This window comes from Abramis brama, assembly GCF_963993115.1.
Source record: "Abramis brama genome assembly, chromosome: 10".
NCBI lineage: Eukaryota > Metazoa > Chordata > Actinopteri > Cypriniformes > Leuciscidae > Abramis > Abramis brama.
The window spans coordinates 42,009,447-42,081,535 of NC_139972.1; the positions used below are offsets into that span (position 1 = coordinate 42,009,447).

Here is a 72,089-nt window from a genome sequence, read left to right on the forward strand (position 1 = left end):
AAAGATTTATTTTTTTACAGCCATTTTTGATCATATTTACCGGGCGTATGAATACTTTCTGTACCCACTGTAAATGTAAGAAGTTTAGGTAGTCTTTGGTAAAAGAATTAGATACTGGTTCAAATTGTTGTCTTTTTTTGTGGAATATATATTTGGAATGCAAATCTTATCTTAAAGGAAAATTTGCTGAGAAGACATTTGCATGGAGACAACGAAAATAGACTGGATAAAAAAAAAAAAAAAAGGATGTTGCATTTTATTGTCTCAATGCAATTTTTTAATTGGTTTAAAAAGGGAAGTGAATGAGTGTGTTCTGCAGTTTTGGTTTTATCTTGAAAGGAACAGAGATATACATCTATAAATCTCAAGCGCGTTTTGAATCAACACAAGGATCACAATGCCAAGACCTCTTCTCGCTTTGATATTGGGTAAATTAACCTTTCAATATTTCAATATTAACATTTCATGATGATTTTTTTTATTATTATTTTTTATGTCATGTTAAAAGAGGGAACTGTATGTGTTGGTTTTGCCAAAATAATGTCAAAAGGCCAGTCTTGGCGAGTATTCACGTAAACACAGTCAGTTATGTTTTAAGTGAACATAAACAGTTGAGAAAGAAAACGTGTGCAACAGTAAAATGGATCTGTGCATCAGGTCTTAAAGTGACAGCAGATTATGAGATAATATTAAAAATATCTGGTTTTGCCTATGGTATCGATGTCAAAACTGTGGCCAAAACTTGTGGCTAACTTTGGAAAACCACTCGCCACAGTGGCTGGTGAGCAATAAAGTTAATGTCAAGCCCTGGAGACAACAGATGGTTGACAATAGATCCTTTAAGCGTCAGACTAATTGACTATTTTGGAGCTGAATCTTCATCACTTCAATGTAAAAAAAGGAAGAAGAAAATTTTAATTTTTTTTTTTTTTTTTTTAATTTAAAATTTAATTTAATATTGATATGAATTCATATACTTCATATACTGTATCGATATCAATTTTTTTTACAGGTGTTTTGTATTTTGAAGTTTACACTTCATTGCACTGTATTTTAGGGTTAATGGAAATGCCTGTAAAACTAATTGATTATGTGATGGGCAGAAAATTACCATTAAATTGTTTCAGGTAGTGATGTTTGGCATGGGTGTTTAGAAATATGTATATTGTGCTGAAGTTTCTTCTGAATTTAGTGTGTAAATCATGCTGTATATATTTTGGACGCATTGCAGTTGTTACATGTGAAATACTGCAGTCTGGACATTTTCTTTGTTAATAGAATGGGGTTTTAAAGCGTTAATAAATTGACACGTATCTTAATTTGGGAATTCAGAAGCAAAGCTTGCATCTTTCTATGATGATGCCACCGAGTGAGTCATTGCATCATTGTGAAACAAGTGATCCCTTGATCTTAGAAAATATATCTGTAGAACACTGATCAAGGAAATAGTCACTCCACCAAACATCATCAAAGTCTGACTCAAGTCTGACTTCAATGAGAGCATCAGAGCATAGTCAAATTTCTCACGAAGACCTATGTTTTCTGTCAAAAAAAAAAAAAAAAAAGGCATCAGAAAAAGGTCATTATGAAATTCCTTTGCCTTTCATGGAAGACCACATGGGCCCAACAATAAAGAATGTGCCATGCACCATCTCAGATACTTAGAAAAAAGATTTAAAAGAAATGAGAAATACTATAAGAACTAAGTAACCTTTCTGAATGATACAATTGCTCGAGGAGATGCTGAAAAGGTCCTAGCTGAAGAAATCGATAAACACCCTGTTTGACATATTCCCCACCACAGGGTTTATCATCCTCAAAAACCTGAGCACATGTTTACATTTACATTTATGCATTTGGCAGATGCTTTTATCCAAAGCAACTTACATTGCATTTCAAGGTACACATTTTATATTCTCAGTTCTTGCTTTCCCTGGGAATCGAACCCATGACTCCAAAAGTCACTACCAGGAAATGTAATCTTAGATCATATGGGCAAATCATGTGTGATATCCCACAAACGCGAACTGTCTTAGGTGAAAGTGCTTTTAAAGTTTTTGCACCTTTTTCCTGGTATATATTGCAGAATAGGCTAAAATTTGACTATTTACCGACAATGACACAATTTAAAATGAGGATAAAGAACTATTTGAGTACTAAATGCACATGTGCTGTTACTGAGTGCTGCTGGTGAATATGTTGAGATGATGTTTAAATTGCCAAAATGTCTTTTTCTGTTAAATGTTTGTATATGTATTTTTAAAATGGAACTATTATTCTGCCGTCTTGGCCAGGACTCCCTTGAAAAAGAGATTCTGAATCTCAATGGGATTATTTCCTGGTAAAATAAACTCTACTGTTTGAGCTACAGGAAAGTGATGAAAAATGTTTCATGAGTTTAATTCAAATTTCACATGGAAATTGCTTTCACATGCTTTCACATGGAAAGAGCACTCAATGTGAAATGGTGCATCATATCCGACAATTTCCAGTTCTGTGTATCTGTTAAGGAACGTCTCGGTTACGTATGTAACCCTCGTTTCCTGAGGAGGGAACGGAGACGTTACGTCATTGAATGACGAAATGGGAGTTTCGCGTAGAAGCCTATCATCTTCGAGTTCTTGCAAAATGAGCCAATGGCAAAACAATGCCATGGGTCTCGGGAATTTGCATGGCGCAACTCCGCTCCACCGCATGGGTATAAAAGGAGCAGCGCAGCAATCTCGCATTATGTTATGCTGAGGAGCCGAGACTGAACTCCCGGCTGTTCCAGCGGTAGAGTGGTTGTGGCAGGGGGACGTAACGGCTCCGTTCCCTCCTCAGGGAACAAGGGTTACATACGTAACCGAAATGTTCCCTTTCGTTCAGTCGAATGGGGGTCCCAATTCAATCATGCCACAGCTGCTGTCTTCCAGTGCCCTGCGCAAGTCTGAGCTCCCTGTCGTGAAACTAGCACGGACGAAGGGCTAGGCTTAACACAAGAATACCGAGGTACACTGGGTGGCATATCCCAGGTGGAATATGTAACACAGCGCCTACCTGTAGGGAGGACTTAGAATACACATATGACCTGCGTGCGGGATGCATATGGAAGCTCAGAGGTGTCCAGCCCACAGGGATTGCAGATTCACCACCTGATCCCTGAAGGGAGTGGTTGGAACCTTGGGCATGTATCCAGGCCGGGATCTCAAGATCACGTGAGAGTTAGCCGGCCTGAATTCCAGGCATGCTCCATCAACTGAAAATGCCTGCAGGTCCCCTACCCTCTTGATGGAGGCCAAAGCGACCAGGAGCGCTGTCTTCATTGAAGGAACTTAAGCTCCACTGATCACAATGGCTCAAAGGGAGCTCTCTGCAGGGCTGATAAGATCACTGCGAGGTCCCAAGAGGGTATAAGAGGAGAGCGAGAAGATTTTTTAGTCTCCTTGCCCCCCTCAGGAACCTGACGACCAGGTCATGCTGTCCCACCGTTTTCGACTCCACATGGTCGTGGTGCGCAGACATCGCGGCCACGTAAACCTTCAGGGTGGAAGGAGACAGCCTTCGTTCCAACCCTTCTTGGAGGAAGGAGAGCACGGACCCGATCGGGCATTTTCTGGGGGTCTTCTCGGCCAGAAGAACACCAGGTGACGAAGAGGTTCCACTTCAACGCATAGGCTTGCCTCGTGGACAGGGCCCTAGCGGAAGTGATGGTAGCCTCCACCTGAGGTGATAGGGTACTCAAACCTGCCGCATCCCATCCAGGACCCATACATGCAGGTTCCACAGATCGGGACGTGGGTGCCAGAGGGTGCCCCATCTCTGAGAAAGGAGGTCCTTCCTCAGAGTAATGGCCAGGGAGGGGCTATTGCGAGGAGCACCAGTTCTGAGAACCAAGTCCGGATGGGCCAATGAGGCGCAATGACGAAATCACTGACTGTTGGTAGAGTCGGGGAAATTGGACAGAAAAAAATGTCACTATCATACTGTACAAATACGTAGTTACTGTTTTGCTTTTCATGCAAAGTTTCCTAGAGGGATTTATTTCAAGAACACAAAACACATGGAAGAGTCCCTTTGGGAGTGGTGCTCCTGTGAGTTTTTTTTTTTTTTTTAGCTTATTCTGTGCTATCATTCTGAAGTCATCTGTTTTGTCATCACTGAGACATGTCGACTCGATTACTAACATAACCGGTTCCCTGAGATAAGGGAACGAGTATTGCATCTTCTAGACGCGATGGGGAATACTGAATACTGAATACTGACTATACTCAGAATACTGAAGCCTTCTTTAAAATAATGCAGTGCTACTGCACAGCCATAACAGTGCAGAGATTTCTCGCACGCTATTGGCTGATCAGTGGGAACTGCACGAACCTATGGCGGAGCGATGCAACTGCGCAAGCCAATCAGGGCACAGCCCGCCAATCTGAGCGCAGAGCCTGCCAGAAGGGGCGGGGCATCTGCCTATAAAAGCAGCTCATTTTGCCATATGATTCAGGTTAATCGACTGAAGCGACGAACGCCGAGTCGTGTACGTCATAGCACGGCCTTCTACGCAATACTCGCTCCCTTATCTCAGGGAACCGAGGTTATGTTAGTAACCGAGTTGTTCCTTTTCAAATGGTCAGTCATATTGTGTATGTTAGACGCGATGGGGAACCAATCCAATCATGCTGTGCTATGTTGTAAAATATCAACTTCACATCGTTTCTCTTGGTAGTATGAAAATAATCTTATTTAAACTATGATTAAAATATATACAGAAAGCGATCAAAGAACAATCCCTTTCCAATCGCCCAAGCTGTCAATCACACAGCACGAGTTTATCTGGACACTTGCCAAAACTCGTTATGAAATCAATGACGTTGTTACACTGCACAACGAAGCTCTTACTGTACTTACCTCATGTTTGCATTGTGAAATCATTAGTGAGAGTGCAGAAACTGCGTTGCAATGATAAGATCTTCATTCACGTGATCAACAGGCTGTCATCTGCTCAATGCTAGCTATTTCATATGCAAGCATGTCAGCCAATCACAGCAGTGGGCGTTTACACTGAAGTCTCACAGCAGCCAATCACAGCAGTGGGCGTTTACACTGAAGTCTCACAGCAGCTAATCACAGCAGTGGGCATTAACACTTAAGTCTCACAGCAGCCAATCACAGCAGTGGGCGTTTACACTGAAGTCTCACAGCAGCCAATCACAGCAGTGGGCGTTTACACTGAAGTCTCACAGCAGCCAATCACAGCAGTGGGCGTTTACACTGAAGTCTCACAGCAGCCAATCACAGCAGTGGGCGTTTACACTTAAGTCTCACAGCAGCCAATCACAGCAGTGGGCGTTTACACTGAAGTCTCACAGCAGCCAATCACAGCAGTGGGCGTTTACACTGAAGTCTCACAGCAGCCAATCACAGCAGTGGGCGTTTACACTGAAGTCTCACAGCAGCCAATCACAGCAGTGGGCTTTTACACTGAAGTTTCACAGCAGACACGCCCCTTTAAACAGAGTGTTCAAATTAGAGGCTAAAATCAGGCTAGGAAAAATGCCTTTTATTTATAAATTATTTAAAAAAATGATCTTACAAACATACTAACATTATAAGGGCACCCCAGGAAACATAAAATAATATAATAATCCATGTCATGGGACCTTTAAGTATTCTGAGAAAAGGAGTTTCCTCATTGCATCTAGCAGGCGCAATAAGACTGACTGTTCGAAAGGGAACTATCTGTCTGTTGGTTATTGCATTGAGTCAGTATGTGTTTTGTTGTTGTTGTTGTTTAATTCAAATTGTAAGTCTACAGTGTTTTGAAATGTCCCTGTTTTTCATCTCTACAGCCAGTGCTCTAACATCTGTAACTGGTAAGTAACAGACTTATTTAAAAGTCAGTTCTCATTTTAGTTATACAACATATGAACAATGACATTTTTGGCTAGTTTGCATGTTATAAGATGTCAGTTGTATCATAATGGAGTTTTTTTTTTTTTTTAGGAGATTATAGTATTCGACTGGTAAATGGTAATAACGACTGCTCTGGAAGAGTTGAGATCCTTTATGATGGCCAGTGGGGGACAGTGTGCGATGATAGCTGGGACATTAATGATGCTACTGTGGTGTGCAGACAGTTGAGATGTGGAAGAGCTAAAAGTGCACACGGAAGTGCTCATTTTGGCCAGGGAAGTGGTCAGATCTGGTTGGATGAATTGGGATGTACAGGACGTGAATCATCCCTCACACAGTGCTCACACACTCCGTTTGGAACACATAACTGCGCTCATTCTAAAGATGCAGGTGTTGTCTGTATAAAAGGTAAAATCATATTTGTTTTCCTCTAAAGTAGAAAACTAATGAAAACAATAGGGACTCCTAGCAATGCCAAACACATACAATACACAGATAGACCAGAGAATAAATGTTTAATCACATTGTACTTTAATTTTTAATGCCACCTGTCAGACACAATGTTAGTCAATGGGTCTGATTCATGCTGTGGGAGACTGGAGATCCATAATGATGGCCAGTGGGGAACCGTGTGCGATGATGACTGGGACTTGAAAGATGCTGCTGTGGTGTGCAGACAGTTAAAGTGTGGATCTGCCATCAGTGCACCCCATAATGCCGCCTTTGGTCAAGGCAGTGGATCAATCTGGCTGGATGATGTCAAATGCCTGGAAAGTGAGGGAAGCCTCACACAATGTTCACACAGTGGACTAGGAACACATAACTGTAATCATGGTGAAGATGCTAGTGTTGTTTGTTCAGGTAAGCTAAATCTTTAGAAACATTATTTTGGATGAAATTACACTTGTAACAAATTAACTATATTATCTAATTAAATATATTATCTTCCTGGCCAAGAAAGATTAACCTTTTCCAACTAAAGTAAATAAAGTACTAGCAGGGTAATAGCATAGGTATCGCTAGATCAAGATGTTTAAGTAACTTCGATATGTGGCAAACACAGAGACGATAAAGCATGGATTTACTGGTTTCATAAACGAAACTATGGTAGGCTACACACTAAACTAAACTAAGCAAAGATTGTATACACAATCAAGAAAGTGAAGAAAGAGAGAGAGAAGAAAGGAGAATGGCAAGATTACAATCAGTTAACCACAACCTACGAGAAACATCAGAGAATCAGGGTCACCTTAAAGGGGCACAATAACTTAGAAACGCATCTAAAGGCTGCGAACAGGTACTTGCATTGACTTTGGTTGCTGAAAAAGTCCAGATGCAGGAGATTCTTGAGATTCTTGATGATTTTGCCAGGAGTGCGCTGAAGCGTTCGTTTGGGTTCTTGGGGTCAGTAGCGGTTTTTGGCACGGGCGAACCGGGCAATCGCCCGGGGCGGCATTTTTGGGGGGCGGCGCCGCCGGCACGAGCAGAAAATAAAAATAAAATATCTGCGCCGCAAAGCGGTTTTCTATTATCTATCATTTCACTGTGTGGGGAATTGGCAAATTTGCGCCCCCTGCAGCTGCAGGAGCCCCTGCTTCCTGAGAAGATGTCGTGCACAGAAGCTGTTTGTTTGAGAAGGGGAAAGGGGAGGGGGCGCGGAGGCGCGGGCGCGGATGACAGTTCACCTCTGGGTCTCTCCCAAATGGAACGGACAAGGGGGGGGGAACAGGGGATCCATATAGTTATCTAAGTCAGTCACACCTCGACTTTCTTCCAAATAACGCACATTTCATATAAATACAGGCCTCTATATTTCCTGAACATTTTTGTTTTTCTGAATTGTCTGAATGGCTAATAAAAATAAGTAATACAAAACGATTACTTGGTCACCACCACCACCAAGGTGAATTGGTTTAGTCTTGACTTCTGGTCGTGACTCGTCGTGAGTGACAGTTGGTATGGGGGGGATCAGGGGAAATCTGTTGATTGTCGATGTCGAGTGCCAAATAAGAGATGGACAAGAAAGGTCAAAGCCATCAGGTGCCCAATTTAGAAACGAGCGAAAGATAAAGTATGCAACTATGTTTTCTCTGTATGATTACGGTATCCATGTCATGAATGAAGGGGCAATATTAATTGGTGGGTATAACTCTTATTTGTTAGCCTTTTTGCTACGATTCTTGCTATGCTTAACAATAATTCGGTTTTAACTCAAACACGAGATCTAATTTCACCATAATATTGTGCTTTGCAACAAAACTGTTACAAGTTCAGTTATTACACTGCAAAAAATGCTTTACTTACTTAGTATTTTTGTCTTGTTTCCAGTCCAAATATCAAACATTTCTTAAATAAAGATGCATAACGTTATTTTACTAAAGTAGTAAAATGACATAAGATATTAAGTCTTGTTTTCTGGGGAAATAAATAGAAGGGGGAAGGGGGTCTCGCCCAGGGTGTAATTCAGTGTAGAACCGCCACTGCTTGGGGTGGTCCACGTTGAATCCAAAGAAGTTAACTTGATGATGAAGTTGCCGGAAGGAGACAGGAGAATGTTGTCTCAAAGAGACTGAGCAAAGATCTGACCTAATTAGACACTCTTAAAGGTCCTATCAGTTCACACTCATTTGGTGAGGTGAACAATCAAAGATGACTGGGAGAAAGTCTTTGTTCATCTTATCCCCATTTGCATGTTCATGCTGGCATGTAGAATTTGTGCAGTCTTTACACAAAAGTATGGTACAAATATTTATGATACAATTTATCAAAACATGTTGTACACCATTGATTATAAAATCGAAAGGGGATTATTTTGATACTAAGAAAGGGGATTTGAAGACATTAAAGCAGTGATACGTCATCTTTGGATATCAACATTTGAAGTTACTCTAACATAACTAAAGAATCATAACTAGTCATAACTAATAAAACATAGGGACATGCATAAAACACAGGAGAAATACTATAAACATTTGGGAAAGTTTTGTGGGTAAGAATGGAGTAAATGTCCTTTGTGTATTGAGTTTAGAGATATGAGAGATATGAGTTTATCTCTATAGTCTTTAACCAAATGGCTAGTGCCGTCTGGACTCTCGTGCTTTGAGGGTGGCAGACCCAGTCTCTTGCTGAGATCGTTCAGTGGAGCCGAGGTGATAACAGCCTTTGAAGAGAACTGGTTTGAGGGCCGATGACAACAGGGGAGAGGGGGAAGGTTTCATGAGGCCTAGAGCATTTTGGATTAAGTCCATTCGTTACACATTGTTAAACATTTTAGCGTGAAATTACAGTATAGTCAAGGTTAGTGCGGCATGAATAGATAATGAGTTGTTTCTATTTGGTTAATGCTTATATAAAACTAAAACTAAATCTTCATAATCATGCTGAGAATAGTTTGACTAAACTATTTTATATTTCATATTTTTATTTGTCAAATTCAAATTGGCTAGAACAGAAATTTGAATATGAATGCAGAGGCTCCGAGATCCCACGCAAATGAAACACTAATCACCATTATGGTGACTTCAAAACAATTGCAGTGGTAAAGAATTACATTTATTACAGTGGCATGATTAAAGACAACATTATAATGTGAAACCACTGTAAAACGAGCAGTACGTCAGAATCATTCTGCTGTTGATTCACAGTCATTTGTAAGAAAATGACCCAGCATTTCACAGTACATTTCTGACTACAGTCCATCCATCTATCCATCCATCCATCTTCTTCCGCTTATCCGGGGCTGAGTCACGGGGGCAGCAGTCTAAGCAGGGATGCCCAGACTTCCCTCTCCCTAGACACGTCCTCCAGCTCTTCCGGGGGGACTCCGAGGCGTTCCCAGGCCAGCCGGGAGACATAGTCCCTCCAGCATGTCCTAGGTCTTCCCCGGCGTCCAGGAGGCATCCGGAAAAGATGCCCGAGCCACCTCAGCTGACCCCTCTCGATGTGGAGGAGCAGCGGCTCTACTCCCGAGTGTCCAAGACATATGGCCGGAGGTCATATGAAACAACCACAAAGTCGATCATCGACACCTAGGGTGTCCTGGTGCCATGTGCACTGATGGACACCCTTATGCTTGAACATGGTGTTCGTTATGGACAAGCTGTAACTAGCACAGAAGTCCAATAACAGAACACCACTCGGGTTCAGATCAGGGGGGCCGTTCCTCCCAATCATGCCCCTCCAGGTGTCACTGTTGCTGCCCATGTGGGCGTTGAAGTCCCCCAGTAGAACGACGGAGTCCCCAGTCGGAGCACTTTCCAGCACCCCTCCCAGAGACTCCAAGAAGGCCGGGTACTCTGCATTGCCGTTTGGCCCATAGGCACACACGACAGTGAGAGACCTATACCCGACCCAAAGGCGCAGGGAAGCGACCCTCTCGTTCACTGGGGTGAACTCCAATAAGCAAACCCACAACAGCCCACCGCCTCTCACCATGGGCAACTCCAGAGTGGTGAAGAGTCCATCCTCTCTCGAGGAGTGTGGTTCCAGAGCCCAAGCCGTGCATAGAGGTGATCCCAACTATCTCTAGTCGGAACCTCTGAACCTCACGCACAACCTCAGGCTCCTTCCCCACCAGAGAGGTGACGTTCCACGTCCCTAGAGCTAGATTCCGCATCCAGGGATCGGGTTGTCGAGGCCTCCGCCTTCAACTGCCGCCCGATCCACTTTGCACCGGCCCCTTACGGTCCCTCCTGCAGGTGGTGAGCCCACGGGAGGGCGGCCCCACATCACTCCTTCGGGCTGAGCCCGGCCGGACCCCATGGGGGGAGGCCCGACCACCAGGCGCTCGCATACGAGCCCCAACCCCGGGACTGGCTCTAGGGTGGGGCCCCGGCGACGTCACGGTCCTCAAATTTATAGGCATCATAAGGGTTTTTGAACCGCTCTTAGTCTGACCCGTCACCTAGGACGTGTTTGCCTTGGGAGACCCTACCAGGGGCATATAGCCCCAGACAAAATAGCTCCTAGGGTCGTTCGGGTACTCAAACCCCTCCACCACGGTAAGGTGGCAGTTCAAGGAGGGGTCTGACTATAGTCATTTATTGTAAAACAATACTTTTTAATCATGTGAATTCATGGCAAATTTTTACAACGTACACTAAACCTTTAAAGTTGATTAATTTAATTTATTATTTATATCACATTGTCTTATTTCTTTTGCAGGTGAGCTGCAGATGCCCACACTTTCCCTGACCTCCACACATTCAGTTGTGTTTCGTGGAGAAAATATCCATTTCAGATGCACAACACCTAAACCAAGGTGTAATGTTAATGCTGAATTCCAGCTCTTCATAAACGGACCATCTATATCCTCCCAGAAACATGTATCTAGTGTGACTTTCAACATTGTTAATGTAGACGTTTCACATCAGGGCAACTACAGCTGTCAGTACTCATACCAAAACAACACTATCGAGTCACCTTGGAGCAACATTGTTAACATCACTGTGGGTGAGTACGTTCAGTCTTGTCCCGCTGCCCACATCATAGATTAAATGCTTTAGTTGAATAAAATTGAGTTCACTCATGAATTAATGCCTTTCCTGCATTTTGAAAAAGTTTAATTTGGGTCATAACGATGCCGTTCTTTATTTGTCTAAGGCTTCCTGAATTTGTTTATACCCGAGCCCCTCTACTTCTGATTCTATAACCATATTAATGTATTCTAATTGTCTTCTAGTGGACTTGCAGCAGCCCAGCATTTCCCACAGTGATCCTGATGGATGGTTTGACGTGGGGCCTCAGGGGCCGGTGATCACCAGGGGCCACAGTTTCACTATCATCTGTTCCACTGAATCTCATTATCCTGGAGGCTCCTTCTACTTGTTTAGGGAACCGGATATCGCCAGGAGTCAATCAGCTGTCAATAACTCTGCCTCCTTCTCCTTTCCTGAGGCAGATTATTCACATGAGGGAAACTACAGTTGTGTTTATGAAGTCAGTGTGTCCTCTCGCATCTTCCGTTCATCTGCCTCTGAACTGCTGGTCATCACTATCACAGGTATTGATGTATAAATTTAAAACAAGCTGGACTGCTGGTGATGAAAGTTTAACTCAAACATGTGTCTCTCTCAGCCTCCCTGCTTCCTGTCATTATTGTTGTGGTGTCAGCTGTACTGCTTTTATTGTCTGCCCTCATAATCATCCTCCTGGTGAAAAGAAGACAAATGGAAACTCATATGAAGTGCTCCTTTAGTAAAAGGTAACAGAGTTTGCATTTTATAAAAGTCAGACAATGTCTTTTAAAACTCTTTCTTTCATTGTCTTCCAGTCTTACTGTCTTTTCTTACTCTATATAACAACTTCCTCTAATTTTGTCCCTTCATCTCTATGCAATGTCACTTAGGTCCAGTGAATTCATATGCAGGTGCATCCAGTGACAAGAAAAATGAAGATGATGAGGATGATTATGAAAACCTGGAATTGAATGATTAAAAACGTGGTCAATGTGATCTTTACAGGGACTAAAAGTGTGGTAGAAAAATCTGATGATAACATTTATGAAAGCTGTTGTGATGTATACTAATTGAACCCAAAATACTACACTTAATGGGGCTCCAAAACAGATTAAATGCAGTATGGCCTTGATAGGGATCATGGATTGAGAAATCAAATTTCCCTTGATCTTTAGATATATAGGGTACAACGGGGCTATGAACATGTAAAATGTAAAAATGTATTTTGCACTACTTTCATAGTGTATGATTGCAGAAAAAAATATAAGTTTGTATTGAACATTGATAGAGCAACAGATTTTGTGTGAAAATAAATCGTAAAAGTGGTTTATTTTGTTTAAAAATCATATAAGTGTATGTATGAGGTGGCGAGGAGGGTCTTTTACCCCACAGACATGGGGTTAAACCAGCACGGGGCAAAAGACACACAGTATTGATACAAATACTTCAGCTAAAATAGTATATTTTTAATAATGTCTAAATTAACACTTGTTCAAAACAATCACTTTAGCAAAGTTTGCACTATTTACGGTTTATTTTGATTTTGGTTTATTTTGTTCAATAAATATAAGGTCATTACAATATTTAAAAGTATATATTAAAAATTAAGAAACAAAATGATTTAAAAAATTAAAAACTGTTACTTTAATTAGCTTGAACAAATCTGAAAATCATTAACAAGACATTTGTCTCAAAATATATTCAATAATTCTAGCAACTCCCATTTGTTGATCAAATCTACAACATTTTAAAAACATTCAATTTTAGATCAAATTAGCACTGCTGTTCACGATCACGTCAATGATCAGCCAAATCTTGAAACTTGAAAAGCAGATGTTTTGGAAAGTGCTGCGGCAAGTTTTTGTGCCATCTAGTGGTTTAGAGGAAAATAAACCCTTTGAGCCTTTAGCCCCGTTGTACCCTACATTGAACTCTTTCCCCACCAGCATTTAAAAAAAAAAAATAATAATAATAATAATTGTCCTCCAGCATTTTTAATCATTTTCACAAAAATGTCATGTTCTTTTTGTATGAATGTCTAAACAAGCAATATATCAAAAGAAAGAAGCTGTCTGGAAGTACTTAAACCTGTCTTATTCTAGCTTAATGCATTATTTTTTATCAACACTTTTATGTGGGTAAGTTTCATAAAAAGCAACATTTTGAACAAAAAGCTGAGAAAATATGTGGTATTTCACACATTCTATGCATTTCTGTTTTGTCAGTCATTCTATTGTCAACATTTCTAATAATTTTTTCCACTCTGTCCCCTGTATTAAAGTGCCCCTATTATGCTATTTTAAAGTCTCCTAATTTTGTTGTGCATTAATTAGAGTAACAATGTTTAATGAATTCTCTTTGATAACAACAGAAAAAGTTGAAATGGTCATTTATTAGGTTGTTCAGCTTTAAGAAAAGTCTACCTATAATGCTAGTGGGCAAGAGCGTGCAGAGAGAAAAAAGAGAAGAGAAATGTGATTGATTCCAAATTTATTGATCAAATTTAAGAATTTTAAATGAAAAATGAAGCATATATTTAAAATGATTAGGGGAAAATGGCGTTTATAAAGGTTAAATATCATGAATATGTAGATTTAAATATATCAAAGCTGACTGAACATTGCTTCAGAATAAATTATATTTACAACACAAAAAAAAAATCGAATTTTTTTCCGGATAAGCAAATGTTTTACTCGGACAAGTGAATGACTGATTTACTTCTCCTAGGACAAGCACATGAAAGGCTTAATGTCGAGCTCTGAATAAGACTTCCGTTCATCTTCGAAGCGCAAACATGTTTTAATGAAACCTGACAGATTTCTGTCCCTCCATTGAAAGTTAATTCACTCGAATCCTTGACAAGCTCATAAAGGGATGGTGAAAGTAATCCATATGAGGTGAGCGGCTTAATGCTAAAGTTTGGCCAACGCAAGCTCAGGTTTCATGAATACCTTCATTTGTGTCTTGAAGATTAATGTAAGTCATATGGGTTTGGAACTACATGAGAGTAATTGATGACTGAAGACATATTTTTTGGTGAACTATTCCTTTAACAGGATTTTTCTTTTTTGTTGGTTTTTAAAAGGTCACATTAATTTTGTATTGAGTCTTTTTCAGCCATTTAAATACCTTTTTATCCTGGTCAAAGAGTCTTGTTTATAAAAAATAAAATAAAAATAAAAAGATTGTTATACTTCAAGAGAGTTCAGTGTCAAAGTCTACATAAAGTATCCATAATTGAAGAAATGAATTGAAGAATATAAAATGTCTTCTTACATCGGTGAGTGACTGCATGTCTATAAAGCGCAATAACGGTGGAAATGTATGTTTGTTTGTGTTACTGTAACGTTAGTCGAGACTTGAATCAATTCGAGATCATGATCAACTGCAGTGAATAGTGACAACTTGCCCCGGTGTGTCCTGCACAGCTGTGTTGAGAAGGTGATACAACAGGAAGTCGTGCACCGCTTAATACAAGCAAAACATCAAGACAGTTCAACATCAGAACTCTATGTATAAATGAATTTAACACGGGTACGTAATATATGTAGTGACGTATTGATGTTGAAAATAACGTGACATTTGAAACAAAAACTAGCAAAAGTTCTTCAAACACCTTAAGCGCGCTATTGCATACACATATCAGGACTCTCAAAATTGCGAAACATTTTTATATCTATTAAAACAGAAATAAGTGCTAATAATAACTGACCGTCATAAACAGCACGAGCCCACCGAAATAAAAACACGACACGCGCATGCGCGTCCTCGCTACTTTCCAGTTTCCACCAATCACATCTCTTGATTCAACACGTCTTGAATGCGACGAGTCTTGAGACGAGAAACGTGATTGGTGGAAAGTTGCTATTGAATCCCGCAGTCCGTTTTAACAATAGGCTTGTTTGAGATGAGCAAAATCTGCGCAGAACCGATCACCGGTGATCAGCGCGAGATGCATGCCGGTTAGAAATGTGTCCGAGTGCGTCCGCCTTGCTCTGATGTCATGCTGACGTATGTCAAAAATCTCTCGCGAGCGCAAGGCGCACGTGTCGGATTCTGCAGTCGAGCGCAGTTGCTCTCCACCGACTGCGCTGATCAAAAGCACGATGGGAAACGACTTGCTGACGACACAGCTTAATGCTCATTGGTTTAAACAACTGTGATGTATTGTTCTCTTTTAAAATGTTTTGATTTTAAAACTCTAATATCATGTTTTATGTGTATATGTTATGTGTGAATATTCCCAAACTATCTGACAGTGCGATCTCTTTGGGTTATGCAATTTAATTTTTATAAAATAAATAAAATAAATAAAAACACATATGTCTGTAAAGAAAAAAAATATTGATAAACATGTATTTGGTATGGAATTAAATAACAAGTACTTTGGGTGTCTTGTTCATTTAATTTTTTTTCATATAAAAGCAACAGAACTTGAATTACATCCAGTTTATTAGCAACACTGTGCACGAGCGTGAATCCCGCGATATCCATCTTTGATCTCACAGTTTTGTCGTAAAAATATACATATTTAAAACTTTATAAACGAAAATAACTGGCTTCCGGTGGCGGTCGGCGCGCGTTCATGGAGATGAATGACGTCGTGACGTAGAGCGAACGTAGAGTTTTGTTTTGCTCTGCTCTCTGGCTGCGCTGTCACGCTCGGTCTACGTCACGACGCTTCCTGCGTTACGTCCTACGTCATATGCCAGCAACCATCTCCATGAACGCGCACCGACCGCCACCGGAAGCCAGTTATTTTAGTTTATAAAGTTTTAAATATGTATATTTTTACGACAAAACCGCACGGATTACCCTCAGAAGGCCTTCGTTTATCCCCCTGGAGCCGGATGGATTATTTTTGTGAAGGATGCATGCACATTTTGCGACTTGAATCAGCTGGACCCCATTGCTTCACATTATAACCATTGAAAGATCTAAGACATTTTCTAAAATAACTGAAAATGTGTTCGTCTGAAAAAAGATTGACATATACATCTCGAACGGCTTGAGGGTGAGTAAATCATGGCTTAAATATCATTTTTGGGTGAACTATCCCTTTAAAACACTTTTGCGTCTTGAACTAGTCTACTTTCTTACCTGGTTTAGAAACAAGGATAAGTGAAAGTATAGGCTACATAAGGTTGCGTTCGTAAATTAAATGTGCTGAAAAGGTGAAAATCGCCTTTCAAGTGTAAGAAGAAGAAAAAATAACTTTTTTGTTTAAGTGTGATTGATGGACTAAATCAATTTTATTTTTTGGTATCTTATGTGTATATACGAATACAGCGTAGCCACCAATAATTGAAATAAGCTCTGTTAAGAAAGAAACAAATTTCGATAAGAAACAAAGTGTCATCTTTCAAATTCTGGCCATTTTATCACGAAATTAAAAAATTATATATATATATATTGCTCTCTGATGTGGCGCGACAGATCACTGTATAGACGCCAGTTCAAGCGTGTTCACGATCATCTTTTCCTCTTCACTAGTTACAGAATAAACATGAATGAATGAAGGTATGTTGAAAGATACGAACCAACTTACTGAAATGTATCTCGTGTAATTGCTCAATCAGTGTTTAAACCGCAGACGTCAATAAAATATCTTGTAAACAATACCGTACCTCACACAGCTCATCCAATACAAGTCAATGGAGTTGGACAAAAACTACGATAAAACCTGTTGGAAAGCATCTTTTGCAGCGATTTTTGTGTGAGCATATCAGTGAACACCCCTGACCACTCGGTGAGTTTCACGTCTTTGTAATCTAAAGTTTAATGCGTTTTATGAAGGATTGTTCCAGTGCCCATAGGCTGCCATTGTGTAGGTGGGGGGAAAGCGAAATAAACCTAAAATTCTCGGGACAGCAGCATGTGTCCAAATTTTAATCTCAACCATTCTATTTCATCAGAAACGATCTGTAAACAGGGCTTTAAGTGTAAAATACCAAACTTGTCCTTTAAGTTAATGCAAAACCTGCAACTGAACTTAGACTAATATGGGCTCTGTTGTTAACCTTTAATATTATAGTAATGTGCAAGTAAGGGCCCCCTATATAGTTTACAGCATAAACAGAGATCAGAAACTTTTAATTATAATTTAATTCATTTAAAGACAGAGACACAATCAGTAAACTACTGTTTAATAAAAATAAAAACAGCGTTTTCTCACCCCTCCTGTACCGAACCGAACCAAACCAAACCAAACCGTGACTTCAAAACCGAGGTATGTACCGAACCCTCAGTTTTGTGTACCGTTACACCCCTACCTAGCTATTGATAGTACCCGGCACTGTTGCCTAGCAACGTTCATCCTGGAATATCACAGAGAGGCACAAAATCCTTCTCCAGAACATTTTCATTCCCTGTTCCTGACTGGTGGAACGAGCTCCCACCTTCATCTGGAAAGCAGAATCCCTGACAATATTCAAAAGACAACTACAAACTCTTTTGATAAGCGCCTAACCTCATCATACAAAAACTATGCTTTCACCTCTAATCCCTCAATAGCTTATGCTACTCTAAGCAATGTCTGAAACTTTGTATTTTAAGCACTTCTTGTGTTTATTTGCCTCCAGGGTTTGAAATTAACACCCGCCAAATGATGGTTTATTAACAAAGTTTGGGAGGAGCACGTTCAGATAATTAACATAGTTAACACGGGTGGAGAGCATTCAATTAATCAACGATAAGAGGTATACAGTGAGGAAAATAAGTATTTGAACACCCTGCTATTTTGCAAGTTCTCCCACTTGGAAATCATGGAGGGGTCTGAAATTGTCATCGTAGGTGCATGTCCACTGTGAGAGACATAATCTAAAAAATCCAGAAATCACAATATATGATTTTTTTAACTATTTATTTGTATGATACAGCTGCAAATAAGTATTTGAACACCTGTCTATCAGCTAGAATTCTGACCCTCAAAGACCTGTTAGTCTGCCTTTAAAATGTCCACTCCATTTATTATCCTAAATTAGATGCACCTGTTTGAGGTCGTTAGCTGCATAAAGACACCTGTCCACCCCATACAATCAGTAAGAATCCAACTACTAACATGGCCAAGACCAAAGAGCTGTCCAAAGACACTAGAGACAAAATTGTACACCTCCACAAGGCTGGAAAGGGCTACGGGGAAATTGCCAAGCAGCTTGGTGAAAAAAGGTCCACTGTTGGAGCAATCATTAGAAAATGGAAGAAGCTAAACATGACTGTCAATCTCCCTCGGACTGGGGCTCCATGCAAGATCTCACCTCGTGGGGTCTCAATGATCCTAAGAAAGGTGAGAAATCAGCCCAGAACTACACGGGAGGAGCTGGTCAATGACCTGAAAAGAGCTGGGACCACCGTTTCCAAGGTTACTGTTGGTAATACACTAAGACGTCATGGTTTGAAATCATGCATGGCACGGAAGGTTCCCCTGCTTAAACCAGCACATGTCAAGGCCCGTCTTAAGTTTGCCAATGACCATTTGGATGATCCAGAGGAGTCATGGGAGAAAGTCATGTGGTCAGATGAGACCAAAATAGAACTTTTTGGTCATAATTCCACTAAACGTGTTTGGAGGAAGAAGAATAATGAGTACCATCCCAAGGACACCATCCCTACTGTAAAGCATGGGGGTGGTAGCATCATGCTTTGGGGGTGTTTTTCTGCACATGGGACAGGGCGACTGCACTGTATTAAGGAGAGGATGACCGGGGCCATGTATTGCGAGATTTTGGGGAACAACCTCCTTCCCTCAGTTAGAGCATTGAAGATGGGTCGAGGCTGGGTCTTCCAACATGACAATGACCCGAAGCACACAGCCAGGATAACCAAGGAGTGGCTCTGTAAGAAGCATATCAAGGTTCTGGCGTGGCCTAGCCAGTCTCCAGACCTAAACCCAATAGAGAATCTTTGGAGGGAGCTCAAACTCCGTGTTTCTCAGCGACAGCCCAGAAACCTGACTGATCTAGAGAAGATCTGTGTGGAGGAGTGGGCCAAAATCCCTCCTGCAGTGTGTGCAAACCTGGTGAAAAACTACAGGAAACGTTTGACCTCTGTAATTGCAAACAAAGGCTACTGTACCAAATATTAACATTGATTTTCTCAGGTGTTCAAATACTTACGAGCCCCAGGACCACCCCTCCTCCGCCTGACACCGCACACCGCACCCGAGCCCCAGGACCACCCCTTCTCTGCCTGACACCGCCCCCAAGCCCCAGGACCACTCCTCCTCCGCCTGACACCGCACCCGAGCCCCAGGACCACTCCTCCTCCGCCTGACACCGCACCCGAGCCCCAGGACCACTCCTGCTCCGCCTGACACCGCACCTGAGCCCCAGGACCACTCCTTCTCCGTCTGACACCGCACCCGAGCCCCAGGACCACTCCTTCTCCGCCTGACACTGCACCTGAGCCCCAGGACCACTCCTTCTCCACCGCCCCCGAGCCCCAGGACCACTCCTTCTCCGTCTGACACCGCACCCAAGCCCCAGGACCACCCCTTCTCCGCCTGACACCGCACCCGAGCCCCAGGACCACCCCTTCTCCGCCTGACACCGCACCCGAGCCCCAGGACCACTCCTTCTTCGCCTGACACCGCACCCGAGCCCCAGGACCACCCCTTCTCCGTCTGACACCGCACCCGAGCCCCAGGACCACTCCTTCTCCGCCTGACACCGCACCCGAGCCCCAGGACCACTCCTTCTCCGCCTGACACCGCACCCGAGCCCCATTATATCAAAATAATGTTATTTTTACTTTATATTTACTTAACGTATTTTTTTTATTTTTTTATAGACCTAGGCTATATATGATCTGAAGTAACTAGCTACTTGAGTAGTTTTTTCATTGGATACTTTTTTACTCTTACTCAAGTAACTATTAAGATTATTACTTTTACTTTGAGTAAATATTTCTAGAAGTACTTGTACTTTTACTTGAGTAGGGTGAATTGCCCTAATGTGGGACATTTTTTGCACTTCAGACTTCTGTTACATATTGCGATGTGTAGCCAAAACATTAAATCCACACCCAATACCATTTATACCATAAAACCCCCAGGATGTGTCCTAATCAAATCAAAAGAGAAAATTCAGATAACCCATTCATAAGAGAAATTATAGACATATTAGTGCTCTTGTTGCAAGTCGTCTGAGACAATCTGCAGCTTCCTAATGTGGGACAGTTGTGTCCCAAATGTGGGACACTGAAAAATCTATGATAAAAGACCAAAAATCACATTGATACATGTAGAATAGTAAAATCTTATTTTATTTTAGATTCTCCCTTAAATCTTAGTTAGTAATTCTCTTGGTTATGGATGGATGAAACATGGATAACTGAACATCATCAGACCAATAATACAATATTATCAACAACAAACACAGCTTGAACAAACTTTAATTTATAAACATGCTGTTAACTGTAAAAAATCTGCATTAACAGTATTGTAATATTGCATTACAAGACTAAAACCATGTGAATAACCATGTTTGCCCCACCACACATTTTTGACTCATTGAAGTACTGTCCCACATTAGGCTGATCATGCTGTCCCGGATTTGGAAACCACATTTCCTAATGTGGGACACTAGGAAATTTGATAAAAATATAAAATATACAGTTTATACACACAAAGTTACACGATTTTTTGATGGACAAACATTTCATAAGCATATTAGGCTAAAAAGTAGCTAAAAAGATTGCTTTGTTTAAAATCTATTCAACTCCTTAATATCAAATTTGTTAAAACTCTATGTCACTAACCTTCGGATGGTCTTCACACAAGGTGCCTCCTGTTTGATGATTGCTCCACCCTCAAATATGGTTGGACATTTGATAAGTCATGTGATTTTGATCACATTACACCACAGCTTTGTCTAACCCATAGTCATTCATGTATTTATGGGGGACCTACAAACACTAGACCTTAGGTGTCCCACATTAGGGCAATTCACCCTACAGTTTTTTTGAGACTCTACCCACCTCTTGTACTTTTACACAACTACTATGTGCTAAAAACTGAAAAAAAAAAAAAATCTTTGTACAGATGACAACGTTATCAAAATGATCCCCGTTCACACGGATCCGTAAATCCGTAAATCGACTAATAATGCTCTATTATGCATGCCAGGCAATTAGTTGGGATGTCACTTTGTAAAGGAAGACTGTAGAAAACAGTAATACACTGGCAACCCGGTTGCTGATGCAGTGAAAAAAAACTTGATGTTTCTAGTTTGAATGATTTTGTTTAATTCAGTTATTTTTACTCAAAGAATTTGCTTTAGTGGACTCAAGTGACACAAGTTCCCAGTAATAATGGCAGTCGGCTAATTTAAGGTAGTCAGTTTCCGCAAATGAAATGAGTTAACTTTGTAACAAACTAAAGTACAGTAAAGAACTGTAAAATTATCAGTGAATTACTGGGAACTTTTCTGCCAGTATTTTACCTTTAATTTACAGGACATCATGTTATGGGGCTAATTTTAGAGAAATTAATTCATTTACATTTACAGAAAATTATTTGTCATGTTAAAAATAGAGAACTTTCAAATGCTGCTTTTGCAATTTCTACTTCATTTTTCTAATGCATGTTTCACTTCTGCATCTGGAGCGAGAAGCAGGTGTTTTGATAGTCAGAGTACCTGATCTTGCTCCACTAGCATATTCTCTCCCCCTATATAGGCTTCTTGGTGACACCTGGCTCCTCTCAAGGCTTAGGGTTTATTTGGGACTATATTTGTTGGTAGAGGAGACATGTACAAACTAACCAGTGGCATCTCTCTATATTTCTGATGGGGCACAAGCAATCACATACTCAACCCAACATGAGGACACACACAAACGTTTAATCTCAGCACAAAACACCAACAAAATGTGCATGTCATAAAAGTTCAAGAGGCCGTGAAACCGAATCAGAGAACATCAAAAACAGTCCAGCTCACATACACACTACAGCCAACAACACAATAGATGCTGGAAGTGTTGCATTTATCACAATCTAATAGCAAACCAAGGAATCAACAAGTCCTCGTCATCAGTATTGCTTCTGCACATGGAAACAACATCCTCCAAATCTCCCTTAGTAGTTATCAGAAACTACATGTTGCTGTTGGATTCCCGACATTGGATTAGTTGGAGTCCAATGTCCTCCTCACTCAAAAAATTAATTGTTGCCTCTTCTTAAATTTAATGAATTAAAATAAGCAAAAGTAACACGATTGTTTAATATTTTGTTACAAATTAATTTAATTGTGTTCAATCAACCTAATATATTTAAAACTGAAGTTTTCTTAATTAATTTGTGTGAAAACTACATGAATCATTTTTGTTGACAACTAACTGGGCAGTGGATCTGTAGTTCCCAGCATGCTTTGCAAGGGACTGCATTAGGAGGGTAAATTTAGGGATTAAAGTGTTATTGTATGTGTTTTTCTGTAAATGGAAAGATGTTGTTAGTTAATGTTAGTGTTTAATATTCAGTAATGTTAGAAACTTAGAGGACTTTCTGTAATGTTTTTGAATTTTGTGGTTACCATTATGCAGAAGAGTGGCGACTGTGTTTAGTTTAGGGCTGTGGGCACTCAGCATACATGCATTAAACCTCTTTCGCAAAGAAAACCTCTTTACTTTAATTGAACTCTAGTAGCTTCTATCATTGGAAATAACTGTAGAGTCAAAATTGCAAAAATTATAATGTTGGTGATATTAGGCAGGGCAAAAATTAAATGTAGTCAACCTGACAAAACTTTATCTAGCAGGAATGACTAAATGAATTTAAGTTCATACAACAAGATTACGACAAATCATTTCAAACAAATTAGATTTTGTTAGAAAAATGTAATTCATTTTCATGGAAACGTTTTCCTTAATTTAATCAAGTTAGTTCAACAGCTTATTTATTTGAGTGCTTACGTCACGTTGACACACTGTGTCTTCTGGGATCTGACTCCAACTAATCCGATATCGGTCTGACGTCAAAGTTTGGAAGAAAATGAAAATTGTGTTGATGTCTAAATAGCGATAGCAACTTTATTTATATTACGAGGAGACCAGGGTAGGAGTAATGTGTTCATGTGTTTTTATCCCCATTAAAAATCTAGCAGCTGAATTTTGAACTTTTTGTAAACGAGAAATGTGTATATAGTCTATTAATGTATTAGCTATAGTTTATAAACTATTAATTAACTTTTTGCAAACATTTGGAAATACTTTATTACACTTTATTACATGGCTTGGTTGAATTCTAATGTAGAATGTGGTGTGTTATTTCTTGATTTCTTGAAGTATAACACACCGTTGCCATGGAAACAGAGCGTTGCTATGGACACAGGATTCTAACCCTAGAGACGGAACGGACTATTTTCTTTAGCGGAAGCAATACAATCGTTTTTAAATCAATAAAGTCCTTTTTAAATCAATATTTTGTGTCAAATGATTGATTTATTTGGTAGATAGCCATGTAATACGCGGGATAATGTAGAGCGAGGCGCTTGTTATAGCGAATACAACCCCTTCAGACTGATTCAAGACTGTCCTGATCAGCCTGTCGGGGGTGTATTCGCTATAACAAGCGCCTCGCTCTACATTATCCCTTACTTATTTATTATAAAGTGTTACCAAATCTCATAATTCACATGCTCTGAGTGAGTGTTGGTAGGTGAGGTGTACACATGGACATTACTGACTGTTCTGTCCTTAAGCTCGTCTCATCAATAATTTTCCAATGTTTTCCACATGCGCTTGTTTAAGCATATACACTGTGGGGAAATGTTGCTGTGCCATTATAGGCTTCCCGACTCCACCTGTGACCCATGGCAGCCGCAGCAAGATGACGTTTTGCAGAGTCGTTGCCAAAGCTGTTTTCCTGCTTACAATTGTTTAATAAATGAAACTCTTTTCAGCTCCAGCCTGGACCTCCACGAGCTGCTGCTTCCCAAAATCCATTCCACTCGGCTCATTCAGAGTCCATTTAAATTAAACTCCATTCCGTGTTTTCACATAAAAAAATAATAATAATATCACTATATTAAGTGTTTTTTATTTTTTTATTTTTTTTATTTTAGCACTTGTCAAGTCCATCAGTTTACAGGTCAAACAAACTCCATCAGACATAAAACCCGACGGAGTTGACAAAACTGAATATTTTTCCACCTTAACCACGTGTTGGAGCAATTTTGTTTTGTTTTTTTCCTCAGTTGTAGCTGCCTTAATAAACATGATTTATCCCACAACTATTTACAGAAACTATTACACCGGGATTTGACATGTTAAAGCTGTGACCGCAGAGACTTCAACTTTGTTTGTATAAAATATAAAAAAACATAAAAAACTTCAGGAATATTTTAACAGTTTCATTGTGTTTATTTCATTCATGTGTTTGTTTCATGTGCTCTAGTTCAGTCTTAATCACCTAGTTAATCTCCTAGTTCCCTGTGTATTTATACCCCTTCTCTCTCAGTTCATTGTTGGTTCTCATCAATATAAGTGTGGGTTTTTGCCTTTCACTTTAAATGTATATTTTTGAATTTGTTGCATTTTTTTTTAACTCTTTGTTTGGCAGTTTTACATTGTTTGTGACCTCCAAGACATGTTAAATTACAGGTACTTTCCAAGTATAGAGCATGTATTTAAAATAATACTTAAGAAATTATTTTACAATAAAAGCAACGAATGCACTGAGTATCTAGATGTTTTTTAGCTGTAACTTTTTAATTATTTTGATTTTGATGTATTTCTTTATTTTTAACATAGAGGGCTTTTGTGTGTAGGACATGTTTTGTCCCTTATCTCAAGAATCAGTGACGTGTGTGTGTACAGCTGTTTGTTTTGAAGTCAGATAGTAATCTGATCAACAACTATTTATATATATATATATATATATATATATATATATATATATATATATATATATATATAAAACTTATTTTATTTATGTCATAAATAAATAAGAAAGTGAGTGATGAGTGAGTTCTTGAACCTCACCTGGACAGCTGAATCTCTAACAATATTCAAGAAACATCTGAAAACTCATCTCTTACAACAGCACTTAACTGCATCATGCTTACTCTTTAAAAGAAGAAATTCTATTGTCCCTCTTTCTTAATTTCTTAAAATTCCTGCTGTATTATTCTAGACAGTATTTGATACTTTGTGTGGTTAGCACTTCTGCTGTTATTGTTTCCTGAAGATGAATTGCTTCTTGTATTCCTCAAGTCGCTGTGGGTAAAATCATCTGATAAATGTATAAATGTAAGAAGTTTAGGTAGTCTTTGGTAAAAGATACCAAATACTGGTTCAAATTGTTGTCTTTTTTTTGTGGAATATATATTTGGAATGCAAATCTTATCTTAAAGGAAAATTTGCTGAGAAGACATTTGCATGGAGACAACGAAAATAGACTGGGTAAAAAAAAAAAAAAGGATGTTGCATTTTATTGTCTCAATGCAATTTTTTAATTGGTTTAAAAAGGGAAGTGAATGAGTGTGTTCTGCAGTTTTGGTTTTATCTTGAAAGGAACAGAGATATACATCTATAAATCTCAAGCGCGTTTTGAATCAACACAAGGATCACAATGCCAAGACCTCTTCTCGTTTTGATGTTGGGTAAATTAACCTTTCAATATTTCAATATTAACATTTCATGATTTTTTTTTCTGCATGTCATGTTAAAAGAGGGAACTGTATGTGTTGGTTTTGCCATCTCACTCAAATTCTGAATGAAGTATATTACACCCAGAGTGCACGCACATAAAGTAAAATACACACAAAATAATGTCAAAAGGCCAGTCTTGGCGAGTATTCACGTAAACACAGTCAGTTATGTTTTAAGTGAACATAAACAGTTGAGAAAGAAAACGTGTGCAACAGTAAAATGGATCTGTGCATCAGGTCTTAAAGTGACAGCAGATTATGAGATAATATTAAAAATATCTGGTTTTGCCTATGGTATCGATGTCAAAACTGTGGCCAAAACTTGTGGCTAACTTTGGAAAACCACTCGCCACAGTGGCTGGTGAGCAATAAAGTTAATGTCAAGCCCTGGAGACAACAGATGGTTGACAATAGATCCTTTAAGCGTCAGAATAATTGACTATTTTGGAGTTGAATCTTCATCACTTCAATGTAAAAAAAGGAAGAAGAAAATTTTATTTAATATTGATATGAATTCCTTCATATACTGTATCGATATCAATTTTTTTACAGGTGTTTTGTATTTTGAAGTTTACACTTCATTGCACTGTATTTTAGGGTTAATGGAAATGCCCGTAAAATTAATTGATTATGTGATGGGCAGAAAATTACCATTAAATTGTTTCAGGTAGTGATGTTTGGCATGGGTGTTTAGAAATATGTATATTGTGCTGAAGTTTCTTCTGAAATTAGTGTGTAAATCATGCTGTATATATTTTGGACGCATTGCAGTTGTTACGTGTGAAATACTGCAGTCTGGACATTTTCTTTGTTAATAGAATGGGGTTTTAAAGCGTTAATAAATTGACACGTATCTTAATTTGGGAATTCAGAAGCAAAGCTTGCATCTTTCTATGATGATGCCACCGAGTGAGTCATTGCATCATTGTGAAACAAGTGATCCCTTGATCTTAGAAAATATATCTGTAGAACACTGATCAAGGAAATAGTCACTCCACCAAACATCATCAAAGTCTGACTCAAGTCTGACTTCAATGAGAGCATCAGAGCATAGTCAAATTTCTCACGAAGACCTATGTTTTCTGTCAAAAAAAAAAAAAAAAAAAGGCATCAGAAAAAGGTCATTATGAAATTCCTTTGCCTTTCATGGAAGACCACATGGGCCCAACAATAAAGAATGTGCCATGCACCATCTCAGATACTTAGAAAAAAGATTTAAAAGAAATGAGAAATACTATAAGAACTAAGTAACCTTTCTGAATGAGACAATCGCTCGAGGAGATGCTGAAAAGGTCCTAGCTGAAGAAATCAATAAACACCCTGTTTTACATATTCCCCACCACAGGGTTTATCATCCTCAAAAACCTGAGCACATGTTTACATTTACATTTATGCATTTGGCAGATGCTTTTATCCAAAGCAACTTACATTGCATTTCAAGGTACACATTTTATATTCTCAGTTCTTGCTTTGGCAGTGAGAAACCTGTGGACGTGGCACGATGGCGCCTGTGTTTGGCGATGCGTCTGTCACTTCTCTGCTCTCACGTACATTTGTAATCCTCCTTGTGATATTACTTGTGTCAACCCTATCAACTACCAGCTATGTCTCTGCAATCATACAATATGATCGGGCCGCGTTGTTCCGCATTAAGGCACATATGCAGGACTTGTGTATTACCTGGGACAGATGTTATGAGTTTTTCCCTCCAAAACTGGAGTGCCAAGCGCCATCGTCGGAATACCTGCTGCTTACCCGGCGCCGCGGCAGGAGAAGGAAGCGGGGATCCAGGGCTGGGGTTCAAGTCTGGAGGAGAAAGTGGCGATCCCGTGGATTTTCTCCCGGGCCGAACGGATCCAGAGCCCCCGGGAGTGAGCGGTGCCTGAGGCCGGTTCCGGTCTGTGAGTCAGATCGGGACGCGGTCTGTGCGTCGTCACCTGTGTGGTGCACCTCTGACCGGATCTTCCCCACCCGGCCCGCTTGCCATCGTGCGCGCCGTCAGCGTGCCCTGTGCCTGGCTACCTGTCGGACGGATCATGCCATCCAGCCTGCCCCAGGACAGCCCTTGTCACGCACGCGTTCTACCAGGATTGCACTTATCAACGCGCACTCCATTGCGAACAAGGCTTTTACTCTGAATGACCATTTCACTAAGGAGAACTTGGATTTTATGTTTATTACGGAGACTTGGCAGCGGGAGAACGAACACTTTCATCTTAAAGAACTATGCCCCCCGGACTGCTCCGTGTTTGGGACTCCTCGGCTCGCGCGACGTGGAGGCGGTCTTGCGCTGGTCTTTCGTGACTCTTTCTGCTGCAGCTTGACGGACACAGCTTCGTTCGACTCCTTTGAGATGCAGATGTGTAAGGTTGGGAAAACACACCCCTATTACTGTGTTTTAGTTTACAGACCTCCTGGTCCTGCACGCACATTTATTGATGATTTCTCTGAGTTTTTAACGTCTATCATAAAACTAGATCGTGTTTTAGTCCTTGGGGACTTTAATCTGCATATTGATGATCCCACTTGTTTGATTGCAGCTGAATTGTTGACTACCATGGACTCGTTTAATTTTGTACAGCACGTTTCTGGCCCCACGCATAAAAAAGGTCACACATTAGATTTGGTCTTCTCTTGTGGCCTAACCATTGATAAACTGAGTGTGGAGGATTTTCAAATTAGTGACCATTGTTGTATATCTTTTAATTTGTCACTTATCATGATGCCTACTGTCTGCAATGTTGTAACACAAAAACGCATCATTAGTGAGACAACACTTAGTGATTTCTCTGCCTCCTTTGACTCTCGCTCCTTTGTTGATTGTGAGGATGTTGATTCATTTGTGCAAAGTTTCAACAACCACTGTCTGTCGATTTTGGATATGGTAGCGCCTGTTAAAAACATTTCAGGGTCACATAAAAAAGCCCTCCCATGGATGAATGATAACATTTGTAGTTTTAGGAGAAAATGTCTTAAGACTGAGCGTCTGTGGAAAACAACTAAATTAGAGGTACACATACTCCATTTCAAATCAAATCAAATCAAATCAAGTATATTTGTATAGCGCTTTTCACAATACAGATTGTATCAAAGCAGCTTCACAGTATTAAAATAAAATAATACAACAAAGTTTGTTTCTAGTGGAATTTATTGATTGATAGAATAAAATTAAATATCCCCAAAATATCCCCAACTGAGCAAGCCAAAGGCAACAGTGGCAAGGAACCGAAAAAAACTCCATCAAGCGGCCTAATGGTGTCCTAAAACTCCATCAGGTGACCTAATGGAGAAAAAAAAAAACCTTGGGAGAACCCAGGCTCAGTCGGGGGCCAGTTCTCCTCTGGCATTTATGAACTAGAGGCCGGATTGTAGTTTGAAACTGTGAGATTAACAATATTATATGAATGCCTGGCTGAAAAGATGCGTCTTTAATCTAGTTTTAAACTGGGAGAGTGAGTCCGAGCAACGAACAGTATCAGGAAGGCTATTCCAGAGTTTTGGAGCCAAATGTGAAAATGCTCTCCCTCCTTTGGTTGATCTGGATATCCTAGGTATGACCAAAAGCCTTGAATTTATTGATCTTAAAGAGCGCGATGGATTATAGGGTGATAGAAGATCCGTTAAATAGACTGGAGCTAAGCCGTTTAGGGCTTTATAAGTCAGTAGCAATACCTTATAATTAATACGGAACTTTATAGGTAGCCAATGTAGTGATGATAAAATCGGTGTTATATGATCATATTTTCTTGATCTAGTAAGAACTCTAGCGGCTGCATTTTGGACTAACTGTAGCTTGTTTATTGAGGATGCAGGACAACCGGCTAATAAAGCATTACAGTAATCTAGTCTCGAGGTCATGAATGCATGAACTAACTTTTCTGCATCAGAAACTGATAGCATATTACGTAGCTTAGCAATGTTTCTAAGGTGGAAAAAGGCTGTTTTTGTAACATACGAAATATGATTTTCAAAAGACAGGTTACAATCGAGTATAACACCCAGGTCTTTTACTGTAGAGGATAAAGTAACAGGACATCCTACGATGTCAAAGTTGTATTGTGAGAGGTTCTGTGGGCGGTTTTTTGAACCGATAAGTATTACCTCTGTCTTGTCTGGATTTAATAAAAGAAAATTACGCGTCATCCAATCTTTTATATCTTTAACACACTCTGTCAATTTGGATAATTTAGCGTTTTCATCCGGCCGTGATGAAATATATATTTGAGCGTCATCAGCATAACAATGGAAACTAATTCCATGTTTCCTTATAATATTTCCAAGTGGCAGCATATATATTGAGAATAACAGAGGGCCCAACACAGATCCCTGCGGCACTCCATAGTTTACTGGAATTATAATCGATTTTTCTCCATTTAAATAGACAAAATGGTAGCGGTCTGATAAGTATGATCTAAACCAGCTTAATGCTTGTCCCTGAACACCAGTATAATTTTGTAGTCGATCTAAGAGTATTGTGTGATCTATAGTATCGAACGCAGCACTTAGATCAAGTAAAACTAGTATTGAGATGCAGCCTTGGTCAGAAGCTAAGAGTAAATCATTTGTGATTTTAACGAGCGCAGTTTCAGTGCTATGATGCGGCCTGAATCCTGACTGAAACTTTTCATAGATATCATTTTCTTGCAAGAAAGAGCCCAGTTGAGTGGACACAACTTTTTCTAGTAATTTAGACATAAAAGGTAGATTTGAAATGGGTCTATAATTTGCTAGATTATGCGGGTCTAATTGTGGTTTCTTAATGAGAGGTTTTATCACTGCCAGTTTAAATGTTCTTGGAACATGACCTAAAGATAAAGACGAGTTAATAATATTGAGGAGAGGCTCTTCCACTACAGGTAACACTTCCTTCAGTAGTTTAGTTGGTATAGGATCTAATAAACATGTTGTTGTTTTAGATGAAGTGATAAGTTTATTTAACTCTTTTTGTTCTATAGTTGTAAAGCACTGTAATTGTTCTTGCGGGGGGAAAATTGAGGCTGAATTATAAGGTGCGATTGAGGATTGAACGTTTACAATTGTGGTTCTGATGTTTTCTATTTTCTCAGTGAAGAAGTTCATGAAATCATTACTACTAAACTGTAACGGGATATTTTGTTCGGGTGACGTCTGTTTATTTGTTAGTCTAGCCACGGTGTTAAATAAAAACCTAGGATTGTTTTGGTTGTTTTCTATTAGTTTGCGGAGATGCTCAGCCCTGGCCGCTTTTAGGGCCTTTTTATAACGTGACATACTGTCTTTCCACGCGATTCTAAAGACCTCTAAATTAGTTTGTTTCCATTTACGCTCTAAATTACGGGTTTCTCTCTTTAGAACATGCGTAGTATTATTGTACCATGGTGCTTTAATTTTCTCTGTGACCTTTTTTAATCTAACGGGTGCAACAACATCCAATGTTCTAGAGAGAATGGTGCTCATAGTGCTAGTTAGTTCTTCTAGTTCATCTGTTTGTTTGGGTTCAGGCAGCAGCTGAGACAGATCAGACAAGCAACTCGAGAAATTATCTATGGTGGATGGAAGGATTGTTCTGCCTGGTCGAAAACGCGGCGCCGCATGACATATTACAGCAGTACGTAATATGCAAGTTACCAAGTAATGGTCAGTGACATCATCACTTTGTGGAATGATATCTATATCGGTTGGATCGGTTCCATATGATATAATTAAATCGAGTGTGTGATTAAGACGATGAGTTGGTCCGGTGACGTTTTGTTTGACCCCAAAGGAATTTAATAAATCTATAAACGCAGCCCCTAACGCATCATTTGGATTATCTACGTGTATGTTAAAATCTCCAACAATTAATGCTTTATCTACATTGACCAATAGATCTGAGAGAAAATCTGCAAACTCTTTTAGGAAATCAGCGTAAGGCCCAGGTGGTCTATATACGGTAGCCAAGGCTAGAGATAATATGGATTTTTTTCTAACATCTAAGAGCGTAACATTTAGTACAAGTATTTCAAACGAAATAAACTTATAACCCGTTTTCTGAGTAACATTGAGAATATCTCTATAGACCGCTGCAACACCGCCGCCACGACCAATCAGACGGGGTTCGTGCTTATAGGAGTATCCTGATGGAGTAGACTCATTTAGACCGAAATAATCATTAGGTTTAAGCCAAGTTTCAGTAAGGCAAAGTACATCGAAGCTATTATCCGTGACTATTTCATTTACAATAACTGCCTTAGGTGTGAGTGATCTAATGTTTAGAAGACCTAGCTTTAGAAATTGTTTTTGGTTACTAATAGCAACATTTTCTGGTTTAATAACAATTAGATTTTTTCTAGATCCTGCAGTAGATTTATTATTTGATCTCACTAAACGAGGAATAGACACAGTTTCTATGCAATGTTCTACACTATTTATATCAGTTAATTTGGTGCAGCAGAGACTATGATTTGAACTTTTGGTTACTAGTCAAAAGGTATTTAACATTTTGGAGATGTTATCTGACAGAAGATCCGATCCGAATCTGCTTGGGTGTAAGCCATCAGCACGGTAAAGCCTAGGACGCTCCCAAAACAGATTCCAATTATTTACAAAGAGCAGTTTCTGCTCATTGCACCATGATATTAACCATTCATTTAGCGCGAATAATCTACTAAACTTTTCATGACCTAGTCGGTACGTGGGAAGCGGTCCTGACACAATGATCGTTATATCAGGCGATGTGCTGCGTACCGTATCGATCAGATTCCTGAAGTCTTTCTTCAGAACCTCTGTCTGTCGCAGCCTGATGTCGGTCCCTCCCGCGTGCAGGACCACAGTTCCCGACGCGCTCGTTCAGAATCTCGGGAACGTGAGCAGCGATTTCAGAAACACGCAGTGACTATGCACCTTACTTTTATTTAACGTAGCTTGTACGTGTCGAACGATGGAATCACCGATGATCACAGCATCGCGTTCTGTTTCGCGAAGAGGGGAGAAGCGGTTTTGTGTGGATATCTCGAAAACCGGGAGGGTCGGAGAGAGTTTTCTTGGCCTAGACCTGACTCGCGTCTTCTGCTGCGGAAATATCCAGGCTTCGTGGTGGCATGTTGGAGCCGGCGTAAACGAGACCATAGCTGATCGCGGCCTCGACGCTCGTGACCGATGCTGAGTAACGCACGGAGTAGACGAGGTCGGAGTCAGCGGGTTAGTAACGTTGATCACTGATTTGTGTGCATCATTTAAAAGATATGATACTGGATCTGAATGAATTGATAAAGCAGGCTCGCTCGGCTTATTTTTCCAATCTTATTTCAGGTAGTAAGAAAAATCCTAAGGCCTTGTTTGACACCATCGAAAATCTAACTGCACCTTCAGCTCCTCTTGTGCCTGTGTACACACATGAGGACTGTAATAACTTTTTGTCGTTTTTTGTGAACAAAGTACAAGACATTAGGGCCAGTGTTAAAGTTCCCCAAATCACTGTGTGTTCTACTAAATTTTCAATGGTGTTGTCTTGGTCGTCCTTCACTCCTGTCAGCCTACAGGAGGTGAAGACCTTAATAGGAAATATGAAACCGTCTTCAAGCCCTGCTGACACTGTCCCAACACCCCTATTGTTGAAAATGTTCGATATTGTTGGCCCCTGTGTGGTAAAAATAATTAATCTGTCACTTGCATCTGGCTCAGTCCCCAGCTACTTCAAACACGCTATGGTAAACCCGATACTTAAAAAGCCCAATCTTGACCCCTCAGAACCTAATAACTATAGGCCCATATCAAAACTTCCATTTATTTCAAAAATTTTGGAAAAAGTAGTGGCATGCCAGCTGACCTCCTTTATGGAGCAGCACAACTTGTTTGATATTTTTCAGTCTGGTTTTCGAAAATTGCACTCCACTGAAACAGCTCTTATCAAAGTCTCTAGTGATGTGATGATGGTGGCGGACACTGGCCGCTACACTGTACTTGTACTTCTCGATTTGACTTCTGCTTTTGACACGGTAGATCACAGTATACTGATCAACAGGCTTCATAATGAGATGGGACTATCTGGATCTGTCCTCCAGTGGTTCTCTTCCTATATTCATGACAGAACCTTTAATGTCGCTATAAACAATGTACAGTCAGATGTGACCAATTTGGCCTGCGGAGTGGCACAAGGGTCAGTTTTGGGCCCTATTTTGTTTTTACTGTACATTTTGCCACTTGGTCATATTATGGGTTGCTTTAAGGATGTTTCGTATCATCTCTATGCCGACGATGTCCAGTTGTACTGTTCTTTCAATGATGCTGAGTTCCATCGTTTGTCACTGTTCTTAGAGTGTGTGTCCTCCATCAAAGACTGGCTGGCCTCTAACTTTCTGCAGATAAATGCAAGTAAAACTGAAACACTGATCTTTGCTCCAGACCACAAGATCCCGCTGATCAAACAGCACCTTGGCTCCCTTGGCTCCTCTGTCAAATCCACCCTCAGAAACCTGGGGGTTGTGTTTGACCAGGCCTTGTCTTTGGAGATACACTCAAAACAGCTTATCCGAAACTGCTTTTATCACCTTAGGAATATCTCTAAAATACGCAAAATGTTGTCAAAGAAGGATCTGGAAATTATTATTCATGCTTTCATATCAACTAGACTTGATTATTGCAACTCTGTCTTTACCTTCTTGAATAAGTCAGCTCTGAACAAACTGCAAATGGTTCAAAATTCTGCTGCTAGACTTCTAACTGGTGCCCCCAGAAGGTCGCATATCACTCCCGTTTTGTTGGCTCTCCATTGGCTCCCTGTAAAATTCAGGATTGATTTTAAGATTTTAGTGCTGACTTTTAGGGCCTTAAACAGTCAGGCCCCACAGTACATCAAGGACCTTTTGACCCCGTACTCCTCTAGCCGCACTCTTCGGTCCTCTGGCCAGAACCTGCTTATGGTCCCAAAAACTCGTTTTAAGACCCGAGGGGACCTGTCTTTTCAGTCTGTTGCCCCCAGACTGTGGAACGCCCTGCCCCTGTCTCTGCGTCTGGCAGCCTCTGTTGACTCTTTTAAAAAAGATTTGAAGACTTGTTTATTTAAGAAAGCTTTTGGTTGATGGGTTTTCACTAGTGTCACTTTGATTTGACATATGTATATAAATTTTTTATATTGTTTTGTTTTACCTTTCTCGTGTACAGCACTTTGTGATTTTATCTGTGAAAAGCACTTTAGAAATAAACTTTACTTACTTACTTGCTTTCCCTGGGAATCGAACCCATGACCTTAGCGTTGCAAGCGCCAACACTCTACTGTTTGAGCCACAGGAAAGTGATGATAAATGTTTCATCAGTTTAATTCAAATTTCACATGGAAATTGCTTTCACATGGAAAGAGCACTCAATGTGAAATGGTGCATCATATCCGACAATTTCCAGTTCTGTGTATCTGTTAAGGAACTTCTCGGTTACGTATGTAACCCTCGTTTCCTGAGGAGGGAACGGAGACGTTACGTCATTGAATGACGAAATGGGGGTTTCGCGTAGAAGCCTATCACCTTCGAGTTCTTACAAAATGAGCCAATGGCAAAACAATGCCATGGGTCTGGGGAATTTGCATGGCGCAACTCCGCTCCACCGCATGGGTATAAAAGGAGCAGCTCGGCAATCTCGCATTATGTTATGCTGAGGAGCCGAGACTGAACTCCCGGCTGTTCCAGCGGTAGAGTGGTTGTGGCAGGGGGACGTAACGTCTCCGTTCCCTCCTCAGGGAACGAGGGTTACATACGTAACCGAAATGTTCCCTTTCGTTCAGTCACTACGAGTTACGTAAGTAAATGACGAATGGGGGTCCCAATTCAATCATGCCACAGCTGCTGTCTTCCAGCGCCCTGCGCAAGTCTGAGCTCCCTGTCGTGAAACTAGCACGGACGAAGGGCTAGGCTTAACACAAGAATACCAAGGTACACTGGGTGGCATATCCCAGGTGGAATATGTAACACAGCGCCTACCTGTAGGGAGGACTTAGAATACACATATGACCTGCGTGCAGGATGCATATGGAAGCTCAGAGGTGTCCAGCCCGCAGGGTGGAATGTTTCAACCTCAAGACGGCAAGAGGGGGAACCATGCACATGGAAGCACCTAGCCAATCACGAGGGCTGACCAACCGGGCATGCACTCTGGAGACGGCATTGACAGTGCAGTAGGAACTCAGGGTCTAATGAGAACTCATCTAAGTGAAATAGCGCATGTATCCAGTCTGTGGAGTGGAATGGCACAGGAAGCGATGACACAGAACAGGTCCTATAACTGGCTAGTGGAAGCGAGTACATGAGAGGACACTAGCTCTACCCGGAGATTATAAAATCTCGCGAAAGTGTTGGGTGTCGCCCAGCCTGCAGCTGTCAGATGTCTGTTAGCGAGGCGCCATGTGCTAGAGCCCAGAAGGAAGCCACACTCCGGGTGGAGTGTGCCTTCACCCTTAGGGGGCATAGTCGACCATGCGTCTGGTAAGCCAAGACAATGGCGTCCACTATCCAGTGAGACAACCTTTGCTTGGAGAGAGCCTTTCCTTTCAGCTTCCCACCATAACAGATAAAGAGCTGGTCTGAGGTCCTGAACCACTGCATTCTGTCTACACAAGCACGAAGGGCACGTACTGGACAGAGCAGTGCCAAGGCTGGGCCTGCCTCCTCTGAGGGCAGCGATTGCAGGTTCACCACCTGATCCCTGAAGGGAGTGGTGGGAACCTTGGGCATGTATCCAGGCCGGGATCTCAAGATCACGTGAGAGTCAGCCGGCCCGAATTCCAGGCACGCTCCATCAACTGAAAATGCCTGCAGGTCCCCTACCCTCTTGATGGAGGCCAAAGCGACCAGGAGCGCTGTCTTCATTGACAGGAACTTAAGCTCCACTGATCGCAGTGGCTCAAAGGGAGCTCTCTGCAGGGCTGATAAGATCACTGCGAGGTCCCAAGAGGGTATAAGAGGAGCGCGAGAAGGATTTAGTCTCCTCGCCCCCCTCAGGAACCTGACGACCAGGTCATGCTGTCCCACCGTTTTCGACTCCACATGGTCGTGGTGCGCAGACATCGCGGCCACGTAAACCTTCAGGGTGGAAGGAGACAGCCTTCGTTCCAACCCTTCTTGGAGGAAGGAGAGCACGGACCCGATCGGGCATTTTCTGGGGGTCTTCTCGGCCAGAAGAACACCAGGTGACGAAGAGGTTCCACTTCAACGCATAGGCTTGCCTCGTGGACAGGGCCCTAGCGGAAGTGATGGTAGCCTCCACCTGAGGTGATAGGGTACTCAAACCAGTCGCATCCCATCCAGGACCCATACATGCAGGTTCCACAGATCGGGACGTGGGTGCCAGAGGGTGCCCCATCTCTGAGAAAGGAGGTCCTTCCTCAGAGTAATGGCCAGGGAGGGGCTATTGCGAGGAGCACCAGTTCTGAGAACCAAGTCCGGATGGGCCAATGAGGCGCAATGACGAAATCACTGACTGTTGGTAGAGTCGGGGAAATTGGACAGAAAAAAAATGTCACTATCATACTGTACAAATACATAGTTACTGTTTTGCTTTTCATGCAAAGTTTCCTAGAGGGATTTATTTCAAGAACACAAAACACATGGAAGAGTCCCTTTGGGAGTGGTGCTCCTGTGAGTTTTTTTTTTTTTTTTTTTGCTTATTCTGTGCTATCATTCTGAAGTCATCTGTTTTGTCATCACTGAGACATGTCGACTCGATTACTAACATAACCGGTTCCCTGAGATAAGGGAACGAGTATTGCATCTTCTAGACGCGATGGGGAATACTAAATACTGACTATTCTCCGAATACTGAAGCCTTCTTTAAAATAATGCAGTGCTACTGCACAGCCATAACAGTGCAGAGATTTCTCGCACGCTATTGGCTGATCAGTGGGAACTGCACGAACCTATGGTGGAGCGATGCAACTGCGCAAGCCAATCGGCACAGCCCGCCGATCTGAGCACAGAGCCTGCCAGAAGGGGCGGGGCATCTGCCTATAAAAGCAGCTCATTTTGCCATATGATTCAGGTTAATCGACTGAAGCGACGAACGCCGAGTCGTGTACGTCATAGCACGGCCTTCTACGCAATACTCGCTCCCTTATCTCAGGGAACCGAGGTTACGTTAGTAACCGAGTTGTTCCTTTTCAAATGGTCAGTCATATTGTGTATGTTAGACACGATGGGGAACCAATCCAATCATGCCATGCTATGTTGTAAAATATCAACTTCACATCGTTTCTCTTGGTAGTATGAAAATAATCTTATTTAAAGAGGCTATATGCAACTTTTTCCCCAAAATAAACGTAACAATAGCCTTTTTATTTGACCATTTATGACTCAAACATCTCCTGATGAGCATACTGACACCTTGTCCGCTCACAGTGGGTGCACCTATAAGCCTGTATCCTATTTTTCCTATTTTCTGTCGGGTCGGATTTTTCGCGCGCTGTCTGCGGATGTGACGTCAAGCGCGTTCATGTTAAACGTTTCAGATCACTCTGCCACCACCGCTAGTCAGCAAACAAACTTAGTTTCTCAAACAATATATGTATTTGACTGTTCTTACCTCTGTAAACATAATGTTGACTTCTTTGCAGCGGATGACTTGTGAAGTGTGCACGTACGAGAGCGAGCAGAAAGTAAGAGCAGTTCCGTTTTTTGGCCACAGGTGTCAGTCGCGAGTTTAAATTTCAGAAAATCGCATGTAGCCTCTTTAAACTATGATTAAAATATATACAGAAAGCGATCAAAGAACAATCCCTTTCCAATCGCCCAAGCTGTCAATCACACAGCACGAGTTTATTTGGACACTTGCCAAAACTCGTTATGAAATCAATGACGTTGTTACACTGCACAACGAAGCTCTTACTGTACTTACCTCATGTTTGCATTGTGAAATCATTAGTGAGAGTGCAGAAACTGCGTTGCAATGATAAGATCTTCATTCACGCGATCAACGGGCTGTCATCTTCTCAATGCTAGCTATTTCATATGCAAGCATGTCAGCCAATCACAGCAGTGGGCGTTTACACTGAAGTCTCACAGCAGCCAATCACAGCAGTGGGCGTTTACACTGAAGTCTCACAGCAGCCAATCACAGCAGTGGGCGTTTACACTTAAGTCTCACAGCAGCCAATCACAGCAGTGGGCGTTTACACTTAAGTCTCACAGCAGCCAATCACAGCAGTGGGCGTTTACGCTGAAGTCTCACAGCAGCCAATCACAGCAGTGGGCGTTTACGCTGAAGTCTCACAGCAGCCAATCACAGCAGTGGGCTTTTACACTGAAGTTTCACAGCAGACACGCCCCTTTAAACAGAGTGTTCAAATTAGAGGCTAAAATCAGGCTAGGAAAAATGCCTTTTATTTATAAATTATTAAAAAAAATGATCTTAAAAACATACTAACATTATAAGGGCACCCCAGGAAACATAAAATAATATAATAATCCATGTCATGGGACCTTTAAGTATTCTGAGAAAAGGAGTTCTCTTACGAGAGGTTCTCTCGTATTGCGTAAGTAGCTTACGCTTCGGGAAAGTTCTCTTTCTTCGAGATCTGAAGCCAAAAAATTATCCTTAATTTTGCATTTATTGTCAACGCAGTGCAGCGGCAGGCAGACCAAAGCAAGCTGTATAAGCGTGCTCATTGGCTGCCAGGCGGCAACTGCTTAAGCCTATCAGTGAGCCCGGTGTGACGTCACACCCAATGAGGGCGCTTCGCGCCCTCCACACCCTTCTATCCGTCAAGAAGGGTGTGGCCAGTGTGTATATATTGCGGGCTCACAGGCTGAACTCTGATTTTCTTGTCTTCAGCGAAGCTCTTCGCATCGCTGGATCTTGAGAAGCCGCCGCCGTTGAAACCAGCGACCAGCAAGCCTAGGACAGCGCCTGAGGAAGCCGGCCACCTTCGCCGCCTTCAGCCATCCGTGCCTGCTACGCTATCCGGCGACATATCCTTTTTTCTCTGCTATTCTGTGTTGTGTGTGTGTTCGCCCTGCGACACGCACTTTCTCTTCTAAAAGAGCGCGAGGCGTTTTTATCAAAATGCCTCGTTTCTCCTGCGGTTCGTGCCGCGCCCCGCTCAGCAACGGAGACCGCCATCTCATCTGCGCTCTCTGCCTGGGCCGCGATCACGCCGCCGCCGCACTCTCTACGGGCGGCTGCCCCGAGTGCGAAGAACTCTCAATGTCGACCCTGCGGGCTCGACTTGAGGTTTTTGACCAGGCTGTCGCTCCGCATGTCCCTGTTGGGCCGCGCAAGAAAAAGCGCCGCTCGCAGCGACCACCGGAGACAGATGCGGCGTTCAGAAGCTCGCCGGAACCTCTCCCTCGAGCTTCTCTCTCGCCCTCTCCGCCCCCCCTCCCGGCCGCTCAACCGCCGGCACTCGCCCGCGCCGCCGCCGTTTCAGGGGACGAGGCGGATGAGTCTGATGGACGCGCCGCTGACAGCTGCTCCATCCTGGCGTCTGACAGTGAGGACTGGTCCACCGCCTCCTCTACAGTCCAGGATTCTGGCCGTTCTCGAGCGGGCGAGGACACAGAGCTTTTGCGCCTCCTTACCCGGGCTGTTGACCAGTTAGGCCTCGAGTGGTCTCCTCCTAAGGAGCCAGCACCAAACAGGCTCGACGGCTGCTTTCTCCATCGCCGCCGCCGATCGCCAGCTTCCAGAACCACGCCTCTCCTGCCTGAGCTCCACAGCGAGCTCTCTAAGTCGTGGAATGCACCGGTTTCCGCGAGGGTCTCTTCACACGCTTCATCGACGCTCTCACAGGTTGACGGCGCCGCTGAGAAGGGGTATAATGCCATTCCCCCTGTGGAAGAGGCGGTAGCAGCGCACCTTTGCCCGCCTTCTCGTTGGCGCTCAAAGGCTGCCCTCCCGTCTAAGCCCTGCAGGACCACATCAGCCCTTGTCGGCCGCGCTTTCTCCGCTGCCGGTCAAGCTGCTTCTGTCCTTCACTCCATGGCCGTGCTGCAGATTCTCCAGGCCAATCTCCTCCGTGATATGGACGAGAAAGGTCTGGAATCTGCTTCCATTACGGATCTGAGAAGCGCAACGGACCTTTCCCTTCGCGCTACGAAATCCGCTGCCCAGGCCATCGGACGGTGCATGGCTTCTCTGACCGTTACAGAGAGGCATCTCTGGTTGACGCTCGCCGACATGAGAGAGTCTGAGCACGCTGTGTTTCTCAACGCCCCTCTCTCTCCCACCGGCCTGTTCGGCCCAGCGGTTAGCGGGATCGTTGACCGTTATTTGGAGGTACAGAAGACTACACAGGCTATGAATCTCTTCCTGCCTCGACGCTCTAGCTCTGCTGCACGCCGTCCTCGCGACCAGCCTGCGCAAAGTTCCACCCAGCGTCCAGCTCGACCTCCGTCATCGCAGCGACGACAGGGCGGCCGCCCTAGATCGCGCTCTTCCAGCCGAAACAGACCGCCTCCTCCCCGGGGACCCCGGCAGAGGATTACGGTGAAACCGGAGCCCGCTAAGACCTCCTAGCCCGAGGAAAGAAGCGACGGCTGTGTCCCGCTGCGGCCGGACCACCGTTAAAGCTTCATGTCCTGTCAGTCCCCGTTGCCACGGTTACTGCGGACACTCATTTCGCAGCCAACGAGCCGGTAATCTCACCCTCTCGCCTGCATACAACCGCCGTTTTCACGGCGACCCAGAGAAATCTCAAAAAGAGCATTATGTCTGGTTGCACGGCTCGCGCCGCATGTGTTTCAAATGCAGTGAATGTGCCCACGTTTCTGTGTTCACCCCTGCACACAAGCACTATAAATCCCGTGTCTCTCACAGAGCCCACTCTCATAAAGCGAGTAGAATCCGCTCGAGTGTTGAAAGTAGGTCACGTGTCCACCTCACGGTGCCCCCGTCTACTCACTGCCCGCTCTGTCACACGGCCATTCACAACCGGTCATGTTCTAAATATAGATGCTGTGCCCGCTCCCCTGCGCTCACACATACTAACGAACATTTCACCCCCGACGCCGCCCTCGCGCGTCGCGCCTCACGCTGTGTGTTCCCCGTCCAAAGCCACCGGGACACCACGTGTAAAACGGCCAGTTATCGCTGTGTGCGATCCGCCGTGTCTAAGCACAGAGAGCGCGCGCGCTGCACCCGCCCCTCCGTTTCGAGCTCGCGATACGCGGCGATCAGAGCCCGGAGGCCATCCTGCCCCTGGCTGCACACGCAGAAGCGTGGGAGGCTATCCCAGGTGCATCAGAATGGGTGCTAAACACAATAAAACAGGGCTATACTCTGCAGTTCGCTCGCCGCCCCCCGCGCTTTCAGGCGTGTACCGAGACGAGAGTGAATGGGGAAGTAGCACATCTGCTTCGAGCAGAAATAGCGACACTTCTGTGCAAAGGGGCTATAGAACCGGTTCCCCCTTCTATGAGCGAGTCGGGCTTTTACAGCCGTTATTTCCTCGTTCCCAAGAAGGACGGAGCTCTCAGACCGATTTTGGATCTGAGATATTTGAACAAAGCTCTCATGCGAAGACCGTTCAAAAAGCTCACAACCAGGCAGATCCTCGCGCAAATTCACCCGAGGGACTGGTTTATCTCTCTCGATCTGAAAGACGCATACTTTCAGATCCAGATAATACCCCGTCACAGGCCATTCTTGAGATTCGCCTTCGACGGTCAGGTATATCAATACACCGTCCTACCATTCGGCCTGTCTCTAGCACCCCGTACATTCACGAAGTGCATGGACACGGCTCTCGCTCCCCTGAGAGGTCGGGGAATGCGGATTTTGAATTATTTGGATGATTGGCTGATTCTAGCACAGTCAGAGGCCGAGCTCATCGCTCACAGAACAGTGCTCCTCAGCCACCTGGAAAGCCTGGGGCTTACGGTCAACTGGACCAAGAGCTCATTGGTGCCCAGTCGTTCAACCTCCTTTCTGGGTTTGGAACTGGACTCTGTGGCAATGACGGCCCGTCTGTCGACACAGCGCGCGTGCTGCATTCGACGCCTGGCCGCTTCCTTCCGGTCGGGCAGCACCGCTCCTCTAAAGACATTTCAGAGGATGCTGGGTTGCATGGCCTCAGCTGCAGCAGTGCTTCAGCTGGGTCTATTGCGTATGCGCCCGCTTCAACGCTGGTTGAACGCCCGAGTGCCTCACAGAGCCTGGGCTTCTGGCGGCATTCGAATCAGAGTGACTCAGAGCTGCGTTTCAGCACTGAAGCCCTGGTTAGTGGCCGACTGGTACCAGCGGGGAGTGACAATGGGAGCCGTCTCGCGCCGCAAAGTTATCTCGACGGACGCTTCCACCTCAGGTTGGGGCGCTCTTTTCAAGGGCAAACCGGCATTTGGCCTGTGGTGGGACCAGGAGAAATGCCTCCACATAAATTGTTTGGAGATGATAGCGGTCGAGAACGCTCTCAAGCGCTTCCTCCCATTCATACGGGATCACCATGTGTTAGTCCGCTCGGACAACATGTCAGTGGTATCCTATGTGAACCGACAGGGCGGTGTCAGATCCAAGAGCCTGTGCAAACTGACAGAACGCCTTCTCGTGTGGGCTCACCGCTCGTTGCGCTCGCTGAGAGCCGCGCACGTGCCGGGCCACTTGAATGTGGGACCAGACAGACTGTCCAGGGACATCATTCCCCCGGGAGATTGGTCCCTGCATCCTCAGACAGTCCAGCTCCTCTGGCGCCTATTCGGCAGGGCGGAGGTCGACCTTTTTGCGTCGAAAGACAACGCTCACTGCCCGATATTTTTCTCGAAAAGCGAGGATGCGCTGTCCCAGACCTGGCCCAGCCTCCCGCTGTACGCTTTTCCCCCGATCTCCCTGTTACCTCAGGTTTTAACAAGGATCAGGGAAACACAGCACCCAGTGCTCCTTATAGCCCCGCGCTGGGAGAACCAGATTTGGTACCCAGAGCTGGTGAGGCTGTCGCACTCACCCCCATGGCCGATCCCGGTGAGGAAGGATCTCCTCTCTCAAGCCGGTGGGTCAATCTGGCATCCCCACCCGGAGCGGTGGTCTCTGCATGCATGGGTAATCAACGGATATCCGTTGACCTGCCAGAAGGGGTCGTGAACACGATCACGCAGTCTAGAGCTCCCTCCACGAGACGGCTCTATGCGTCTAAGTGGTCTGTGTTCTCTAAATGGTGCGCTACTAAGAGCTTTGATCCACGCACATGTGGGGTTTCGCAAGTGCTCTCCTTCCTACAGGAGCTGTTGGAAAAGGGTAGGTCCCCTTCCACGCTCAAAGTGTATGTGGCGGCTATTGCAGCGTTCGCTGAGACGACGCGCAGCCGGGCAATCGGTAGGAATGAGCTTATTATCCGTTTCCTCAGAGGAGCCAGGCGGATGAATCCCCCGCGGCCCCCCTCGGTTCCTATTTGGGATCTGTCCTTGGTCCTGGAGGCCCTGAAGGCTTTTCCTTTTGAACCGCTTGAATCTGTGGATCCTAAGTACCTTTCGCTCAAAACCGTTTTTCTGATAGCTCTGTCTTCAGTAAAACGCGTGGGGGACCTGCACGCGCTATCTATTAGCCCTGCATGTCTTGAGTTCGGACCGAATGACTCTAAAGTCATTCTCAGACCGAGACACGATTATGTTCCCAAAGCGATTGGTACCCCCTTTAGGGCACAAATCATCTCCCTCTCGGCTCTGCCATTATCCGATAACGGGGACAGTGATAACCTCCTATGCCCTGTTAGGGCGCTGAGAGTTTACATCACGTGTTCCGCCGCTTCAGGCGGTCCGAGCAGCTCTTTGTTTTTTTTGGCGGACGCACCAAGGGTCTCGCCGCCTCGAAACAGAGCCTGTCCAGGTGGATAGTGGACGCGATTGCAGTAGCTTACGCCTCCAAACACCTGCAGTGTCCTTTGGGTGTCAGAGCCCACTCCACTAGAGGCATGGCCTCTTCGTGGGCCTGGTCCAGCGGAATTTCGATTCACGATATTTGTATGGCGGCGGGCTGGGCCTCCCCATCTACATTCGTGAGGTTTTATAACCTGGAAGTTCCCGCCCTGCAGGCTACACTGTTATCAGTATAAGTGCAGACTATGTCCACATACTGGTTAATTTTCTGGTTGGCACCAGGGGAAGGATTCTTTCCACAAATAGACCAGTGTTTCTGCTCTATTCTCTTTCCCTATACGTGTTTATGCACTGTGTGGGCCCGCGCTGCCGGCCACACCATTTACACTGATGTATACAGACCGGCTATGCCGCTCTATCATTTATGTGAAGTGAAGTGCTTGGTACAGGCGTTGGCCACCGGCCACCTGTTTCAACGCTATGTTTTTCCCCGGTCTCCCTGGGATTCATGTGTTGGATGCTCGGCGCGCACGGCGTTGACAATGGGTTCCCGAAGCGTAAGCTACTTACGCAATACGAGAGAACCTCTCGTAAGAGAACGTACTCGGTTACCTAATGTAACCTCGGTTCTCTCTAGAAGAGGGAACGAGTATTGCGTAACCTGCCGTGACGCGCCACAAGCTTTTGCGCTTCAGACTATGAAAACCAGAGTTCAGCCTGTGAGCCCGCAATATATACACACTGGCCACACCCTTCTTGACGGTTAGAAGGGTGTGGAGGGCGCGAAGCTGATAGGCTTAAGCAGTTGCCGCCTGGCAGCCAATGAGCACGCTTATACAGCTTGCTTTGGTCTGCATGCCGCTGCACTGCGTTGACAATAAATGCAAAATTAAGGATAATTTTTTGGCTTCAGATCTCGAAGAAAGAGAACTTTCCCGAAGCGTAAGCTACTTACGCAATACTCGTTCCCTCTTCTAGAGAGAACCGAGGTTACATTAGGTAACCGAGTACGTTTCCTCATCGCATCTAGCAGGCGCAATAAGACTGACTGTTCGAAAGGGAACTATCTGTTTGTTGGTTATTGCATTGAGTCAGTATGTGTTTTGTTGTTGTTGTTGTTTAATTCAAATTGTAAGTCTACAGTGTTTTGAAATGTCCCTGTTTTTCATCTCTACAGCCAGTGCTCTAACATCTGTAACTGGTAAGTAACAGACTTATTTAAAAGTCAGTTCTCATTTTAGTTATACAACATATGAACAATGACATTTTTGGCTAGTTTGCATGTTATAAGATGTCAGTTGTATCATAATGGAGTTTTTTTTTTTTGTTTAGGAGATTATAGTATTCGACTGGTAAATGGTAAAAACGACTGCTCTGGAAGAGTTGAGATCCTTTATGATGGCCAGTGGGGGACAGTGTGCGATGATAGCTGGGATCTTGATGATGCTACTGTGGTGTGCAGACAGATGATATGTGGAAGAGCTAAAAGTGCACACAAAGGTGCTCATTTTGGCCAGGGAAGTGGTCAGATCTGGTTGGATGAATTGGGATGTACAGGACGTGAATCATCCCTCACACAGTGCTCACACACTCCGTTTGGAACACATAACTGCGCTCATTCTGAAGATGCAGGTGTTGTCTGTGCAGAAGGTAAAATCATATTTGTTTTCCTCTAAAGTAGAAAACTAATGAAAACAATAGGGACTCCTAGCAATGTCAAACACATATACAAAGACAATACACAGATAGACCAGTGAATAAATCTTTAATCACATTGTACTTTAATTTTTAATACCATCTATCAGACACAAGGTTGGTCAATGGGTCTGATTCATGCTGTGGGAGACTGGAGATCCATTATGATGGCCAGTGGGGAACCGTGTGCGATGATGACTGGGACATGAAAGATGCTGCTGTGGTGTGCAGACAGTTAGAGTGTGGATCCGCCATCAGTGCACCCCATAATGCCGCCTTTGGTCAAGGCAGTGGATCAATCTGGCTGGATGATATCAAATGCCTGGAAAGTGAGGGAAACACACAATGTTCACACAGTGGACTAGGAACACGTAACTGTAATCATGATGAAGATGCTGGTGTTGTTTGTTCAGGTAAGCTAAATCTTTAGAAACATTATTTTGGATGAAATTACACTTGTAACAAATTAACTCTCTCTCTCTCTCTCTCTCTCTCTATATATATATATATATAATTTTAACGGTTGATAATTAATTATAAATATTTAAAAAAAAAAATTTAAATTACTGTAGCATAATTAATAGTACAATTATTTAATCAGTTCATCCAATTAACAGAAAGCATAATCAATTATTAATTCTAGGAAATATATTATCTTCCTGGCCAAGAAAGAATAACCTTTTCCAACTAAAGTAAATAAAGTACTAGCAGGGTAATAGCATAGGTATCGCTAGATCAAGATGTTTAAGTAACTTCAATATGTGGCAAACACAGAGACGATAAAGCGTGGATTTACTGGTTTCATAAACAAAACTATGGTAGGCTACACACACAACTAAACTAAGCAAAGATTGTATACAAAATCAAGAAAGTAAAGAAAGTGAAGAAAGAGAGAGAGAAGAAAAGAGAATGACAAGATTACAATCAGTTAACCTGCCATTTTTAGACTTTTATGCAATATAATAATATCTGACCTTTGTTCGCAATGTACCACACACTACATTGTCAAATTTAAAACGTTTATTAACAACATAATGTAACAATAACTTCACATATCTTCAGTCAATTGGAAACTTAAACAAAATAACCTGCCATCTAATTTCTCTTTTGTAACTGCAGTCTTCTTCACAGATGATGACATTCAAGTTCACAAAAAAAAAAAAAAAGAATTTTGCAGTTTCAAGTTCTTGTTAAAGAGGAATATGAAAAGAGAACTGCTAAAATACTGTCAAAAATATTAACTATTTACATTTCTATGAGCAGTTTTTTTTTATAGTTTCATGTTCTTCTTTAAGAAAATGAGAATGTCCACATTCTCTGTGGAGAGGGCTGCTCTTTGAGATGTCACAATGTCCCCAGCTGTTGAGAACACTCTTTCACTTGCCACACTTGTTGCTTGTACAGCAAGATAACGTTTGGCAAGCTTAGACAAATTTGGGTACTGGTGCTCATTATCTTTCCACCATTTCAGTGGATTTGAATCCATAGAAATTACTTTAACCATTTTGTATAGCTGAATCTCGTCTTTCACAACATCAGGCTATGGTTTGGTTTCTGATGATGATGCAGTGGAGGCTGTGCTGAAAAAATCACCAAACAGTTCACTGAGTGCTGTTCTCTTTGTTGGGGGGCTGCCTCCGCTGGTTGCTACAGTGTCTGTATCCTCTGCAGGGTTTTGGCTGGACCCTTCTCCTGAGGCATGAGACTGAAATAGTCACACACAAAACACTGTTGTTTAAAGGAGAACTCCGGTCAATTGTAACATTGAGCTCATTTTTTTGTAAATGTGGAGTGCTGTCAGTACAGAGAACAATGACAAAAATCGGTGTTGCCTACACCGTGTTATCCTCTTTTTAAAATTTGCACCCTGTTGACTTCAATGGGGCATATTTTAAACCTGCTTTTAGCCTCTTAACATCCTTGATGTGTCATTACAAATGCCCAGCCATGTGAGTGATTCCTTCAGAGTGAACACGGGTGAATCTGACTGCAGTAGATGTGAAAGATATGAATAAAAATGATGTTAATTCAGCCAGCGCACATACCTGTATTTACATCCTGTTTTCGGTCGAAGTCCACAGTAGTCGATTGTCGAGTTCACGCGCATATGTTTAGTTACCTATGATCACGCGCGTGAACTCGACAATCGACTACTGTGGACTTCGACCGAAAACAGGATGGCTGGGCTGGTCACATGGCTGGGCATTTGTAATGACACATCAAGGATGTTAAGAGGCTAAAAGCAGGTTTAAAATATGCCCCATTGAAGTCAACAGGGTGCAAATTTTAAAAAGAGGATAACACGGTGTAGGCAACACCGATTTTTGTCGTTGTTCTCTGTATTGACAGCACTCCACATTTACTAAAAAATTAGCTCAATGTTAAAATTGACCGGAGTTCTCCTTTAAGGTAATAAACAGGCAGAAATTATATTTAAGTGTGACAACAACAAACAGAAAGGATATTGTGATTAGTCCTATTCATGAAATATTATGAATGTGAAATTATGTATATACAAAAAAAAAAAAACTTTACCTTTACAGAACAACATGGTTATTTCATCACATTAGCCTACTAGCATCACATACCTGTGTGGAGTGCTCTTGCAAGATTTTCTCCTCCAGACAATTGAAGATCTCATTACGAGATATGTCATCCAGGTGGGCTAAAGTTTTAAACCTAGGATCCAAGGCAGTGCTCTCATTCAGGAACTGTTGAAGTCTTGGGTCTGAATACCTCTCTTCAAAATTTGCCTCTATAGCAGATTTAACATCCTTTACAATTTTTGAATCTGTGTCACTGTGTTTCAAAGATGTCAGGATGGTGTGTTGTAGGGGCATGACCATAGACACATTAGGCTGCTGTTCGGAACTCATCAAGGTTGTAACTGTTTTCAGGGGCTTCAGTACCTGACATACATCTTCCAGAACAGTCACATCTTGATCAGAGAGGATGATAAGGTCTTTAGCATTTTTTTTTTATGTCTTTTTCTGCAAGTGCAGAATAGATAGCAGCTTGTTGCTCTAAATAGCGTGTGATCATGTCATAGCTGGAGTTCCACCTTGTAATGACATCTTGAACCAGCTTGTGAGGAGGAAGCTGAAGCATGTCTTGTTTTGACTTTAAGACGGCTGCTGCAGAGGTGCTTCTGTGGAAAAAAGTGACCACCCTCTTGACTCTGCCCAAAAGACGGGAAATCTGGTTTACTCCCAACCCCTTCTGGGAGGCCAGATTCACAGTGTGGGCAAAACATCCAATGTGTGGAGACAATCCAGCTGCATGTGAGGCATTGACAATGTTCTTTGCATTATCAGTTGTCACAGGAATTGTTGCATTTTGTCTGTTCAACTTCCATTCCAGTACCACTTCCCTCAGCACTTCTGCTAGATGTTCACTTGTGTGAGCTTCATATATGGGGCGAGTTTGAAGTACTGGATTTTGAATTTCCCAGTCATCATTAATGTAATGCGCTGTGACAGTCATGAAGCTCTGTGTTGCTCTGGAGGTCCAGCAATCTGTAGTCAAGGCCACTAAATGTGCACTGCTCAGACCTTCAATAACTTTCTCCTTTACATTATTGTACATGGAGGGTATCCCCGTAGCTGTGAGATGCGTTCTACTTGGGATTTCGTAGCGCGGTTCTAGCACGCTAATTAAATGCCTAAAACCGGAGTTTTCCAGCACTGAATAAGGTTGTATGTCCGCGGCTATAAATACTCCTAGCGCGCTTGTAATTGCCTTTGCACGTGTTGAGTTACTTGGAAGTTTTATTCCAAATGAAGACGGGAGAGTAGTTTGTGTTACACTTGTCGGTTTAACAGATAAATCTATGTTTTTGTGGTGCCTGTGGAGATGCCCTGCCATGTTAGTCGTGCTGCCGGTGGAATAATGTTGTGTACGTACATAGCAGAGCTTGCAAACTGTGTTTTTTTTTGTCGACAACACGAACGTTGTCAACATAACTTCAACCGGCGATTTCAGTGAAAAAGGAGGGGGTTCAAGTTCTGTCGATGGGTCTCCTGCGTCTGCAGTTGCCATGCTATCTTTTGGCTGGTTGTTGTAGCTGTTAGGTTGACTCGCAGCACTTCAACACGCGTGTTTTTTTTGTTTTGTTTTTCGCTTGGCAAGCCAAGCTGACGTGACATGGGGGCGTGGCAGCATCGACGATTCCATTTTTTGATTCGATAATCGAGATTGAGCATTAATTTCGATCGAAATCGTGACACCCTTAATCTCTATAGTCTTTAACCAAATGGCTAGTGCCATCTGGACTCGTGCTGTCTTTGAGGGTGGCAGACACTGTCTCTTGCTCAGATCATTTAGGAGAGCAGAGGTGATAACAGCCTTTGAAGAGAACTGGTTTGAGGGCCGATGACAACAGGGGAGAGGGGGAAGGTTTTATGAGGCCTAGAGCATTTTGGATTAAGTCCATTCGTTACATAGTTAAACATTTTAGCGTGAAATTACAGTATATTCAAGGTTAGTGCGGCATGAATAGATAATGCTGTGAAGTTGTTTCTATTTGGTTAATGCTTATATACAACTAAGACTAAATCTTCATAATCATGCTGAGAATAGTTTGACTAAACTATTTTATATTTCATATTTTTATTTGTCAAATTCAAATTGGCTAGAACAGAAATTTGAATATGAATGCAGAGGCTCCGAGATCCCATGCAAATGAAACACTAATCACCATTATGGTGACTTCAAAACCAATTGCAGTGGTAAAGAATGACATTTATTACAGTGGCATGATTAAAGGCAAGGCAAGGCAAGGCAAGTTTATTTATATAGCACTTTTCATACACAGTGGCAATTCAAAGTGCTTTACATAGAAGAAATTAAAATAATAAAAAGAAATAAGAATAATTAAAACAGTTTAGAAAAATAAAAAATAAAATACAGTACAGTACAAACAGTCGGACGAACATTGGCACAGTGCTCATTCATTAAATGCATAGCTAAACAGATGTGTTTTGAGTCTGGATTTGAAAGTGACTACAGTAGGAGCACATCTGATCTCCTCTGGAAGCTGGTTCCAGCTGCGGCTGGCATAATAGCTAAAAGCAGACTCGCCATGCTTAGAGTGAACCCTTGGTATTTCTAGCTGATATGATCCTAGTGATCTGAGTGATCTGTTGGGTTTATATTCAGTGAGCATATCTGCAATGTATTGAGGTCCTAGGCCATTAAATGATTTATATACCAGTAACAATACTTTAAAATCAATCCTAAATTTAACTGGGAGCCAGTGTAAAGACCTGAGGACTGGTGTGATATGTTCATATTTTCTGGTTCTGCTCAGAATCCTGGCGGCAGCGTTCTGTATGAGCTGCAACTGTCTTATGGTCTTTTTGGGAAGGCCAGTGAGGAGTCCATTACAATAATCCACCCTGCTGGTGATGAAAGCATGAACAAGTTTCTCTAAGTCTTGTCTGGAAACAAAGTATCTAATTCTTGCAATATTTTTTAGATGATAGTATGCTGATTTAGTTATTGCTTTGACATGACTACTGAAACTAAGGTCTGACTCTAGTGTCACACCAAGATTCCTGACTTGATGTTTAGTTGTTTGACCCCTAGAGTGAAGGTATGCGTTCACCTTGAGAACTTCATCTTTGTTTCCAAATGCAATGACTTCAGTTTTGTCTTTGTTTAACTGAAGAAAGTTTTGACACATCCAACTGTTGACTTCATCAATGCATTGGCACAGGGAGTCAATGGGGCTGTAATCGTTAGGCGATAGGGCTAAGTAGATCTGTGTGTCGTCTGCATAGCTGTGGTAAGCAATTTGGTTCTTTCTCATTATTTGGCTCATTGGGAGCATATACAGGTTGAACAGGAGTGGCGCAAGAATTGAGCCTTGAGGGACTCCGCATGTCATGGATGTCCACTCAGACTTATGATCTCCTATACTCACATAATAACCTCTCCCATCTAAGTATGACCTGAACCATTTTAGGACTTTCCCAGAAAGCCCCACCCAGTTTTCCAGCCTGTCAAGAAGTATGTTATGATCGACAGTGTCAAATGCAGCACTGAGGTCGAGTAGTACCAGCACTGATAATTTGCCTGAATCAGTATTTAAGCGAATATCGTTTATTATCTTTATGAGCGCTGTCTCTGTGCTGTGGTGCGGTCGGAAACCAGATTGAAAATTGTCAAAGTATCCATTCGAGCATAAGAATTTGTTCAGCTGATTGAAGACAACTTTTTCAATGATCTTGCCTATGAAAGGAAGATTTGAGATCGGCCTATAGTTGCTTAATATGGTCTTATCCATATTGTTCTTTTTCAGGAGGGGCTTGACAACTGCAGTTTTCAGGGAGTTTGGAAAACTCCCAGAGAGAAGTGAGGCATTTACCACTTCTAGAAGATCTGCTTCTAAACTGTTTAACACACTTTTGAAAAATGATGTGGGAAGTGTGTCAAGAGCACAGGTTGATGTTTTAAGGTGCTGTACGGTTTCTTCCAAAATTTTGCCATCAATTTCTTTGAAGTCAGACATAGTAACTACTTTCTCAGGTGGTTTGATGGTCTGTCTAACCCCAGGGCAACTCAAAGATGTGCTGATCGCCTTTCTGATATTATTGATTTTCTCAGAGAAGAAAGAGGCAAACTCACTGCACTTGTTGTCTGAGAGCATTTCACTGGGAATCTGGCTTGGGGGGTTTGTCAGTCTCTCTACAGTAGCAAAAAGAGTGCGTGTGTTGTTTAAATTACTGTTTATAATATTTGAGAAGAAAGTCTGTCTAGCTTTGCCTAGTTCCATATTAAAAGCATGGATGCTGTCTTTGTAGATGTTATAATGGACTACAAGTTTTGTCTTCCGCCACATGCGCTCTGCTTTTCTGCATTGTCTTTTCATATTTTGCACTGCTGTTGAGTTTCTCCAAGGTGCTTTTTGTCTGCCACTCTTCTTCCTGACTTTAACAGGAGCAATATCATCAATTACACTTTTAACTTTTGAGTTAAAGGAATCAAGGAGAAAATCAACAGAGTCTGCAGATATGCTTGGTGTTAAGGATATAGCCTTCATAAATAGTACACTAGTGTTCTCATTTAAGCATCTCTTCTTGACAGACACAGATCTAGCTTCAGTGGCAGGAGAGATCAATATATCAAAGAAAATACAGAAATGATCAGACAGTGCTACATCCTTAATAACAATCGATGAAATGTTTAGACCCTTACTGATAAGTAAATCTAGAGTGTGTCCACGATTGTGTGTGGGTCCATGAACATGCTGAGTCAGATCAAAAGTTTTTAAAACAGTATTGATTTCTTTTGCCATATTGGTTTCTGCATTATCTATGTGGATGTTTAAATCTCCAGCAATGGCAAAACAGTCAAACTCTGATGTAATTGTTGATAACATTTCTGTAAAGTCCTCAGCAAAGGCTGGAGAGTATTTTGGAGGCCTGTAAATAATGATAAGTAAAATGCGTGGAGCACCTTTTAACACAATACCCAGATATTCGAAAGACAAGTAATTCCCAAATGATTTTTGCTTACATTGATAGATATCTTTAAAAAGAGCAGCTAGACCCCCACCTCTCTTAACAGCTCTGCAGACACTCATAAAAGTAAAGTTCGGGGGGGCTGCTTCATTGAGGATTGTTGCACTGCAGCTGTCTTCTAGCCAGGTTTCATTTAGAAGCATAAAATCCAGATTGTTTGTGGTTATTAAGTCGTTGACTAGAAGTGATTTATTTTTAAGTGAGCGAATGTTAAGGATTGCTAACTTAACAGACTTACTTTTCCCCACAGCAATATTAGTTTGACGTGTAAGAGGCACCAGATTAGTTAGGTTTGCTGTACGGCTATTGAAGGCCTTAGACTTTCTATCTTGTAATAGAACAGCAATAGAGGAAGATACAGGCACACTGGGTTCCCGTTTGTTCTGTAAACATTTGAGAAAGTTACTGTTATCAAAACGGGGACCCAACACATATCACTGAGAGCTGGTATCAGTTGTTTTCGGTTCACCTCGAGCAGATGGAGGAGGGTGTGGGCCCTGGCGTTGTGGCAGAGGCCGAAGAGCTCTCACAGGAGGGGGAGGGCGAGCTGGGCCCGCAGGCTTTGGTGGTAATGGTGCCTGTCTTTTTTTGGTTGGTATTTGGGGGCTTGCAGCAAAAGAGTGGGATAGTCTGGTTCCAGCATACACCAGTTCTTCCATTTTCTGTGAGAAGCACAGGAGTGGAGTTGCTGGGGAGAGGGAGAAAGTGTCTGGTGAAAGGGGCTGTTGCTCTGGTGTTATCGGAGGTTGTGATATGCTGTCCTGGATTCCCTGGCTGTTTTCCAGGAAGTCGTCCTTGGGTGGTGAATCTTGGAGCAGTTCTGATATGTCTGTCTGTGGTGAGCTGTGTGGACAGGGCTCAGCTGATATTGTGTCCGTGAGCAGAGGTTGTTGTGGCGGAGTGGTGTTATCATGTCCATTTTGCTGTTGAAGTGAAGTCCCGTGGTCATTCATACTGTGTCCAGATGTGTGTGTGCCGTTCAGATTGAGTGGATTGGCACACACTGCAGAAGGATGATTGAGGGAGAAGTAGATATTGTCCTTTAACACTCTTGAACCAAGTTTGTTTGGGTGATGGCCATCCCGATGAAAAAGTTGTCTCTGACTCCAGAAAAGATTGAAATTGTCAATGAAGTTTACTCCTTTTATATTGCAGGTTTTTTGCAGCCACGTATTAAGCCCAAGCAACCGTGAAAACCGGTTTGTTCCTCTTGCTGGGAGTGGTCCACTGATGAATGTTTGCACTTTCAGTCTTTTAAGTGTTTCAAAAAGTTCATTGAAATCCTTTTTAAGGAGTTCTGACTGCTCTTTATGAATATCATTCTTCCCCACATGAATGATGAGTCGATTTGCAGTCTTATGTTTCATCAGAATGTTCTGAAGTTCCCTGTTTATATCAGAAGTTGTTGCTTGTGGAAGGCAGCATGTAGTTGTATCCCTGCCGCTAATGTTTCTGATTATGGAGTCCCCCACTATCAGAGTCCTGGGCTCGGCTGCGCTCTGAGCTGAGTGCCGCTGTCTGCTCGACCTTGAGCACCAGTTAGCATCAGTGTTAGCCACTGGCCCATTCAGTCTGTGTTCGATCACATTCATCACATTTGGGGATTCCTCATTTACATTCATTAGCACTTCAAATCTGTTCTCAAGATGTATAGGTGGTGGTTTGAGACCAGTGTTTGCAATCCTTGTCAGAGCTGTATCTGGGGTAGAGGATGCTACTGCGGCAATATGTGATGCTCGTGACAATCTGATGTCTCGAGTGTCTTTGGGTCTCCCTCCCTGTTTGTGCCATCGATTAGTAAGTCGATCGGCTTGTTTCTCTACCTGTCGAGGAGCACTAGTTTCATGGGACTCACCGGTATGCTGAGGGTGTCCATGATGAAGCTCTGTTGTGTGCTCCGTCTGGTTTGGTGGTCCCGTAAGTAACTTTGTTTCAAGAACTGCAATCCTTTGTAAAAGTCTGTGGCAGTTGGTGCAGCAAGTAGATTTCAGAAGAGGCATTTTCTCTTATCCTTGTAGGCAGTTGTGTTTTCCTTTCCCGGAATGTAAGCTGGTCGGGTAAAAGAATTCTCAGTTTTTGTAGTAATCCAAACTTTGTCGTCTGAGCACTGTGCTGATTTGCTGAAGTTAAAATTAGGTGATAAAAGGAAATAAAATAAAGGAAATAAAATATAAGAAAATAGGAGATAAAATGTAAAAGCGATAGAGCAAAGCGCGGAGCAGTAAGCGAGAGCGTCCGAACAGTAGCTGAGCAGGAAGTCCTAAAGACAACATTATAATGTGAAACCACTGTAAAACGAGCAGTACGTCAGAATCATTCTGCTGTTGATTCACAAACGTTTGTAAGAAAATGACCCAGCATTTCACAGTACATTTCTGACTACAGTCATTTATTGTAAAACAATACTCTTTAATCATGTGAATTCATGGCAAATTTTTACAATGTACATTAAACCTTTAAAGTTGATTAATTTAATTTATTATTTATATCACATTGTCTTATTTCTTTTGCAGGTGAGCTGCAGATGCCCACACTTTCCCTGACCTCCACACATTCAGTTGTGTTTCGTGGAGAAAATATCCATTTCAGATGCACAACACCTAAACCAAGGTGTAATGTTAATGCTGAATTCCAGCTCTTCATAAACGGACCATCTATATCCTCCCAGAAACATGTATCTAGTGTGACATTCAACATTGTTAATGTAGACGTTTCACATCAGGGCAACTACAGCTGTCAGTACTCATACCAAAACAACACTATCGAGTCACCTTGGAGCAACATTGTTAACATCACTGTGGGTGAGTACGTTCAGTCTTGTCCCGCTGCCCACATCATAGATTAAATGCTTTAGTTGAATAAAATTGAGTTCACTCATGAATTAATGCCTTTCCTGCATTTTGAAAAAGTTTAATTTGGGTCATAACGATGCCGTTCTTTATTTGTCTAAGGCTTCCTGAATTTGTTTATACCCGAGCCCCTCTACTTCTGATTCTATAACCATATTAATGTATTCTAATTGTTTTCTAGTGGACTTGCAGCAGCCCAGCATTTCCCCCAGTGCTCCTGATGGATGGTTTGTCGTGGGGCCTCAGGGGCCAGTGATCACCAGGGGCCACAGTTTCACTATCATCTGTTCCACTGAATCTCATTATCCTGGAGGCTCCTTCTACTTGTTTAGGGAACCGAATATCGCCAGGAGTCAATCAGCTGTCAATCACTTTGCCTCCTTCTCCTTTCCTGAGGCAGATTATTCACATGAGGGAAACTACAGTTGTGTTTATGAAGTCAGTGTGTCCTCTCGCATCTTCCGTTCATCTGCCTCTGAACTGCTGGTCATCACTATCACAGGTATTGATGTATAAATTTAAAACAAGCTGGACTGCTGGTGATGAAAGTTTAACTCAAACATGTGTCTCTCTCAGCCTCCCTGCTTCCTGTCATTATTGTTGTGGTGTCAGCTGTACTGCTTTTATTGTCTGCCCTCATAATCATCCTCCTGGTGAAAAGAAGACAAATGGAAACTCATATGAAGTGCTCCTTTAGTTAAGGTAACAGAGTTTGCATTTTATAAAAGTCAGACAATGTCTTTTAAAACTCTTTCTTTCATTGTCTTCCAGTCTCACTGTCTTTTCTTACTCTATATAACAACTTCCTCTAATTTTGTCCCTTCATCTCTATGCAATGTCACTTAGGTCCAGTGAATTCATATGCAGGTGCATCCAGTGACAAGAAAAATGAAGATGATGAGGATGATTATGAAAACCTGGAATTGAATGATTAAAAACGTGGTCAATGTGATCTTTACAGGGACTAAAAGTGTGGTAGAAAAATCTGATGATAACATTTATGAAAGCTGTTGTGATGTATACTAATTGAACCCAAAATACTACACTTAATGGGGCTCCAAAACAGATTAAATGCAGTATGGCCTTGATAGGGATCATGGATTGAGAAATCAAATTTCCCTTGATCTTTAGATATATAGGGTACAACGGGGCTATGAACATGTAAAATGTAAAAAATTATTTTGCACTACTTTCATAGTGTATGATTGCAGAAAAAAATATAAGTTTGTATTGAACATTGATAGAGCAACAGATTTTGTGTGAAAATAAATTGTAAAAGTGGTTTATTTTGTTTAAAAATCTTATAAGTGTATGTATGAGGTGGCGAGGAGGGTCTTTTACCCCACAGACACGGGGTTAAACCAGCACGGGGCAAAAGACACACAGTATTGATACAAATACTTCAGCTAAAATAGTATATTTTTAATAATGTCTAAGTTAATACTTGTTCAAAACAATCACTTTAGCAAAGTTTGCACTATTTATGGTTTATTTTGATTATGGTTTATTTTGTTCAATAAATATAAGGTCATTACAATATTTAAAAGTATATATTAAAAATTAAGAAACAAAATGATTTTAAAAATTAAAAACTGTTGCTTTAATTAGCTTGAACAAATCTGAAAATCATTAACAAGACATTTGTCTCAAAATATATTCAATAATTCTAGCAACTCCCATTTGTTGATCAAATCTACAACATTTTAAAAACATTCAATATTAGATCAAATTAGCACTGCTGTTCACGATCACGTCAATGATCAGCCAAATCTTGAATCTTGAAAAGCAGATGTTTTGGAAAAGTTTTTGTGCCATCTAGTGGTTTAGAGGAAAATAAACCATTTGAGCCTTTAGCCCCGTTGTACCCTACATTGAACTCTTTCCCCACCAGCATTTAAAAAATAATAATAATAATGTACATATGAAAGCGCTATATAAATGCCAGATTCTTCTTCTTCTTCTTCTTCAATAATAATTGTCCTCCAGCATTTTTAATCATTTTCACAAAAATGTCATGTTCTTTTTGTATGAATGTCTAAACAAGCAATATATCAAAAGAAAGAAGCTGTCTGGAAGTACTTAAACCTGTCTTATTCTAGCTTAATGCATTATTTTTTATCAACACTTTTATGTGGGTAAGTTTCATAAAAAGCAACATTTTGAACAAAAAGCTGAGAAAATATGTGGTATTTCACACATTCTATGCATTTCTGTTTTGTCAGTCATTCTATTGTCAACATTTCTAATAATTTTTTCCACTCTGTCCCCTGTATTAAAGTGCCCCTATTATGCTATTTTAAAGTCTCCTAATTTTGTTGTGCATTAATTAGAGTAACAATGTTTAATGAATTCTCTTTGATAACAACAGAAAAAGTTGAAATGGTCATTTATTAGGTTGTTCAGCTTTAAGAAAAGTCTACCTATAATGCTAGTGGGCAAGAGCGCGCAGAGAGAAAAAAGAGAAGAGAAATGTGATTGATTCCAAATTTATTGATCAAATTTAAGAATTTTAAATGAAAAATGAAGCATATATTTAAAATGATTAGGGGAAAATGGCGTTTATAAAGGTTAAATATCATGAATATGTAGATTTAAATATATCAAAGCTGACTGAACATTGCTTCAGAATAAATTATATTTACAACACAAAAAAAAAATCTACTTTTTTTCCGGATAAGCAAATGTTTTACTCGGACAAGTGAATGACTGATTTACTTCTCCTAGGACAAGCACATGAAAGGCTTAATGTCGAGCTCTGAATAAGACTTCCGTTCATCTTCGAAGCGCAAACATGTTTTAATGAAACCTGAGAGATTTCTGTCCCTCCATTGAAAGTTCATTCACTCGAATCCTTGACAAGCTCATAAAGGGATGGAGAAAGTAATCCATATGAGGTGAGCGGCTTAATGCTAAAGTTTGGCCAACGCATGCTCAGGCTTCATTAAGAATACCTTAATTTGTGTCTTGAGGATTAATGTAAGTCATATGGGTTTGGAACTACATGAGAGTAATTAATGACTGAATTTACTTTTTTTTTTGGTGAACTATTCCTTTAACAGGATTTTTCTTTTTTGTTGGTTTTTAAAAGGTCACATTAATTTTGTATTGAGTCTTTTTTAGCCATTTAAATACCTCTTTATCCTGGTCAAAGAGTCTTGTTTATAAAAAATAAAATAAAAATAAAAAGATTGTTATACTTCAAGAGAGTTCAGTGTCAAAGTCTACATAAAGTATCCATAACTGAAGAAATTAATTGAAGAATATAAAATGTCTTCTTACATCGGTGAGTTACTGCATGTCTATAAAGCGCAATAACGGTGGAAATGTATATTTGTTTGTTTTACTGTAACGTTAGTCAAGACTTGAATCAACTCGAGATCATAATCAACTGCAGTGAATAGTGACAACTTGCCCCGGTGTGTCCTGGGGCCTGTTTCAGAAAGGAGGTTAAGTGAAAACTCTGAGTATGTTAACCCTGAAATGAGGGAAACTCTGAGTTTTCTGTTTCAGAATGGGAGGTATGTTAAACCTGAGAAAGCAGAGTAAGTCAAGCCTCTTTCAGAAAGAGAGGTAACTTATACTCAGAGTCAGTTACCATGGTAACTTACTCTGTGAACCTAACCTGGTCGGGAGCAGGTTTTCTTCAGTAAACCCAGAGTTTCTATCGGTCTCCTCCCCTTTTTTTAAAGAGGAAGTGGTGTTTAAACACCTCATTCATTATTTCAGTACATTTGTATTAATAAAATTAATCTTTTATTAATAAATAAAATATTGCTTTTTTTTAAAATAAGATGAAGTCTATATAACTCCTTAACTGGCAACTGAAAACACAGTAGTAGATTAGAGTTACATAATGTAGTTCTAAACAAATTCTACAGAATTAAACTGTGGCATTTACTGGAAATCACTGAACTGTTCATCTGTGCACCAGAAGTTGATGGACCATCCTCCTGCTGTTCTTCCACACTCTGGGGAGGAGAGATAAGAATACCCGTTTATACTTAGATTTAAACTTAGATTCTATAGGCTACTCCACATAAAAATGTGAAAAAATGTGAATGTGTAGATTGTTTGATGTGTAGACACATAATATTAACATCACCTCTGTAGGCTTCTCTGTGGCAGCAGAAACTCTTTATCCCCATGTGATGAGCATTTGATTGAGGACACTTTATAACACTATTTGTCATAATTTCTGGTGTATTGAGTGGCTACTTACGACTGCCTGGGGTTCTGTTGGGACAGGAGGCTCCAAAAGACAGATATTACCATCAGAATCTATTGGGACCAACAAAAATCCTAACCCAAAGTAAAATAAATGGAAATATCAAAAATAGCCTATATAAAAAATAACACATATGTAAACCTCTTACATTTTATGAGGCCCTTGGATCTTTGGGACTGGCTCTGAAGTCCGTCCAGGAATTCCCTCAGCTGTAAATGCTGCTGCACTGCTAGACACTGGATGCTTTAGTTATTTAATATGTCACATGTTTGTAAAGTCAGGTAGCCTACACCCATGATATGCTCAAGCCTTACTTGACTGAATTATGTGTTTATATTTAATTTTCAGCTGCTGCCATGTTCTTTTAATGCCTGCAGGATTTCACCTACATGAAAATTAAAATTAGGTTGAATAACATACTGTTCTTCCAGTTTCACCTCTGATATTATACCAGTTGGGCAAGTTACTTGTATTACTAACTACAAATGACATCTTCAACAGTGTAATTAGATTAATGTAATAATGACTATCTTTAGAAATTATTGGTCTACTTATTACTAATTACTAAATCCCATGTCAACCTTAAACACATGAACAATACAAGGAGAGACAAGAAACAGCACTTTTAATGCTTTCAAATAAACAATATATATATATTGCATGAATTATTCTTGAATTGAATTATTCCAAAGTGTGTAGAGGGAGAAGGTTACATTAAAAATATAACTTTTAAAAATGTATGTTAAATAGCCTATACAGAATTGTTCTATAGTCTAATACAATTACATCAGATTTAACTTTAAATTACAGAATAATTAAGAGTAATCCCTTTAATTAAATTACAGTATTTAGATTACTTGGTAATTAATTACACCCATCACTGTATAACAGTAATTAAAATGTGAAGAAATATGAAGACCTCTTTTTGTTTGCCGCTGTTGCCATGGTGACTCATAATATCTGTGCTCCATTGATAATGGCTTTTTATAGTTGTGGTGCACGCGCTTAACTCAGAGTCGGTCAACTCAGAGTTGATTGAACTAACTAATTTCAGCTGTTCTGAAACCAAAAACTCAGAGTTTCCCATCTCAGGGTAAGTCAACTCAGAGTTCAAGTTTTAACTCAGAGTTGGTTGAACCTCCTTATTGAGAAGGTGATACAACCGGAAGTCGTGAACCGCTTAATACAAGCAAAACATCAATACAGTTCAACATCAGAACTCTATGTATAAATGAATTTAACACGGGTACGTAATATGTAGTGACGTATTGATGTTGAAAATAATGTGACATTTGAAACAAAAACTAGCAAAAGTTCTTCAAACACCTTCAGCGCGCTATTGCATACACATATCAGGACTCTCAAAATTTAGAAACATTTTTATATCTATTAAAACAGAAATAAGTGCTAATAACTGACCGTCATAAACAGCACGAGCCCACCGAAATAAAAACACGACACGCGCATGCGCGTCCTCGCTACTTTCCTGTTTCCACCAATCACATCTCTTGATTCAACACGTCTTGAATGCGACACATGTTGCGTCTTGAGACGAGAAACGTGATTGGTGGAAAGTTGCTACTGAATCCCGCAGTCCGTTTTAACAGTGTGTGTGTGTGTGTGTGTGTGTGTGTGTGTGTGTGAGACAGAGAGAGAGAGAGAGAGAGAGATATGAAACATTAATCAGGTAGGCTATAGTTAATCTTTGCTGTCCTGCAGAACTTTTAAACTGTACAATAATACGCCCTCTGGCCAAACTCAGACATCACAGCTTTACTAATTATAAAATATAAGGAATAAATGACTGGGTCTTTGAATAAACAAAAACGTCCATTATTTTCAATAATTCAGACTTCCGGAATCTTCGGCGTTTTATCCTTAAAACACTTTTGCGTCTTGAACTAGTCTACTTTCTTACCTGGTTTAGAAACAAGGATAAGTGAAAGTATAGGCTACATAAGGTTGCGTTCGTAAATTAAATTTGCTGAAAAGGTGAAAATCGCCTTTCAAGTGTAAGAAGAAGAAAAAAACACTTTTTTGTGAAAGTGAGATTGATGGACTGAAACTGCAGCTGATGTGGCGCGACAGATCACTGTATAGACGCCAGTTTCAAGCGTGTTCATGATCATCTTTTCCTCTTCACTAGTTACAGAATAAACACGAATGAACATATGAAGGTATGTTGAAAGATACGAACCAACTTACTGAAATGTATCTCGTGTAATTGCTCAATCAGTGTTTAAACCGCAGACGTCAATAAAACATCTTGTAAACAATGTCACGTCGCATTTACCTCAGGCAAATCATTCAGTGTCCACAGAGAAATGAACGCTTTTGCTAAATACATGCACTATATTAGCCTATATATTCATTATATTTTACTTAACCTATTAGTGGTATTGAGTTAAATTAAGTTCATGCAAAACCTGCCTTATATGTGCAGTTTACATGTTTGCATACAATTTGTTATTTGAGTGTTGATTATTATATCTAAAAATAAATAGCAACTGAACTTAGACTAACATGGGCTCTGTTGTTAACCTTTAATATTATAGTAATGTGTAAGGGCCCCCAATATAGTTTACAGCATGAGCAGAAGATCATTTTATCCTTAAGAAACTTTTAATTCTAATTTAATTCATTTAAAGACAGAGACACAATCAGTAAACTACTGTTTAATAAAAATAAAAACAGCGTTTTCTCACCCCTCCTGTACCGAACCAAACCGTGACTTCAAAACCGAGGTATACACCGAACCCTCAGTTTTGTGTACCGTTACACCCCTACCTAGCTATTGATAGTACCCGGCACTATTGCCTAGCACAATCCTTCTCCAGAACATTTTCATTCCCTGTTCCTGACTGGTGGAACGAGCTCCCACCTTCATCTGGATAGCAGAATCCCAAAAGACAACTAAAACCTCATCTCTTCTGTAAGCGCCTGACCTCATCTTCATCATACAAAACCTATGCTTTCACCTCTAATCCCCCAATAGCTTATGCTAAGCAATGTCTGAAACTTTGTATTTTTGGCACTTCTTGTGTTTATTTTTGCCTCCAGGGTTTGAAATTAACACCTGCCAAATGATGTTTTATTAACAAAGTCTGGGAGGAGCACGTTCAGATAATTAACATAGTTAACACGGGTGGAGAGCATTCAATTCAGAGCCGTCGCATAGACTGTGCGAACTGTGCAACCGCACAGGGCCTCGCGCCACTAGGGGGCCTCACAATCCTGCTGGTTTTATTTTTTATTTTATTTTATTTTTATAAATACATTAGTTATGTATGATTTTGTATCAATGACATGTCTCTGTCAAGGTCACATAAAAAACAAATAAATAAATAAAAAACAAATCCAACAAATTAAGCAGGTTTTTCATTGCGCTATGTTATTACGTAATGCGTCCTCACTGAAGACGGGAGAGCGGGAGAGGGGGAAAGCTAAAGCGAGGGAAAGCCAACATGTCAGCCGCAAGAGAACGCGACCGATTTCGCAAGCATGACTCAGGATCTGAGAAAAGAAAAATGTAAAAAGAAGGAAGACTTAAATAAGTCCCTGGGGGGATCGCTGGATACATTTATCAGCACTTCCAGAGATGCTAGCATATGCATAACCCACGCCAACACTGTGGCAGAGCCTAGCGGGCTTCATCAGCAGCAGGACGGGAACGTGGGCACTGAGGATGACGGTGAAGTCCAAGGTGAGGGATGAGGATAAATATCTGTGTTGACAAATACAGTATTTTATAATGAGGCTTGTGCCCAATTGACCCTTCGCAAAGACCCGCCCCCCTTAGTTACTGTCGCTATGTCCGACAAGCTATGCTGCTCTCACGCCACACCATGTTCTCACGCAGTGAAAAATACATCGCGGAGCAGAGAGGAGACTGACAACACGCTGACAGACAGGACAGAGCAGGTTACTTTTCGGTTACTTTTGATATTAAACATATTAAACAAAGTCTCACCTTTCAAATTTGGTCATTTTTTAAAAGAAATTTAAACGATACATACCGTTTTGTGGCTCTTAAATGTGTTTGACAGATCGCTGTAGAGCATCAGTTAAAGCTGCTCGTGAACCGATCATCTCTTCCTTCTAGTTCATTTATAGCATCAAATAAACATGAATGAACATAAGAAGGAATGTTGTTTTAAACCGCGGAAAGGCGTCAGTACACTCCGTTATTCAAGTTAAAATCCTCCCATGTTAATCTGCTATCTCTCCTGACTGCTTTGTCAGACGACAAAATGGCGGATGGCGGATTATGATTGGTTGTTTGTCAATCAAGCTCCCTGCGAAGGGTCAATTCAGTCGAGCTGGACCACACAATCACTTCTCTGTTTTTGTTCTACTACAATTTATCAGAGTTTGCCGTGGAAGACGAGGTCCCGCTGACGCCTGATGAAGAGCATTATCCCGGGTCCGACAGTGAAGTATCAGCGCATCTTGTGGACCTTAACGATCCCAGCAATTGACCTATGGCTAAGCCACGCCCCCAAACGCGATGAGCCAATCACAGTGCGCATAGCTAACCCAATACACTCGGACATTCTTTGCTTCCACGTCCATTGAAATGCATTGCAGTTAGTCAGTTTTCATTCGTTTTTATCTGTTTTTTTCTTGTCATTTTAAGTTTAAAATGGTCAAACGGTGTGTATGGGGTAAATTCAACTCCAACACTAGGTATCCTGAGAGGCTGGGCGACGGTGTGTATTTTTTACCCTATCCCAAGCCACATCTCAACCGAGATAAGTGTCTGCTCTGGATTAATTTATGCGGTAACTTAGACCACAACACCAACTAAACGTGGATAAATTAAACAAGGATGTCTACATCTGTTCTAAGGTAAGTCAACAACGTATTTGAACGTTATCTTTAACATCTCTAACGTAACTTTAGCCTAGCTTCTAGCTGCGTTGCAGTTTGACAAGAGTACAGTTTGACAAAAGCACAATGTTGTGTTTTACACAAATATAAGTAGGCTAAACACTTTGCAGTTTTAATGATGTCCTGTATGAACAAAATGGAGTAATTACACAAATAACGTTATGTTTTTATGTTTCCACTGTTCAATCGCGATCGCGCCCGCGGCTCTCTCTCTCTCTCTGACACACACACACATGCTGCGTTCACACCAAACGCGAATAGAGCGTCAAATTTGCGCGTATCGCGTCTACTTCGACGCTTGAACATTTTGAATCCATTTGCGCGTCCAAAGCGAATAGGACGCGTGTAAAGCGAGCGTTTGAAGCGAAATAGCACCAAACTATAACGTTTACACACTGACCTGTAACATTAAATCTTTGTCTGACTCTGGAGCTGAAGCTTTTCATCGACCTTCTCAAAATAAAATGATTAATATAACCCTCCAATGCATAAGGCCCTTTTGGTAACTTTGAGATGATATATAATCTTTCTGTCTCCAAAAATCATCAATTGCCTCCTGTGAAATGTCTCCTACTGTGACAGCTGCCACAGCGCCTGTTACCGAATGTTGACTGTTTGTCCGAGTGAGTGGAGGGGGCGTGGCTTAGCCATAGGTCAATTGGCCCGTGCATCTGGATACCAAAAATGTGGATTTACTTGTGGAAAAAGGTCTGGTCAAATTTTCCAACTTTGATTTCCCCGTCAATCAAGAAAAAAGACTTTTCCGATAACTTCTATGTAAGAAAGTTGCCCAATGCTGAAAAAGCTAGCAGAGACTGGTGTGTTTATTCGAAGAAAACAGATTCTGGATTTTGCTTTTGTTGCAAACTGTTTAACAACAGTACAAGTCGGCCAAAATTAGCTAATGATGGCAATAATGATTGGAGACATTTGAGTACTTTGCTGAAACAACACGAAACGTCCCCGATCATATCACACATGCTGCAAAATGGATGGAGACAAAACGAAGATTAGATACACACACTGCTATAGATGAGTCACATCAAAGAGAGAGAAACAGAGAAAAGAAACACAGGCAGGACGTTTTAACACGCATTCTAGCAGCTGTGCAATATTTGTCTGAGCATAACTTGGCATTTCGAGGAACAATGTAATAATGCACCTATACAACAGTGCATATTACAATAATCTTGTGTTTGAAACAGTGATTATGTGTATTGAAAATATGTGCAACTGAATGAAAGCATTACATCAGGGTTTGAAAGAATGGCTAGCTGTGTTACAAGTGTGATCAGTTTGGATTTTTGTACTAAGAGAATTTACTTGTGAAAATAGTACCAAAGCAAATAAAAAAACTGTAAGAACATCAAGAGCGTTGGATGAAGTGGCCGTGGACCTACAGTCAAGTGAAAGTAAATCTGCAAATGCATCATATTTATTGCCAGAGATGAAGATCTTTATTAGTTGAACCCTTTGCCTCCTTCCCTTTACCTCTGTATACACGGACGCGATAAATAATTCTGTATTATACATTTTTCAAGGCCAGACAAGTAGTTTGTTGAGTGTTGATTTGTAAAGAAGGACTACACGCCTGCGCACATATATATTCAAACGCGCATACCTATAGACTGAACATGTGATGCGTCGGTGTGTGCGCAGAAGTTGCGTAGGTTTGCGCAGAGATAACGGATAATAGTTTGCACCTTGGAACCTATTTCCAGGAGTGTGTTCTCGAGCCCCAGGCACTGTTTTGTGTGGATGGACGGCCAGTTGTGCCGAATTTCGACCCCGCCAAATTATTACCCATTTGTAATCATTTGGCAGGGGGTCGAAATTCGGCACAACACCTGAGCGCTGAGGGTTTTCTGTTAGAACGGTGTCGTGTTAGCGGCCCCTAAGTTTATAACTAATGATCTTCGCAACGGAAGTGAATCAATCAAACTAACTTTAGCTGGACAATAACTTTATCCTAGAGCTGCTGTAAAGCCAAAACAATCTGTTACGGTAATTTCCTATTATCACTGTAAAGCTGCTTTGAAACAGTTCATATTGTTAAAAGCGCTATATAAATGAAGGTGACTTGACTTGAACATCTGCGAATGCTTTTATGTACCCTTATTAATCGACTAATAATGCTCTATTATGCATGCCAGGCATTTAGTTGGGATGTCACTTTGTAAAGAAAGACTCAAGGTCTAAAGTCGTAATATGCATGTGCATGACATCTCTGTTTTCACAGATTCACGTTTTTGTAGTTTACACGGAGAAGATAAGGGTGTTGTTTTCAAAAACGTGCACTTTGAAATCCGTTTTCAGTTTTAAGTTGAAAAAGTTGTTAAACAGTAAATAGCCGCTTAATTATCTCATTAACTGCAACACTGTGTTACTTTTTGTAGTGACACTGCAGGAATTTGCTGTGCTGTTAAAAGGGTTAAAAGTGTAAGATAAAAAGACACACCCACAAAATGTATGGTAACACTAATATTGCACATCATATTGAGCAACATATTTTAACATGACTACCTATCAAATGTACCTCTGTTGATTTTATAAAACCTATTATATCAGTTCGTCACACTACTGTTAAGAAAAACACAGTGGGAATAAATATGAACAATTTACTGAAAATTCCCACTTCCAGCATATTATCACTTATGGAAACAAAACAAATAGAAATTAACATGGCTCTTTTTAATGTAAGGGCATTAACAAACAAATCATTTTGTATTAATGACCTCATTAGTGATTTTAATTTGGACTGTCTTTTTCTTACTGAGACATGGCTTGGCACAGATGCACCGGCCACACTGATTGAGACTTGTCCTCCTGGCTTTACTTATTCATTTTCAACTAGAAATGGAAAAAGAGGCGGAGGGACTGCAGCAATCTACAGAGAAAACCTAAAGGGAAGGGACATAGACCTTGGTACATTTATTACGTTTGAATATAATGCTATTCTTTTAAATTTCCAACCACGTCTTCTTGCAGTGACACTATACAGATCTCCAAAATCACCTATATCTACTTTTATTAAGGATTTCTCTGACATGCTATCTGTTATTCATATGAATTATGACAACTGTGTTTTAACTGGGGATTTTAATATACATGTTGATAATCTGTCAGATATCAGATCAAATGAATTCTTGGAACTGCTAGAATGCATGTCGTTTAAACAGCATGTAAACATACCAACCCACAAACATGGTCACACATTGGATTTAGTCATATCATATGGTCTAAATATCAATATAACTTCTGTTGTTGATTTGGCATTATCCGATCATTTTTGTGTTTTCTTTAATAGTACTCATCCTTCTGTGCCTTACACAACTGAACGTATTGTTAAAAAACGTTTTATTACCTCGGAAGTAGCAAAAAATTTCACAATGCTTTATACGACTTATGAAAGGAATACTTTACCATCGTCCTGTGATGTCTTAGTTGATGAGTTTAATAATAAATTGAGAACAGCTCTTGATGCAGTTGCTCCATTGAAAACAAAGAGGGACACTAATAAAAGAGTTATTCCTTGGAAGACTGATCTGACCATGAAAATGAAAAGAAACTGTAGAAGTGCTGAACGAAGATGGCGAAAAACAAAATTAGAAATACACCTTAATATACTCACTGAAAATCTTAAAAACTATAACAAAGAAGTTCAAAAATCACGGCAAGCTTATTTTTCAAATCTTATAAATGAAAATATTAGTAACCCACGATTCCTATTTAGTACTATAGATTCACTAATAAATCACAAAATTGATTACAATTCTGCGTTACCAAGTTCCAAATGTGAAGAGTTTGCTGGCTACTTCAGAGATAAAGTTATAAATATTAGATCAGGAATCTGCTCTGTAAACAAAAACAAGATTGCGATGCTCTCTCCTTTATCTAGCGCACATAACACTATCCAAATGGAAAGGTTTACTTTGGTTGATTTTGAGACCCTAAGAAAGGTAGTAACAGAACTGAAACCATCCACTTGTTCTCTTGATCCAATTCCTACCTCTCTTTTCAAATGTATCTTTAACTCAATATCTAATGATATTCTTGAGATAGTAAATCACTCCCTACAGCTTGGCATTTTTCCCTCTGATCTTAAGTTGGCCTTAGTGAAACCTGTACATAAAAAGGGGAACTCAGATATGTTTATTCCTAGTAGTTATAGACCCATTTCAAATCTCACATTTTTAAGTAAAATATTAGAGAAAATTGTTTTTAATCAGTTAAATACATTTTTAAATACTCATTCAATATTAGAGATGTTTCAGTCAGGTTTTAGAAAACATCATAGCACAGAGACCGCTCTTATAAAAGTAGTAAATGACATAAGAATAAACTTAGATAGAAATTGGCCTTCAGTTCTGGTGCTGCTTGACTTGAGCGCTGCGTTTGATACTGTTGATCACCAGATTCTCTTAAATAGATTAAGTGAGTACGTTGGCCTATCTGAAACCGTTTTTAATTGGTTTTCATCATATCTTAGCGGAAGAACATCTGTAGTATCTATTAATAATACCTTGTCTGAACATTATGAGGTAATGTGTGGTGTTCCTCAGGGATCAATTTTAGGACCACTGCTTTTTAATCTATATATGTTACCTCTCGGTCGTATCATCAGGAGACATGGTATATCTTTTCACAGTTATGCTGATGATACACAGTTATATGTAGCCGTATCTCCTGATGACACTGGTCAAATTGATTTACTTGCAAATTGCATTCAAGACATAAATGACTGGATGTCGCAAAATTTCCTACAACTTCATAAAGACAAAACAGAAGTTTTGATAATTGGATCAAAAGCTCAGAGAGAAAAATTGACCCCTAAACTAAATATTCTGGGATTAAACCCAAGCAAAGTGGCAAAAAATTTAGGGGTAGTCTTTGACTCTGATTTTAATTTTAAAGCGCATGTGAGTAATATTTCAAAAATTGCATTTTATCATTTAAAGAACATTGCTAAAATAAGACCATTTCTCTCTTTGATCAATACAGAAAAATTAATGCATACATTCATAACTAGCAGACTTGATTATTGTAATGCCCTCCTTTCTGGTCTACCAAAGACTACAATTAATAAATTACAATTAATACAAAACTCAGCTGCTCGAGTAATGACAAAGACCAAGAAGAGAGAACACATCACACCTATACTAAAATCATTACATTGGTTACCTGTTAGTTTTCGTATTGATTTTAAAAACCTTTTATTAGTTTATAAATCACTGCATGGACTTTCTGTCATGATCGGACAAAACTGGAAACAGTTGCAGGTTCTCAAAAGTGTTTATTAAGCTCAAAAGGGTCAGACAAACAGTTCAGAACAACGGAGGGCGGCGACTCAGGCTCGTGCAGGGACTTGATGGTCTGTGGTGCGCTGGTGCTGTGACGGTGATGAATCCCGATCCCGGTGCTGGAGTGCGGTGAGTCCAATGACAAAGAACAGGAACGGCAGGAAGACACGGCAGGCGAACAAAGACACGGCAACTCCACGGGAAACACAGACACGGCAAACACAGGACCTCAACAAACAATCCGACACTGGAACAGAGAATGGTGTGAGTATATATAGGGAATGGAAATGAATAGCAGCTGTGAACAGTGATTGATGATGATGATGATCAGCTGGAGCGCTGACAGACACGTGAGCGGGACAACGCCCACTCACACATAAACAACAACGACACGAGGCAAGAAGGAAACAATGCATTCAACAACCGTGACAGTACCCCCTCCTCTAGGAACGCCTCACGGCGTTCCCAGACTCCCTTACCTGTCGATTGTAATCATCGATAAGAGAGTGATCCAGGATGTCACGAGCCGGAACCCAACTTCTCTCCTCCGGACCGTAACCTTCCCAGTCCACCAGGTACTGGAATCCGCGTCCCCTCCGCCTAGAGTCCATAATGCGACGGACCGAATAGGATGGTTCCCCATCTACGAGTCGCGGCGGTGGGGGAACCGGGGCAGGCGGATTAATGCGGGAAAAAAAAACGGGTTTAATTTTGGACACGTGGAATACCGGATGAATTCTCCTGTACACTGGAGGGAGGTTAAGGCGGACTGCCACCGGACTAACAATCTTGGTGACAGAAAACGGGCCAATGAATTTAGGAGCCAGTTTATTGGATACGGAGCGGAGCGGAATGTTCTTAGTAGAAAGCCACACTTTGG

At 41.4% G+C, this 72,089-nt stretch overlaps 3 protein-coding genes across 3 annotated transcripts; all 3 read left to right on the plus strand.

Annotated features, from left to right (window-relative positions):
• Positions 1 to 369: 369 nt before the first annotated feature.
• LOC311090433 (scavenger receptor cysteine-rich domain-containing protein DMBT1-like) lies at positions 370 to 9,080 on the plus strand (the record flags this gene model as incomplete). The annotated part of the gene is made up of 5 exons (XM_084125690.1): positions 370 to 428; positions 5,826 to 5,849; positions 5,980 to 6,297; positions 6,445 to 6,750; positions 8,968 to 9,080. Exons 1-5 carry the CDS (start codon positions 398 to 400, stop codon positions 9,078 to 9,080), a joined length of 792 nt encoding a protein of 263 aa, XP_083981816.1. The 5' UTR covers positions 370 to 397.
• Positions 9,081 to 11,058: 1,978 nt separating this feature from the next.
• On the plus strand, positions 11,059 to 13,620 carry LOC311091624 (immunoglobulin superfamily member 1-like). Its single transcript, XM_084127625.1, has 4 exons — positions 11,059 to 11,340; positions 11,570 to 11,890; positions 11,965 to 12,091; positions 12,236 to 13,620. The coding sequence occupies exons 1-4, from the start codon at positions 11,064 to 11,066 to the stop codon at positions 12,267 to 12,269; spliced, it is 759 nt and encodes a 252-aa protein (XP_083983751.1). The 5' UTR covers positions 11,059 to 11,063; the 3' UTR covers positions 12,270 to 13,620.
• Positions 13,621 to 25,880: 12,260 nt separating this feature from the next.
• Positions 25,881 to 59,066, plus strand: LOC311091619 (scavenger receptor cysteine-rich domain-containing protein DMBT1-like). The gene is made up of 8 exons (XM_084127620.1): positions 25,881 to 25,939; positions 45,905 to 45,928; positions 46,060 to 46,377; positions 46,533 to 46,835; positions 56,459 to 56,746; positions 56,976 to 57,296; positions 57,371 to 57,496; positions 57,641 to 59,066. Exons 1-7 carry the CDS (start codon positions 25,909 to 25,911, stop codon positions 57,493 to 57,495), a joined length of 1,410 nt encoding a protein of 469 aa, XP_083983746.1. The 5' UTR covers positions 25,881 to 25,908; the 3' UTR covers position 57,496; positions 57,641 to 59,066.
• The last annotated feature ends 13,023 nt before the right edge of the window (positions 59,067 to 72,089 follow it).

Bases quoted from the DNA above. Each gene is read 5' to 3' on its own strand.
- LOC311091624 (XM_084127625.1), top strand. From the start codon at position 11,064: ATGCCCACACTTTCCCTGACCTCCACACATTCAGTTGTGTTTCGTGGA. The intron at 11,341-11,569 runs GTGAGTACGTTC...ATTGTCTTCTAG, and splicing joins CATTGTTAACATCACTGTGG to TGGACTTGCAGCAGCCCAGC. The intron at 12,092-12,235 runs GTAACAGAGTTT...AATGTCACTTAG, and splicing joins AAGTGCTCCTTTAGTAAAAG to GTCCAGTGAATTCATATGCA.
- LOC311091619 (XM_084127620.1), top strand. From the start codon at position 25,909: ATGCCAAGACCTCTTCTCGTTTTGATGTTGG. The intron at 45,929-46,059 runs GTAAGTAACAGA...TTTTTTGTTTAG, and splicing joins TGCTCTAACATCTGTAACTG to GAGATTATAGTATTCGACTG. The intron at 46,836-56,458 runs GTAAGCTAAATC...TTTCTTTTGCAG, and splicing joins TGCTGGTGTTGTTTGTTCAG to GTGAGCTGCAGATGCCCACA.